This window comes from Protopterus annectens, chromosome 5.part0, assembly GCF_019279795.1.
Source record: "Protopterus annectens isolate FY-2018-M chromosome 5.part0, PAN1.0, whole genome shotgun sequence".
NCBI classification, from domain to species: Eukaryota; Metazoa; Chordata; order Ceratodontiformes; family Protopteridae; genus Protopterus; species Protopterus annectens.
This window is the reverse complement of record NC_056735.1, coordinates 1,488,913,679-1,488,985,767: the sequence shown is the minus strand read 5'-3', so window position 1 is coordinate 1,488,985,767 and position 72,089 is coordinate 1,488,913,679.

Genomic DNA, 72,089 nt, shown 5'->3' with positions numbered 1-72,089 from the left:
TAAAACTAACCGTGGGTAAATCTTAATATACCACCCCACGGAGTTGGTTATTGCTATTAAACAATGACATTATTTAAGAAAAAAAAATACTTACTTTTCTTAAATAATGTCTTTGTATAACAGCGCTGTACTGTCCTTCCGTGGCTGGTAATATTCTGGTGGCTTTTTTTTTATGTATTGCGCATGCATATGGGACTTGCGTTCCCATGAATAACCAGTACATGAGTGCTTTGGAAAGGAAGCAACGGAGAAAAGAAAGTCTCAGTTGCTCCGTTTTTTTTTTTTTTTAATTAAAAAAAGTTTCAGCCAGTTTCAGGGTAGGAGAGAGATAGAATGAAGGAAATACAAAGAAAATCAGGTAAATGTCTTTAGTTTTAAATAATGTACCTGATTTTCCTAGTATTTTCTCCATCCTGTCTCTCTTGTATGTCCGGAGTCCGGATTACAGGATTTTTTTTTATTTTCTTAAAAAAAAAAAAATAAATAAAACTTACAGAAGGGTGACCAGACCTTTTTCCGTTGGTATAATCTCAGATTTACAACGGGCATGCTGGTTGGGCTGGGCAATCAGCGTGCTCGTTTTAGAATATTAATGGCCAGTCATTGTATAATTAACCATAATGTGCTGTGCTGTCTGTTTCCTTCCTTCCTTCCTCAATTGGTGGGTTTCGGGTCTGACCTGGGGTCCATCTTTGGCCACTTTTTATTCTGATTGAAAAGAAGTAACCTACTATCTCAGTTGGAGTGATGCTCTAGAAAAATATATTTTGATGGCTTTTTGTCAACTGTTCTGCTTTTCTTTTTTTTACAAGTGTGTATATTTGGATGACTGTCAGCATATACTGCTTGTGTGTTGCAGTGTAGTATGCATCGAGGTTACAAGCTGTGACTATTTTTACTTATTCTTTGGTCTGAGTGTTTATTTTGGGACAGTTTTGATTTTCTTGTTCTACTTGAAGGCATTGTATATTTATCTGAAAATCTCCAGAGCAATCTTTCACTGTGGTTTAAGCAGAAAAAGGGAAAAGAATAAGATAAAAACAGAGAAAAGAGACAGGAAAAAGAAAGCAAGGGAAGATAAATGAAAGTTTTGCTCTTAACCATAATGAAAGATCTGTGCTATCTGTTTTCATCCTTCCTCAACTGATGGGGTTCAAATCCAACATGGGATCCATCTTTGGCTTCTTTTTTCCAAAATTAGGATCTGTAGCTCGGGCTACTCCTCTAACCCATAATTCCCTCCTGTTTCTAATATGGCCTCAGATCAAGTTTGTCCTTGAATCCTGTAAAACCAATACATTAATTATAAATATGTATTAGTATATACAATGTATCAGAGGACTGCATGACAGACCAAAGAAAATCTACTCTACAGCTGCAAGAGCATGTAATGCTGTAGCAATGGCAGCTCCAACATACCAGAAGCCAATGAAAAAAAAACTTCCATGAGATGGAAAGAGGAAGGAGGGAGGGAGGTTGAGGAAAGATGGAAATAGACAACACAGATTTAGCATTATGGTAACTGCTTAACTTTTGTATCTAATGTCCTTTCCACCCATTCCTCAACTGATGGGACAGAGTCCCCAGCTGCTTAGTTCCAGAGGATGGTCTCATGCAAAGATGTTCCATAGAATGGCAGAACCAAAAGCCACCCTATCTCTGGAAAGTAAGTCCAATTTGTATAGGGAAATGAAGGTATGAACATTAGACCAGGTGGTAGCATCACAAATGTCATCAATCGACGCCCTGGAAAAGAAGACTGAAGAAGTGGAAACAGATCTTGTTGAGAGTGCTTTTTCTTGACTGGGTATGGTCAAACCTTTTTTGCTAATATACATGGTTGATACAGTCAGTTAATCATCTAGCTAAGGTAACCTTTAACATGTTTTGACCCATACTGGCTTGGAACATGAAATAAATAATTGATCTGACTTCCTAAAAGGTTTTGTTAGATGAAGGTAGATGCACAATTGTCTCTGTCCATCTAATAAATGTAGCATGTATTCACATTTATTTCCTAAAATATGAAAAGAGGACTGTTAGATTAATACTCTGATTTAGTGACGTCTGTTTAGCTGTTTTAGGCAAAAAGGAAGGATTGGTGTATAAAGAAACCCTATCCTTGTAGAAGATAGCATATGGAGATTGACAAGAGTCTTGGAGCTCAGGCACCATTCTAGCTGAAGTAATTTCTACCAGGAAAAGGGTTTTCCAAGTCAGAAACTTTAAGTCCACCTTGGCAGGAGGTTCAAAAAGGGCTTGGGTCAAGACTTCTAGCAACACAGTTATGTCCCAAGGGGGAGTAGGATTCTTAAGTGGGGGTCTAAGAAGAAAGGTACCTCTCTGGAAGGTTTTGCATAATTTGGAAGTTTGAGATGGCCACTAGCTGAGCCTTAACAGTTGAATAAGTAGCTCCATTATAGAAAATGGAGGCAATGAAATCTAATACTGCTGATATAGGGTCTGAAAAAAACATCTAAATTTCACTGTGAAGCCCAAATGGAAAATCTTTTCCATTTTCTTTTGTAAACTTTCCCAGTGAATGGTTTCTAAGAAGAAGTAAGAATATGAAACACTTGGGATGAAAGCTTGGAATAACTAGCCATCACTGCAAGTGGAGAAACTGTGAGGTTAGTTTTAGGGCTCAAATGTCCAGATGAGGCATTTCAGGTGGATGAGACAAGAGATCTGGTTTTGGACCCAGCACCCAAGAGGGGTATATCAGATGAGGCCAGAGGAAATGAAACCACACCTGTTGAGGCCAAAAAGGGGCACTGAGAATGACTTTGATCTTCCATTGTAATAAACACCACTGTTCCTGGAGCAGATGGTTCACCCAAAAATGCAAAAGATATCATCCACACAAATAAAATAATGGGTAGAACCAACGCGCAGTCCAGCCTTCAGTGACATTTTATAACTAATAATGCTCAATGACTAATATAGACGGACACTTTGTAAAGATAATAAATGATAAAATTTTAATAAAGGATAAAAGTTGGTAAGCGCTTCTCATCTGCATCCGATTGGTTGTGTGTAATCACATTGTTTCAATTAGATTGAACTGATAGTATTTATACAGCATGTTACCTTGTTACTCTTTTTTTTTCCAAAAACATTTTTATTAAATTTTGTTAATAAACATGGACATAAAGTATTAAAAATAAACAATATAAAACATAATAATTATTTACACTATATACAAACATCCATGAAAAACATTTGTTTTATCCAAGAAAGATAATCAATATTTATCTAACAATCTCTCCAATTTTTGGCAAGCTAGTCTTTTGTGTGTTACATTTGATGATCGCTGATAGTTTGCATTTATTTGCTACATACAGATTTTGCTTTTGAAATAAACTCAGTAAACATAAGACCTTGCTTAGTTTTCCAGTTCAATGTAATTATTTTTTGAGCAATAGCTAGAATTAACCAAAGAACAGGTAACTGATCTCTAGGAATTGCACTTGGGGTAGGGACATTGAATAATATCAAAGAGCTAGTAATTTGACAGTTATCAGACCACAGGGCTTTTGTGAAATGTCTAAAATCACTCCAGTATTGTGTTAGAGTTCTGCGTTCGATGAACATATGAATCCAGTTGGCTTCAAAAATATCACCACACCTCCAGCATTTCCTTTCATTACTCTTAGTTATAAGGTCAGTTCTGTGTGGAGTGTAATAGCTTCTATGAATAAATCTTCAGGTATATAGTCTCCAATATAAAGATGATAAAGTGTTTTTTATTGAATTTAATAACTGTTTCTTATTATCATTAATAGATAAAGGTTCACCATTAATCTTTATGGAGTAATTCCAAAAAGCTTGGTCAAAAGGAATTAAGTCTTCTCGTAGGATTTTATATACAGGTGATATGCTTAATTCTCGTAGGATTTTATATACAGGTGATATGCTTAATTTATGTTCAATGTTCATCAAACTACACCATATGAATAGTTGTATCAATCTTGGTATAATATCATTTTCCAGATTTATTGACACTCTCACTTTATTTTCAACAAACTGTCTTAAAGATTGAATACAGAGCCAATTATCTTGACAGACATTATATCTGGCTAAAAGAAAGTTCATTGACTGGATGTTCTTATTGTCTATAAACTGGTGCCAAAACTTAACTTTAGATTATTCTCTTTCAGATTCTGCATCTTATTGATATTGAAGGTATTTAGGCAATCTGGTGTATAAGCTATGGGAAATGTAATGAAAAAAAGGTGTTCTTTAAACTATAATTGTTGTCGATTATATTTTTGAAAACATAAAATATTTGGTTTATACCATGTGAGAAGTGGCTAAATTTCTTGTATAAGCAATATTCGCGGAGTATCTAAAATATTTTGTTAATTCCAAAGGTTTGGGTTTCTGAGTTCTCAGAGGAAGTTATATGTATTTCATGTAGTTGTTTCCAGCTAGAGGTGTATATGGATGAAATCCAGTGTAGTATTATGTTAATAATAGCAGATTTGGAATATAATTCTATGTTGGAAATCCCATGACTGTCCCAGGCTCTAACATGCCATTTATAGACTATTCTTGGTTTCTTTGGGAACCATAGAAAAGGTTAGTAATAGGGAATCTATTTTGTTTAAAGATTTCTTAGGAGAAGGTAAAATCAATGATTGTATGTAAAATAAAATCTTAGGCAAAATATTCATTTTTATTAATGTAAGTCTGTCTTCCATGGTGAAAAACATTTTGTTCCACTTTTTAGTCAAGTCAATGATTATAGCTACCAGTTTAGTGAAGTTAAATTTAATAGTCTCACTCCACTTATTCTTAATATTTATTCCTAGATAATCTATCTTATAATTTTCCCAGCTGAATGTATTGTATTTTTGCAAATTGCTATTTATTTTCTTATTGATTAAAAGTGTTTTGGTTTTATTTTGATTAAAATTGAACCCTTAGATTTTTCCAAAAAGAGTTATGGCATTCATGATATGTTGTAAAGAGCCTTCTATGTCACTGGATGTTAGTAGAATATTGTCAGCAAAAAGCTGAACTTTTGGACAGTATCCCTCATTAACTTGAAATCCTTTGATATTTGGGTTATTTCTAATAAATGAAGCAAAAGGTTCCACTGATAAAGCTAAAAATAATGAGGATAGAGGGCAACCTTGTCTAGTTCCCTTATGAATTTTTACTGGGGATGATAGACATTGAACCAATCTTAACAAATGCTTTAGAATCACTATAAATATTTAATATCAGTTTAGATAAATCTGAAGTAAAGTTAAATTCTTTAAAGATTTTTTGTAAGTATAACCAACTAAGGGAATTGAACGCCTTATCAATATCCAGACTAATAACAGTTAATTGTTTCTTGGTTTTGTTTGTAATGTCTATTAGAGATAGTAGCTTAATAATATTGTCGTGCACTTTTCTATGTAAGATAAAGCCAGTTTGATGAAAGTGTATTAGATTGGGTAATATATTCTTTAGTCTTTTGGCCAGGATAGACATGAAGATTTTATAATCGATATTTAACAATGATATGGGTATATAGGATGCACATAGTTCGGGGTCCTTACCTTGTTTCAGAATGGGGGAAATTATTGAGTACTTCCATGAGGGAGGGAAAATTAAGTTTTGTTTAACCATGGAGAATGTGTTTAATAATAACTTTATTGTGTGCTCCGGAAGTATTTTATATATTTCTGGGATTATCCCATCTAACCCTGGGGCTTTATTATCCTTCAGATTTTTAACTTGTTCTTTCACTTCTGCTAAGGTTATTTGTTTATTTAGGGTACTATTGTGTTGTTTTGATATTTTAGTCTTGATATTTTCTTGTAGAAATGTATCTATTACATTGTCTGAATCTAGTGGTGATTGCATGTCATTGATTGACCGATAATGATTTCTAAAGGCTTCTAATATACCTCCTAACTCAGTTGTTCTTTTTACTGTGTTATTATTCTTGTATTTAATTTCATTAATGTGATTTTGTTTACTAATTTGTTTGGATCTGATAGCTAGTTTATGTAAATGTTTGGGGTTTACTGAATAGGACTGTAGTTTAATCTTTTCTAAGCTTATAGCAACCTTATGATTCAATATTTCTAAATATTTGTGGTTTAGTTAGAAATTTCAGTAAGTACTGCTTTATCATTTGATTTTAAATTTAGTTTCAACTTATCCATTTTGGCTTGTAAATCAGAAAGTTCCTTGTCCCATTCCTTTCTCCTTTGAAAATACCAAGCTTTAACTCCACTACAGATGTGAACTTTTAATGCAACCCATAGTATGATATCTGTTACTTCACCATTATTGTTGTTTTCCATAAATGCACTTATTTCTTTTAATAACCACTCCTTAGAACCTTTTAACTTAGTAACATAGGCTGGGATTCTTTGAAAAATTATCATATCATCTTTTTTCACAGTCAAGCTGAACAAAAAGGCATTGTGGTCAGACAGTGGACATGACTGCATTGCAATATCACTTATTTTAGAGTAAAGAATGTTAGACACAAAAATCTTATCAATATTAGTTTGTGTTCCGAATTGGAAAGAATAATGAGTGCACTGAAGTGAGTTTTGAACTCTTAAATTATGTATGTCTCTAAAATTCATTGAGGCTATAAAACTGTTTACCATTTTAGCTTGTGTCGTTAGTTTAACCTTACTATTTTTAGAGGTGTCTTCATCTGATAACAAGTAATTGAAATCTCCTGCCAGAATAATTTCTCCCTTTGCATGTAAGTAACGAGATCCAAGTATTTCTTCACATATTTAGTTCCTAAACCAGGAATCCAATATGAGTTTACCAGTGTGAAGCATTTCTTATTAACTTCTAGCACTACTAAGCTTAACATTCTGTCTTTAACTGAAAAGGTGTTTAAAATTTTAGGTAGTGTATAAGTATTATTCCATAGTATAAGAGCACCTCTCCTTTTGGCTCTAAAGCAGGAATCCGTACAGAACTGTAAAACCATTAAATGATCATTTTTGCAAATCCTTCTCCAGCAACTGGGTTTCCTGCAAGATTATCTGAGCTCTGTGCATTTTAATGAATTTAATTAAACCAGCTCTTTTGACATTGTTATTTAAGCCATTAATATTTAATGATAAGCATTTATATATCATCATTTGTTAAAGTTATATTTAGAGCATCAATAATACCTTCCAAGTATAATGACTTGAAGTAATTCATGATGTTATGTATCATGGATGAGTCAAAATTCTTTAGAATCAAATTCTGAAACCAATAACTAAGAAAACATACATACATGGAACCTAAAGTTCCAGGTTTAGTTAATAAATTAACTAAACCACCCTTTGACACCATCTCACACACCAAAAACATACATAAATAGCTTCTGCTTTAAATGTAGTATATACAAACAGTAAAGCATTTCTAAGGTAACTCAAACAAATATGAACATAAAAAGTCCATCATGTAATCACAGTGGATTCGTATGTAATATTGTGTAAACCACTACTAGGTATTGGAAAATAAGGAGTCAGTTTCACCAATTAACCTAGTTGCTTTATTGACATAAGCGTCTAATACCTATATATTCTATACCTGCATTTAGTATATTGGGTTTATAATTATACGCCATACAGTAGTTATACCAGTTTACTTATTTCCCCTTCCCCCTTCCCTTTTTATACCTCTATATGTTCAAGTAGACTGGTAGTCATGAATGGAAAGAAGAAAGGGAGGAAGAAAAAAAAGTGGGGGGGAACCATATGTTGGTCTATTAATACTAACTGAACAAAATAGATTGACCTAGAACATTTTAACAATCCATTCCTACAGTATATGTGGTCATACAAAGATTTGAATCATAGCATAATAACTATCATTGCAACTGAGTCTGATTATATTGCTTTAAATCTCCATCAATGAGAATACCTAATATAGATTAAAGTTGCTTAATTATGAAAGCAGCAGAAGGAAAAGGAGACTCAATCCTATATATATATATATATATCTTTGCATTCACGATATTAAAAAAAATGGTTGTTTAAGTAGTCATATATTAATATATTATCATTTAGGGCATGCTATCAAAGCAAAGAATGGTATCCTGTCAGACTTCAGTGTTTCAAAGCAACAGACATACAGTAGCATTAAAATGCAATTTTCCTCACTAGACTAGTAAAATAATTGCTCCATTAAAGTTTTCAGCTTTACTTCCTGGTTTCTGAGTCATGCATGAGTTCAAAGGTCATGTGATGTCATTGCTCACTGTATTCTTGCTTCCAGCTTCTCTAGCTTACTGCTAGTGCCCTGTAGATGCTCATGAACATGAAGAAACAGTCACAGAGGCTTAGAAAAGGCATTTTTGGCAGGAATTTTAAACAACTAAGTTTTCTCCATTCTAAAGAAGCATAAAATGTGCACGAGCAGCCTCCACAGTGAAAAAAAAAACATGAACAGCCCTTCTCTAAAGATGATGGGAAAGTAAGATTTTCCCCATAAATCAATAGTTTACATGCCTTAAACTAAATTAGGTTAAGAATTAAAATTAGAGCATTTAGTTAATGTAAAGCACTGAATGTTGACATATTACACTAAGAAATGCAGATTTTAAGCAAAGACATATATATTAATCATGATATGAACATCTTTCAAAAATGTCAAGAGGAAACAAAACTATCTTAACTAAAGCATCTCCTAAGGGCACTTTTGTTGTGGGGATATCTCCTAAGGGCACTTTTGTTGTGGGGATTCCATACAGTGCAATCATACTAGACTAAACAGTAAACTCTAAAGTGTTACCCCACCACTAACAAACATGAAGGCTTTACTTTGGAAATCATGAATTAATAGTAAGATAGCATGACTTTTGTACCCCAAATGAATATATAATGACAAAGGAACACAAAGAACAGGGAACAATAAAGCTGACGCCCAGGAGTGGAAAGTCCAAACCACAATGCTCAAAAACCAAAAAAAAAAAAAAGTAAAAATTAAACTTGTAATAAATAGAATAAAACAGATCCAGTAGCAGACGTAAGAGAAGGAAAGAAAATGTAAAAAAAAAAACCTTTAGGTTTAGGTTTTAACAATTAAAAAACAAAAGTTTTTTTGCCGGAGCCACAGCTACAGCTTCTTCAGAAATACAACTTATTTAAAAGTGCAATGAACTCCTTTAAAAGCACGTTGAAGTTAACTGTGCCCTGGTTATAGTAAACATATGGTATAAAAGAAAAAAAAAAATATATATATATATATATATATATATATATATATATATATCCACACACACACACACACACACACACACACACACACACATACATACATACATGCACACGTGCATAGATGTATGCCTATGCAAAATAAAGACCTTTGCTTTGTATATGTATTCCAATAAAATATTGTGTAAAATAAGGGCACTTTACCTTTGCTTTGTGTATATATTCCAATAAAACATTAAGTAAAGAGTTCTGCAAGAAAGTATTTAGTATTATTTGATAACAATCCTATTTGTCTTTTCTTTTACAGTCCAAGTGTTCTTAGTTGCATGTCTTTTCAGACTCTGTGTAGACCATTCCATGTCCTCTACATCAGTTAGTATTTTTTTCTTGTGAATAAAGTCCAAAGCCTCTGACAAAGAGCTAAAGATCTTCTCCCCTTCTGGTAAAAATATTTTTATCCTGGAGGGAAAGAGAATTTGTGCTCTGATGTTAACTTTTTTAAGAGATTTTATCAAGGGAACACATCCTTTGCTTCTAGATACGACAGAAGAAGTATAGTCATTGTCAAAACGAATGAGTTTGTCCTTTATCTTGATGGGAGAATTATTCCACACAGACTTCAGAACCAAATCCTTATCTCAGGAGGACAAAAATCTAACAATGATGGATCTGGGGTTAGGAGAAACTGTTGTTGAAGCAGGTTTTGCTAGAGACTGGTGAGCCCTCTCTATACCGAAGGAAAGGGCTTCAGGAAGATTTAGTGCTGTTGGAAGCCAGTTATTAAGAAAGTGTATTATATCAGTTCCCTCTTCCTTTTCTGGTACTCCATAGATTCTAATGTTGTTTCTCCATGACCTACTTTCTAGGTCTTCCAGCTTTTCTGTTAGTTTTGTATTCTGTTTCAAAAGAAACTCATTTTGACTTTCACATTCCATCAGTCTGCCATTCATATCTGTTACAGATTCCTCAGTAGAAGCAATTTGTTCAGAATGCTTTTTAGCCATTTCACTAAGAATGTCCAGCTGCTTACTACAATCTTGTTTAATAGTATCTATTTTATTCTCTAGTTTGTCCATTTTTATAGATAGTTCTTGAATAGTAGTTATTAATGTTTGCAGCTCCTTCTTTACCACACTGTCCTGATTAGAGTTGTTCGAGTTACTCATACTTGGATTTCTTGAGGAAATACTTCTTGACAGGAAAAATAATAAAAAGTTATGTTTTAGTACTAATTTTTGAAAAATAATATAAGGACCTATATTCACAAATCCTCTGATATACCTTTGGATTAGTATTTCCAAAAATTAGATTAAATTTCCTGTCAGAATAAAAATGTTATAAGCAGAGCTAATGTTCAGTGCTGCTAGCCATCTGGCATCTTGGCAATGCCCCCACCTTGTTACTCTTAATGGTCTGAAGAAGCAATTTGATACATTGTAAAAGCGCTTACTGACTTTTATGTTTTATTAAACTTTTATTGTTTATTATATTTACAAAGTGTCCATCTATATTAGTCATCAAGCATTATTAGTTATACAGTGTCATTGAAGGCTGGACCATGCATTGGTTCTACCCATTATTTTATTTGCGTGGATGATATATATCTTCCATTGTAATGCGTTCTGTAGAAATGTCATACTTACAGGAGCTGGACGGAAGGTATATTGGAGACCAGAGGACCAACTATGGATCAGAGCACCTCTTGAGGATTCCCCCTTTAGGTGGATCAGAGTAAATAACCTGCTGCATTTGGAACTGATGGGAGAAGCAAAATGATCACAGCATAGTTGGCCCCATTGATGAAAGATTTGTGTCACCACTGTTGGAATGAGAGACCTCTCATGATGTAGCAGAATAGATCTACTCAACCTTTCCACTAAAATTATGGTCTTCCAGGGAATGTGCATTGCTGTTAGAAAGCAGTTGGGATATATCACTCACTGCCACACTCTCATCACTTTTCAACATAGTGGGTAGCAGCATGTTCTTCCTTGTTTGCTGATGTACCAGACTACTAACATGTCAGACCAGAGAGAAATCACCTCTAGAGGAATGACATCCTGAAAAACCTGCAACATTAGGAGGACTGCCCTCGTCTCTAAGACACTGATGTGAAGACTGGCTTCTGATGGGGACCATGTGCCTTGAAATATCTTTCCCAGGTAATGCCCCTCCACCCTAGTTGGCAAGCATCTGAGGTCACTGTGGCTTTGGAAGAGGGAGGAATAAAGGGTTGGCCCCAAAACCTCTAGAGACTAAATCCAGATGTGTGGGGCTGAGAGGGGTAGAGATGTCCATTTTTTAGCCCTGGAGAGAGCTCTCTCCACTGCCTTGAAGGCAGAAGAAGATGGGGAACCTGAGATCACCCTGGCAGCTGAAGCAGACACAGCACTATGACCGAAGCCAAAGCTGAGTTATCTAACGCAGAGGCTCCAAGAGAAAAGGATGTCTCTGTCAACTTCTGAGTCAAACCCTTACCCCTAGACTCAACCCCAAACCTTTGTCTCCGAGATCCTTCAGCTCCAAAGAAATCAGAGCTGGCTGGGTCAGAGATGATGCCAGTTGAAGATGACCACAACTTCAGATTTTGACATGGACATCCCAGAAGAACTTAGATCCAGCATCCCCAAATCTGGAGGTAGGATCAGGGTAGGAGTAGCCACAAGTAAAGGAGAGGGTTCAAAGCTCAAAGGTCCAATGGGATATGGAGCTGAATTTGGGCCCTGACAAATTTCCTCATCATTCTATACACATCAACTTCTGTCAAGCTACAGACAGACCTGATGGCCCTCAATGACAAAGATGTGGAAGATTGCCTCAAAGTTCTCTGTAAAGATCTCTCCTATAGAAAGGGTGACTGAGCCAAAAAGGGAAGAGATCCAGAGACAGCCTCAACTCCAGTAACAGAAAAGCCTTGGACTGCAATGGAATCAGATCCAAGGCATTAGTAGGATTCGAAGGCTTAGAAAGTTTTGTTGTCAGAGCCAAAGACAATACAAACAATGGAGAGTGATCAAGGTGTTGCTTCATCACCTCTCTGCCCTTTTCTTTGGACCTGTCACTCTTGCCCCCCCCTTGTGTTTATCCAAGGACTTTTTCCTGGATGTAGAAGGTCCAGATGCTTATTTTGAAGAATCAGAAGGAATGAGACTCTTGAGCATGAGCTTATATGAATGTTCAATCACAGCTCGATAACCAAATGCTATGCAAATCAAGCAATCCTCTTCCAGATGAGTTGCCCCCAAATAATATACACAATTTAGGTGTGACACAGAATTTGGAATATTGTGGCTGCAAGCCATGCATTCTTAAAACCAGTTGGCTTGTCCAACATAATCCCTGAAAGAAAAGGAGAAACACAGGAAACAGTACCAGCAATGGTAATAAGAATAGACTGAGGAAAATAAATTGGTGTAAATGTCTATATAACTGCAAGAATATCAGCAATGGTAAAAAAAAAACTACCAGATATAACTAGTAAGAAAAAGGAAAAGAAGCACAGAAAGTGTGCAAAGGAAGCCTAATGAAAAGTTTGTTTTTTGGGGGAGGGGTGGAAGGAACTCCAGTAGAACACGAGACTGATATTATTTGAAAATAATAATAGTGAAGCACCTACAATTTTCAAATAGAAACATTTTTAAAGCACTTAACTGAATATAAGCTGAGACAATGAATCATGGGCATAGTCTATGATTGGCAAACAAGATCTTGGGTAATGTTGGAGACAGGACAGGGTTATGGGTAAAGAAGGAACCTGAGCTATGGAACCTAAGTCTGGAAAAAGTGGCCAATGTCCAGTTTGAGGTCAGATCTGAAACCCGTTGGCTGAGGAATGGAGAGAAAAGACAACATCAGATTATGTAAATAAAGGGAGAGAAGAAAAGGGAATGAAGCAAGGAAAAAAAAGAGATACAGACATAGGAGAGGAAAAAAGTGGGAAGGGATGGAAGGGGATGATGAAAACAGACAGTGAAAAGGAAAGGAGAAGAAAGGAGAAAATTGAAGAACAGTGAAGGAAGAGGGAAAGCATAAGAGGACAGAGAAAATAAAAAAGAAAAGGAAGTTTATAAAAAAGGAAAATAAAAAGAGAAAGAAGAAGGGTAATATAAAAAGGGAAAGGTTACATGTAGGAAAAAAGTAGGGAAAATGAGAAAAGAGAAAAGAAGGAAAATAAATACAGAAAAGGAGAAAAAATAAAACAGTACATATTTATTATCTTTAAATTAGATAGTATCACTGTATTTTTCTGTTTTTAAATTATTAAGGACTGAAAGTTTTTTTTTTATTTTAAATAGACTTCATTGGAAAGCTAGTGAACTAATGATTTCATCATATTTATAAACTGAGAAAGTTCTCAAAGGTTTGTTACTTTAAAATTCTGCTTGATAAATGTATATTACTTAATTATTATAATTCCATTCCTGTGTCGAAGACTGAAGTTATATTTACTGTGCAGTTCTGTTTTTCTTTTTTGTTAATTTATTCCTTACTGAAGCTGCTGTGCTAATGAGATACTCTAATCTTTATTAACTTCTGGACTATACATTTTGATAATTCTAATTATATAGTAATAGTTATTTTATAGTTTTGTGCGTGCTTTTTCTATATAAATTCTTTGGCATGCCTGAATTATTTTCTTTTGCCCATCAGTATATCATAATACTACTTATTTTTTCTTATACTTAGATGTGGTTCATCTTTATGGGTTTTTCTAATTTTCTGTTATGGAATTAAAACTAATATCTTTAAACATTAATGGATTGCATAATTACAAAAAAGAGGAAATCTGCTAAAATATCTCAATACAAACAAAGCATAAATAATATTGCTTCAATAAACACACATCATGCATACAGATAAAAATATTTGTCATTCAAATCAATATACAATAATAGCTCAATCATCCTTTAAAAGTAAAGGGAGGGGGTTTATTATCTTATGAAAAAAATATACTAATGCATCAGATTGTTTACAAATTTGAAGATCAATAAAAATTAATATTTACTATGGTAAAAAATTTAACAGTAGAATATGGACTTTATCTAACATATACTTTTTCTCTGGGATGAGAGTAAGGTTATCCAAAACATTTAGATATTATCCTTAATTATGGAAAAGGCAACTTAATAATAGGAGGTGATTTTAAATGTTTACTGATTTTAGCATTCCCTGAAAGTTAAGAATTCCTTCAGCTAAGGCCTCCAAAACTTGGATAGAACTTCTAAACTTAAACAATCCATTTAATATGAGAGACGACAAATCCCTAGACTTTAGTCATTACTCGTTCACATTCATATGATTTTAATTTCACAGGATAGTGTATCTAAAATACTTAACTTTAAAATAATGTATTGCACTATTTCAGATGACAATGTGCTTATATTAAAATTTATTACAGATAAAACAAATAGCATTAATGAACAGAATACTCGCTTACATTGTTAGACTAAATTAATTTAAACCCTGGTTACTTTCAGAAATTGAATTTGTTATGCAAATCAACAAAGAAGAAGTTGGTAAGATCTTGATCTGGGATTCTTTTAAGGCTTAAATTTGTGGTATTTAGTATGGTATAAAACGAAACTAAGACAATGGGATAGTCAGTTGTTAGATACTCAAACCAAACCACAAGAAGGTAAATCTAATCTCAAAAGAGGTGATAATACTATAAGAGATGAAACAGAAGCTTTAAATAGCAAATATTCTGATCTCTTATTACATAAAACAGCATTAGCATTAAAAAAATAAAAAATACAGCATATGTTATGTCACCAAGTACATATATAATTTATATGAATGAATAAAAACACAAACTACAACCAATCATATTCTGTAAACAAAAAAATCCTAAAAATCATAAAATATGTACAAATATTAGAGAAATGCTTGAAATGCACATTATTATTTACCTTTGAATGAAGAAGTCATGTAAAATGACTCTCATAATTTAAATATAACTTAATTTTTGATATTTTTTCAAAAAAAAAAAAAAAAGATTTCTCCAGAACTTATAACAATGCAACTTTAACAAATTTCTTTAAAATAAATCTCCGATAAAATAAAATAACTTAATTCTAATAAATCACCAGGGATAGATGGAAATTTTTAAGACTTTTACATAATATCTTTTCAAAAAATAGACATTTGTTTTATAATGTCTTATAGATATTCAATTGAGATAATCCCTCCTTTCTGGAAATATTTATTAATCACTCTAGTCTACAAAGAGGACACACACCCAAAATTATACTCCTCTTATAGACCTTTTTCAGTTTTAAAGACTGATTATAAAATTTTATGTCCTTTTTAGTTGATAAAACAATCTATACCTAATATAAATAATACAGACCATTTTGGCTTCATTTATAAGAGACAAATTCATGACATTATCAAATGAATAATAGCACGTATAGTTATTCTAATAAAAAAGCAAGAGGCTCTTTTTATTAATCTGGATATCAAAAAAGCCAGTGATTCACTACATTAGTACTACTTATTAAAAAACATTAGAAATATATGACTTAATTCCTCTATTTTTTATTTTCCTTTGAGAATATATATATATATATATATATATATATATATATATATATATATATGTGTGTGTGTGTGTGTGTGTGTGTGTGTGTGTGTGTGTGTGTGTGTGTATATATATATATTTAGTATATAGATATATATATATATATATATATATATATATATATATATATATATATATATATATATATATATATATATATATATATATATATATAAAATATATGTATATATGTATATATGGGTCCTTATCAAAAGCATGAAAGAACACAACACTGAACTTCAAGACAATAAGAACAGAATGTCAACGGTGCAAAATAACAAAACCTGACAACAATGAAACCCAGAACAATGAACCTGCACACGTCAAATGTAAAAGAGCAGAACAACACAGACAAAAGCTTTTGTAGGGGGGCAAGCCTCACTATACCACCCATGTCAGGGGCTGTGTCCCCATACCCCCCTGCTAATTATATATACCAGCAACACGATTGCACTGCAGTTGGGAATGGGCAAGATTCAAACACAGATTGTCACAATTTCACACAATTACTCACCTGTATGGTGACCAGACTATACTAAAAAAATCCTTTAAATGATGCTGCCATAGATTTCAACACTATATTTGCTTCTGTCTGCAATAGAAGAATAAAAGGTAACCACTCCCCTTGGCTTTTGGGACAAACTAAAAACATTATGCACAATAGATTCAAAGCATGGAAAGATTGACAAAACAACTAATAACCATCAAAATCTTTAGGCATCTCTGTAACCAGGTAAAATCAACCTTGACAAGAAAGTATTCTATACATGACTCCTATCCAACCATAAATTTAATGTAAAAGTTCTGATCTTCAATTAATTCCCTTTTTAACCCAGGTACAAAAAAAAAAAAAAAAAAAAAGAACCCAGCCCATCCCCAAATAATACCTCACTGCAAAATGCAACAGATTCCAATACTTACTTCATTGAAAGCATTGCCTCCATAAGCAAAAACAAATCTACATCTACCAATACCTTTCTTCAAACATCTGTAAATTCCAAAGCAATTCATAATGCTCCTATGCATTCAAATACAAACCAAGATAATAGCACTACTCAAACAACCTTTTCTTTAGTTCCAGTACCTAGCAACATAATAAAAAATGCTGCTTCTTAAACCGAAATCAGGTTCTACCTCTGCCAGTAACCTGCCACCAAAATACCTGAAGCTAGGCACTGTTGTCATAGCATACCCAATAAGCAAACATATCAATAGATCTTTACAGGAATAACATGTTTCTTTCATCTGGAAATTATCCCATTCCATTCCCCTACATAAAGGGGTAAATCAAATGAAACATCAAATTTCTGCCCCATTGCAATATGATCCCCTTTTTTCTAATCTCTTAGAAAAAATGAATCCATAAAAAAACTTCTCCAGTATCTCTGTCAATACTAATCCTTCCTTCACTCAGCATTGCTTTTGACCCACACATAGCACAACATCTGCTCTTCTATTCCTCACAAACACTATATAAAGCAAGGGACTCAGGAAATCTTGTTTCCTCTATATTCCTTAACCTTTTTAGGACCTTTGATACAGTCTCTTGCTCTAAATTTCTACTATGTCTATCCACCTTTGGACTATCTCCACCTACAATTAATTGGTTCATTGGCTACCTAGCTAATAGAAAGCAGGCATCTCAGCCCTCTCCTTTACAATATTTTCATCAATAACCTGCCCACTGCCTCTTCTCAAGCCTCACTAATCCAGTACACTGACAACTCTATTCTTATATGCACATCTAATAACCTGTCACATCTCCAACAAATAACGCAAGAAGCATTCTTCTTCATTGAGACTTAACTCACCAATACCAACCTTCTATTACATCCAAATATTTTCTTATAATAGCATAGAAATTGAAGTTGTCTTCCATACAAAATAACTAGGTGTGCTAACAGATGGCAAACTCATATTTGATCTTTACATATACAATAATATCAAAAAACACACCAACAACTAGGAATGCTTTACAGACAAAACACTTCCTAAATACAGCCACTGAAGCCCTCCTTGCTGGCACTCTACTCCTAACCTTGCTGCTATTTATAGAATCTCAATTTTCATTAACTTACAAACTTCCCTAATGGCACAAATTGAAATGTGTGATAACATAATTGCAAAATTCACAACTAAGGCCTCCCAACTCATAAACCACTGCTTACCATTTAAAACTCTAAAGTGGCTTGAACTTCCTAATAACCTATGTACAACTACTTACAATACATAAAAGTGTATATAAGCCATCAGCCTGTCCAGGCCTAAAGCCCCTTCCCCATAGCTACCATCCAAACAGATCTCTCCAGTCTGAAGACAAACAACTCTGCTCTAGATATAAATCTAATGCGAGTACAGAATAAATTCTCTATATCTGCCACATAACCAAAATTTGGAACGCCCTACCTTTAACCATCAGTACAAACCCTAACTTTCATGCTTGTAAACGTACTCTAAAAAACTTCCTTTTCAACTCCTACCTCTGTTCCTGCTCCACTCCAGGCTAAACCTTCTACTGCACTTTCCTCTTTCCCTTCCTTGTATACTGTTCTCCTCTTCATCTCTATTCTGTAGATCTTATCTGTCTTTCTTATAACAACTTTTTTCCATATTATCTGACTCTACTCAAAACTGAACTACTTTCTGATCTTGCCTACATATGTGTAATAACAAGTTTTACTATATATCTCTGAAATCTACTTTTACTCTACTGCACATCCATATTTTGTTTATATATGGATAAGACAAGCATCCTTCTTAACATCTTTTATCCATCTCCATTATTTCAGACTCACTATTCATTTAGAAAATGATTTTGCTGCTGTATAACATTTATAAACACAATGCTTTATTACTGTATAATGTTGAATATATCATATCAATAAGAGTTTGTACTGTAGTATGTCTCCTGTAATACTTTTGTAATGTATAATATTTGTAGAATGCTTTTGTAATGTAACCTGGAGCTTTTGTTCCCAGGCGTCCACTGAAAAATGGGTATCCTGTGGACCCAATCAGACTTTACATGTAAACAAACAAAAACACATAAATAAATAAATAAATAATAAAATAACTTCCCAAATATAGAAATCTATGCTAAAGCAGTAATTTTTAAGTTATATTCAATTTGTAAGGTACTGATTATAAAATAATCTGGAAAGCTTTTCATTTTTCATTTTTTAACCCAAACACAATGAAAACTCATGTTTCTTATATTGAAGAAAAGATAACTCAGTATGGATCTATTTGTGTAACTATGTTCAATTAATATTTATTCTCCTATAAGATACAGCTATATCAATTTTTTTTAAAGATAAATCTAGTATTTTTAGCAATATAGATTTGAAACAGTGGTTTGACATATTAATTCCCTTTAATATAACAAAAAGATTTTTTTGGAAGGATTCGACTACTGAAACTTGATAGGTGTGGAAATAATAATTTCATACGTTGGTATAACTGTTTGGAATGAAAAAAAGAAAAATCAATACAATCATTAATCTGAGAATACAACTTTCATTTTTCATTTCAGAATCATTTTAAAAAGTATTAGATCACATGCACAAGACAAAAGTATTCCTGTATCTCATTCTCAGTATAAAGAAATTTCAAAATTAATACTTCTTCTTTCTGAAGTTTTAAACAATTTTGAATTAAAGAATATAATTTCTAATCTTTATTAAATCTTTGTTTCATATAATAAAAATATGAACAATATGTTTTGGGACTATAATATTCTAGGATTAAATTCATCCGTATCTGAAGAAAATATGTTTCATTTACTGAAATCTGTAAGAAATACCATATGGATTCACTTCTGGTGTATCTTTACATGGAAATTCTTGCACAGTGCTTTTTAAACCCATTAGAGTAGCAAAATTTAGTACTACTGTAAATAGATTTTTAAAGCTGACTGGTCACATAAATTATATGACTGTCCTTTTTTATATACTTCCTAGAACAAAATTTTAGATTTCCTTAAGGCTTTATAGACTGATAATTGTCTTTAAACAAAAAAAAAATTGTTTTGTTCAGTATACTAAAACATCATAAAACAAAGAACGCTGTTATCGTCTATGGACAATCCTAGCTGTGGTGAGAAAAAAAAATGAGACAACCGTATGTAAGAAATCTTCACCACGATTTTAAGAATTTTTGTCATCCCTTCAAGAGACAGCACAGACAGGGTTCAACATAAAAAAGCTGAATATTTTCAAAATCCTTTACTAAGAATCCATGGAATAAGGTTTTCTCTCTTATTAATGTTTATTTTCAAAATAATACCTCTTTCAACTTAAATAGCTCAATATTTTTTCACAGATAGACTGTTTAATTCATTAAATCAGAAACAAGTTAATTCTGTTATACAATTATTTTTGGAAAATTATAACTTTTTCATTTTAGGCATGTACTGTGTATATTATTTAACAAACATTGTAATATTATACATGTTATTATTTTCACAAATTCTAATACAAACTTTTCAGGAAAAATAAGTGATAGAGCGGGGATAGAGAACACTGTTGAAATTTTTCTTGTGCATCCCAACCCACAGACTCTTTGTCCTGAGTCAGAAGGTGCACTCTCTGAGGTAATTGCCATGGATTTTCATTGGTTAAACTTAGTAGAAGAAGATATCAGTGCAGCCTGGGCCAGTCTGGGGCTATCAGAAAGACCCTTGGGCCTTCTACCTTGATTTTTAGGAGGCCCTGAGAAGGGAAAAGGATGGTGGAATTGCATTAAGGAAAAGGTGATTCAAAAGGAAGGATAAAGCATCTGTCTTCCAGGCTGTGGGAAGGTTGCTCCAGGAACATAATCTTTTTAGCTGAACATTTTCTTTGGTGGCAAAGAGATCAGTCTGTGGAATCCCCATTTCTGAACTATGCCGAGAAATGTTTCCCGATACAGATGCCACTCATGGAGATCCATCATGTTCCTGCTGAGATTATCTACTAGAGTATTTTGAGCACTTGGACAGTACTGTGCCATGAGGTGCAACCCCAGAGAGTGAGCTGTCTCCCAGACCTGCATAGCTAATCGACAAAAAGGGTAAGAGTGAGGGCCACCTTGTTTATGTACTACATGACTGTGGTGTTGTCTATTTTGACTAGCAGGACCCCTGGTTTCCACTTTTCATTAAAAGCTACTAGGCCCTTTTGAACTGCCATCAGTTCTTTCCAATCTTTGTGATTGTCTCTGAGCTGAATTTTCCATCTGCTTTGGGACTGAAAGTGTTGGAAATAAGCCCCCAGGCTGTCTCTGAAGATCTGCAGTTAAAGTTTGGCCCTGAGGGGTGAACCTAAAAGGGAAACCCAGATTCTGGGTACATGCTCGTGTCCACCATGCAAATTTCTCCTTGAGGCAAGGGAATCAGCTGAATGTCTATCTCCAGGGACTGTGAGTGCTGGTACCACAGATTCTTGAGGTACCACTGGAGCTTCCTCATGTGTAACCTGGTTGGAGGGACCATGAGGATACAAGATGACATGTAGCTTAATGTTCTGAAGAATTCCCTGGTTGAAAGGCATTGTATTGAGTCAGGAAGGAGACATTTACAGAGGGAGGAATCCAGAAGAGCCCCAAGGAAAACTATCCTGATTGATGGGTCTGTGTTGGACTTCTGAAGATTTATGGTGAACCCAAAGGAGGTGAGGAGGTACTGAGTGAAGGCCAGATCCTTGAAAAGCTTTGACCAACTTGTGTCTTGAATAAGGCAGTCATCTAGATACAGGTAAATTCGGATACTGCAGAAGGCGATCACAGGGGATAAACACTTTGTGATGACCCTGGAAGCAGTAGGCAAACCAAAGGGCAGTACAGAGAACTGAAAGTGATTGGTTCCTGCTCTGAAACACAGAAAACTGCTACAAGATTCCTCTATAGGAATGTGCAAGTAAGCATTTGTTTAGGTCCAAGGTGACTATTAAAGTCTAAGGGGCTATCAAGGGAAGAAGTTTTTGAAGAGTCAACATTTTGAATTTTGATACCACCAAGGACTGATTGAGGGTGGACAGGTCTAGGACAGGGCACCAAGAGCCTTCCATTCTGGGAACCAGGAATAGCCTGGAATAGAACCCCTTCCCTATTTGGTGTTCTGGTACTGGTTCTAGGTTGTGAATCTGAGAAAGAGCCTCTGCTCTTTGCTTTTATGGATTAGCCAGGTAATCAGAGTATCTTAATGGCTCTTTGCAAGTGAGCCTGTAACCATCTGATATAACTTTCAGAACCCACTTGTCTGAAGTAATGAGGGACCAATTCTCTTTGAACAGGGATAGCCTTCCTCCTATCTTCACTGGAGAGGGTGGGGGGAGGGGAGTGGAAAGGAAGAGTTATTGCTGCTATCTGCCAGGGTCCTGTGACCTAGAACTCCCTTGCCTGGGGGTTTCCAAGGACCACTGCCTGGACCTTTGTGATTGATGCTGCCTTTGAGGCCTATCCCACCAGATCTTCCTTTGCCTGCATTTTGACTGGGAAAGGACCAGTGTTTAGTGGGAAAATTCCTACTAAATCTAGGAGGCTGAACTTGGAGGAAGACCATGACAGTCTGCATACATTTTGCTTTATCTTCCATCTATTTGAGCACAGCCTTAGCTTTTGGCTCAATGAGGAAGTCCTTATCCAGGGGTGCATCGAGAAGGTTGGATTTGACATGGCCTGTTAGGGTCTGTTCCTAAACCAAGCATGCCTTCTAATGACAGAACCAGATACTGCAGATCGGCTAGAGGCCTCCATAGCATCATAGCTGCAGTGTAACGACTATCTAGCCACCTGGGAGCTTGAATGCCAAACGTCCAACAATCAATTGGAAATGTTCTTGTCCTCCAGGAGAATATCTTTTGCTTTATTTGATAAATAGTTTGTTGGAATTGTATCATATGAAACTGGCAGTTATCGGCCTTCATGGCTAGTTTAGCAGAAATGTAGACTTTTTTTACTTAAACCTATCAAGGGCCCTGCTTTCTTTGTCAGCAGATAAAGGTTTTTTTGAAGCGCTGGCTCTTGCTCCCTTGGGTTCTGGAGTGACAACCTCTGGATTAGCACAGGGATTTTTGAAGAGGTATCTATGTGAGCCCAGTACCCTGTAAAATCTGTCTGTTTTTTGAGAAGCTGGAGGTAGAGAATCTGGATTCAGGGAAGAATCCATAAAAACATCCTCTACTATGCCCAGTACAGCAGGAATAGCTAAAGGTTTATGTTTCAGGAGGTCGAGCTCCATAAACTTCTTTTTAGATTGTGGGTATTCCTGTGCCTCTCACAAGAAATGTTCCCTCATGGCATGGAGTGTTTCCCCAAAAGTAATGTCTTCAGGAGGTGGAGCTGAAGCCAGATTCATTTCAGAATCTTAATCTTCAAAAGAAGTAAGGAACGGTTCCTCCTCAAAGACAGAGTCCTCCTGGTCAGAACTTCTCTCTGGCATGGACCAACTGATGCACTGAAACACTGATTCAGGGTCTGACAGCAAGAAAAGATTGACATTGTGGCATTGGCTAGCTCCCTTAATACCCAGGCGTACTGACGTTGGAGAGGACATCCACCAGCTTTAGGAGAAGGGAGATTTTTACTCTAGTAGTCAGGCCAGCCAAGGGCTTCCACAGCAGGAAATCCCACAAGTCAGGACTGCAACAGTGAAACATGAAGAGAATCAGCTACCCTCTTCTGAAATGTGAGCCAACTCTGGCAGCTGTAATAGTGATAAGGCAATAAAACAAGGAGCAGTAACCATGTTTCATTTAGTTATATTTAGTTATATTCATACTGTTACTTTAATGGGTATTGAATATTCCTGTTTTTGACACCATTATGTTATCTTAATACCACATTGGATTACTATAACTACTCTGCTTATAAGAATTACTTGAAATCAAATGAATTGTATGTGGATGAGGGCGTGATGTGGTAGGGGAGTGTGGGTCAGGGAGATGTAAAATTTCAGAATTTATTGCATGAAATAAATGATAAGAAGGACTAAGGTAGATGAATAGGAGTAACTGAAAATAGTATTGTCATTCATGAGTTTACTAGTTTGTGTGGTAGTAGTAGTAGTAGTAGTAGTAATAGTAATAGTTATAGTAATAGTAGTAGTAGTAGTAAATTCTATAGTCATACTTAGTAGCTATCTGCATTAGAGAAAATGGCACTCCATAAGATGATATTAGTAATAATGGCAAAAGAAGCTAAATGCATTTTGAGGGATAGGGATCTTCATTTTAAATATTTAGGAGAGATGAGAGGAAATGTTTCTTTGTTGAGAATTCCTAATATATTGATGGCCTGCTGTACTTATCATTATTCAAATCATATATGAGAATAAGACATTAGAAAAAGGGAAAGAAAAGACTAAAGACAAAATGAAGAAATAAAGGGAGGAAAAGAAGGAAGAATGAAAGTAAAGGAGGAAATAAATACAAAAGGATAAAGAAGAAAAACAACTTTTTGCCATATATTTTAAACTGAAGAAACTTATTGAACTTGCATTGCTGAATAAGACAGATACATCAGAGAAACTTCAAATTTGTCACTTTCCTGCAGAGTAAAAATGTTTCTTACATTGATTTAAACCACATCAAATAGAAATCTCAAACACAATGACATTATTCTTATAGCTTACCAGGTCATGTAGTTAGTGATTAGTTTAGTGGTTGCAATGCATAACAAAGATAATTGAAAATAACTCAACAACCCAGAATTAATTGAGATATTAGGAATTCATGTAAAAAACAAGGTATTCAATTGCTTGACCATAGACTGGCCTACTTTCCCTATTAGTATTTTTGAAGTATATGTTAATGTGAATATGGCTTTATGATTTGACCATTAAATTCATAATGTATCTGTAAACTTCAGTAAACAGAAAGAATTCACAATCTGTTAATGAAATCCTGATAAATAGTAAATATGAAAAAGAGAAAAATAACAGGATCTAGGAAGAAGGAGAATAGAAAGATGAAAAGATATGGATAAAAAAATAATAAATCTGACAACTGGTAAGCCTGTCTGAGTAGTGACAACTGGTAAGCCTGTTTGAGTAAAGGAAAGAAATTACCTAGCAATCATAATGCAAGTAAATTTTCAACATTTTCAAATTTCTTTTCTAAATATGGTAAGAAGATTAACATGTTTTCTTAAATATCACAAATTCAGTTTTTCTTTTGTTTACTAATATTATTGTTTATAATGTATATATTGATGTTGAGTTCATAAATATTTCTGAACTATTTTATCATTTAATTCCATTTTAATATATTCTGTTTTTTTTTCCAGTCTCCGTTTTTATTTGCATTAGTAAATGTAAATTTGGCCTGAACAATCTCCCCCTTATCATGTATGTTGATGACATGGTAATCTACGGGCCAAGCCCCTCTCTAATATACAGAACCAGCTGCAACAGGACATGCTAATACTCTCCTCCTTTCCATACTCTAAAAAGCTTCTCTTCAACTCCAGTGAAACAAAATCTATGATATTTGCTACACTCCAAAAACTAATAAAAGTCCCTTTATCCTAACACTTAATTGACCTTTGCAATAACCTAATTGAAACCAGGTTTATGTCAGAACAATGAAAAATCAACATGTCGAATGCACACATGAGCGAATAATCAGGAACTCAAAATCGCTATTGTGGGGAGTGCAGTCCCCCACACCCCCCACTAAATATATATTCCTACGCCAAGATCACACTATAGTGAGGAAAGGGCAAATATTCTGATCTTCACTGTACTGTGATTCCAAAAAATCAACATTGAATTCCTGATTTTTGCTTATGTGAGCGGTCAACATTTTGCATTTTTATCATTCTAAAGTAGACCCTTGAAATCACCCCCTCCTTCACATGCTTAAAGATCTGATTACACTAGACATTACCTTTCCAATTTCACATTTAGAAAACTAGGCCTTAAAATAAACCTCCTACCATTTTGGGCTCACATAATTACTCACTCCCTCTCTCACCTTTCACGTGCACCAGTTAGCCAAGGAATCCTATTGGCACAATTAGAATTTGGTCTTCCAACGTTTGCTATAGCTTCCATGAAATACACAACATTCCCCCAATACATCTATAAAAAAATCTGTGTCTTCATCACTAACTCACCAAGAAGCAAACACCATGACCTCACAATTAAAATAAGTGGTCTTCAGTAAAACAAAATGTCAGCCTTCTCCCAGATCACTACTCTTCAAGTTTCTACATCCTGACACTTTCATACTCCTTGCAGACAAGTTCAACACCACCACCGCCCACTTCTGTAACCTTAGAACATGATCACAATCTAGTTCTATTTTTCAGACATCAAAAACTAGACTACATTGCACTACAATGTACTAACCACAGCTTTTCCATATTAGCTTCCATATTAGCATCCAGGCTTTGGCAGTCATTTCATACCCACCTCAAAGGGCTCGTTAATTGCACTAACTTCAAAGCCCAACTTAAATCCTATCTTCTCAAACAAGGCCAAGCAAGGTCAATGCACATGCCATTCTTCTAACCATTTCATCTTATAACTTTAATACCAAAGTGGCAGACAAAATAATTTCATCCTTAAATTACTGGCAATTATTTATAATGCTGTTCAGTATTCAGGATTGGCAAACATTGTACGTACTGTACATGCACAATAGTTACAAATGTGCTCTGATTCTTTGTATATATTGCTTGTTTAGCAATGTATATAGCTTACCTACTTTGTATAAACTATTTTCATTATGTTTACTTTGCTTTGTACACCCGCAGTACTAAAAATAGGCTTGTTTCTGTCTATTGTACATTTGTACCTTTGCAATATGCATCTGTCTCTGTTTTACCCCAAGCCAGGGCCTAAAACTAATTATGTCTGATCAGTCCTCTATGCTAGTCTTCTTCTTCTTCTTCTTCTTTTGGCTTTTCCCGGTTAGTGGTTGACACAGTGGATCACCTGTCCACTCATGATTGGCAGTGGAGTTTTACGGTGTCGAGTTGGCAGCCGGGCACCCAACCTTCCACAGAAGGCACACACACACACACACACACACACACACACACACACACACACACACACACACACACACACACTCACACCTAGGGCCAATTTAGAGTATCCAATCCACCTACAGCATGTCTTTGGGATGTGGGAGGAAACTGGAGCACCCAGAGGAAATCCACACAACCACAGGGAGGACATGCAGACTCCGCACAGAAGGTACTCAAGCCAAGGATTGAAATGGAGACCCTCTTGCTGTGAGGCGGCAATGCTAGCCGCTGCACCACCACAGCCGCCCATCAGTTCCCTATGCTACTAAACAAAATAAATACATGACTATAGAGTCATAATTAAAATAAATGTTTTCCCTTATTGTAGTCTATTACTAAAGAGATGGCTGTACATTAGTAATGGAAGTCATGAGCAGTAAGTTAAAGGAACAAGACATACAAGTTTATATTCATCCTTATAGTAAATACTATGTGCTGGCATGAGTATGAAAACATATTATAATGGATGCATACTCTCAAAAATGACATTTATATATGCTTATCCTGTATACAGAATTTTAATAAATAATGAATTAATGGTTAAATCAGGAAGGGAAAGGTGAGGTGAGAGACTGGGGGAGAAGAAGAGAAGGGGAGAAAGAAAAAGAAGAAAATAGGAAGATTGAATGGAAAAGGAAGAGAGAAAAAAGGATTGCTTTTCTGTGAATGCTTTCTTTCTATTTTCTTCTTTTCTTTTATCCCAATTTCTCTTAAATAGATCCTGTCTTTGCTGAGAATGTGTGTTTAATAATCACTCTTTATTTTTTTTCAGTTAGAATTAATGAATTGTTATTAACATATATAACATCATTTATTTGATTTATTTAAATGGTTGATCCAAGCTCTTAAATTTTCTCTGCAGTAGTATGATCGGTTAGATGTATTATAGGATAAATAGTGAACAATTATTTAGCCTAGCTTAGTGGTAGTTTGTTTGGGATTTCTTAGTTATACCATATATATATATATATATATATATATATATATATATATATATATATATATATATATATACACACACACACACACACACACACACACACAGTTTTTTGCATTATTAAAGGATGTATAGGTTTGAACACTTCATTTCATCTATATAAAATATTTACTATTTATCACAAAAAGAAATAAAAAATCATTTTGAAAACTGAAATGGCAGCATTATCACTTTGTTGTTTAAATATTAATAGAGTAAATAGTGGTTATAAGTGAGGATGCTATGCAAATATCTTAGAACCAATAAATCAGATATTGTATTTGTACAGAAGATACAACTATAAAAGTATATATACAGAACTTTGGATTTAAGGGTTATACAATTCTAGTGAAATCCCCTTTTAAAGAAAAAAAGGGCTACTGTCTTGTGGAAACAATTGTGCAAAATGGTATCTACTCAGATAGTGACAAAGGGGGAATATTTACAACAGTATTATACTAAATAACATAGTAGATTTAGTACACTAACAAATAAGTATTGGATTCCACTACTTGAGCAAAATTTGCAAAATGATTTAGATATATTATTCGATCATTAGTAAGTAAGCAGATGACTCAATCTTGAGGTGATTTTAATTATATACTAAACAAAGAGGACACTAGTACAAACAGAAAACCTTGATTTTCTTTCTCCACCAAAGGATCACATAACTGGGTTGAGTTCTTGTATGTTTAATACTTGATGTTGATTACCCTGATTCTTTATTTTTATACACTTTTCTTATGTCTTTACAAGCCAAAAGTATAGCAACAGAATTATATTTCTAATTATTTGAGTTCTAAAACTGATTCAGTCAATGTAATCTCTTGTCCGCTATTTGTCCAGAATACTATTACTTTAAAATTGACTATTAATAATAAAACTATCAACAGTTAATATAATTCCCTCATGCATGCAGTTTATAAAATTTAAGGAGGGTGTAAATAAAAAAATGAAAATTGTTGCTCAATTAATATATCTACTTTATTAGCTCAAACGTGAACTGCTCAACTGCTACTAACTCACTGCTGAGTGTTCAAGTCGTGAAATAATTGTGATGAGAAATGAGTTTACAAAAAGTGTTTCTGTAGGGGGGCTTGCCCCTTGCAATTCACAGAAATGTATTTCCTACAAGGTCAAAAAAACTTAGAGAAAGTATATATACAGGTAGAGTCAGTGTATTTGAGTTTCTCACACTTGACTATACAGATGAGCATTTAGCTGTGAGGAAATAAACCATAAGCAGCAGACCATAAGGAAGAAAAGACAACCTATGGGATTCCCTTGAAGAATACTTACATTGCAAAAATATGTCTGGGTGTCATAATAAAGCAAAACTGGGATAAAAATTTGACTAAAATACAAATAGACTTAAATCTTGCTTAGCATAATGTTCAAAACAAGGAAACCGTTTTGTCTAGAGTTAGTAAGTTAAGGCATTAAATAAAAATACCAGTTAATTTTAAATCATAAAGTGGCAGTAGCACTAGAAAATTTTAAATTAAAATCCCCATTCATAACCCCTAAAAGTTTACATAAATTGTCAACTAGATCAAAAATTATAATAAAACCAAATGAAATAAAATAAAGTATATTCTGTCTCCAGGAAGCAACAGAAAATCAACAGACATTGACTATACTTTATTTTCATTTAAATAACAGTATAAAAAGATCAATAAAGAAGACAAAGGATATTTTACTGTAAGGTCTTTAGTCTGCTTTTTAGTAAGGAACATAAAAAGTAAATTATCCAGTGAAAATGTAAAATCTGTTTAAACATCTATACCTATTTCAGACATAAATGAACAAAAAGTGCATGAAAAAAATAAAGTTTCTTGAATGGATGGAGTAATTTCTGATACAGTCAAAATATTTCCATAGAATGTCATTCATTTTATTAATATGTGTAATGAAAATATAACTCCCCTTCTATGAACTTTACATTATCTACCCGAGTATTAAAGCAAGAAAAAGGCCCAATACATACTCATTTTATAGGCCATTTTAACACAGATTCTAAAATGTTCCTGTTAATTTTGTCCTGTAATCTTAAACTGATACTGCTGTCTATAATAAATGAAGATCAGACAGGATTTAAACTTGGAAAACAAATGTAACATGACATTTAAAATGTTAACTGATTACTCAAATGTTAATAACTGCGTGTATCAATTATTAATTGACATTACCCAATTGACATTACCCAAATTAATTACGATAATATATAATATAAACATTGTTAATGCGATGATTTCAAACTGGGACAAGATAATAGGTTCAACTTGATCAACATAATTACAGTACCTAAATATTATACATAATTAAAAACACATCTTTAATGTCAAGTAAAACACATAGCAATAAATTAGGTTCCTTTGGTACCCAAATGTCTAGATGCTCATTAATCATTCTCATTTTTATTACACTCATTATCAATTATCATATTGGAACATGGGATAATGAAGGTTGAGAGCTTCTGTATATTAACTTTTATGATTTGGAAAATATTTTTTAAAGTAACATAACATAGTCTGTAAAACTGAAATAAATGCATGAAGTTGTTTTTAATAAGAAATGTAAAATATTTGATCAAACCCTAAACCTCATAAATAATAAAATCTAATGGATATCAAATAATTATCTGCATTTCTATAATCCCATTCTAATCAACTTAAATTATATAGCTGCTATATTGAACTCCTTCAAAATATGCATTCACAAATTTCCAACTAAAAAAAGGATTTTACTATATTCCAGATTTCATTGCTACTGTGATTTATGAAAGGCCATAATATAACTAAAATGTTAACTTTGAAACTAAATCATTTTACTATATCCCCAATTTCTTTACTAACTGGGATTTATGAAAGGCCATAATGTAACGAAAATGATAAATTTAAAACTAAATGATTTAGCATATTGGTTTAATTGTTTAAACGGAAACACTATTTTAGCAATAGATAATGGTGTAGACAGCTATTGACTAGATTCTAATGACTGGCTAACTGTTCACTTTATTAAGCAGTTTATATCTTCAGTGATGGAAAATGTGATGGAAAAAGAAACAAAGGCCTATCCATTGTTATTAAATTATATAAAGTCCAGTTAATGAACAAAGTGACATCAAAATCAATTTTATACAAATGACTTAACATTGTGTTATCATTTGAAACAATTATACCAAATTATTAGTGAAACTATTAGAATCAAGCTAATTATTTTCATTTTACTGAAATGGATAAGATCAGTTTATTAAGTTCTGCTAGAAGAAAAATATCATCTTTGTTTTTTACCTGGAAATGTATACATAGAATATTTCTTACTTTCCCAGAATAAGAAAATATATAATTTATAAGAAAATATTAGTTATTGGAGTTATAACATAATGGTCAGGGCTGTTTGGTAACATGCTTCATGTAACTGTAAGGCATTACAGATTTCTTCAGTTTTTTTTTGTCAAAGCTCTATGTTTAGATTTTTGATTAAACTAACATCTAGTTCTATTTAATGTTCCAACTCCCTCTTGTATTTAAAAAGATCAATGACAACTCCTTCAGTATCTTTTACTTGTTGTTCAAAAATTAATAACCAAAAATCAAGATAGATACATCCTATGTGTGATTTAGATGATTGTCACTGTTGAAGTGACACCTTGACCCTATGTGCAAAATGGGAAAATGGGGTTGTGGATGGATGGATACATATGCAAAGGGACAGTAGAGGTGATAAATGGTGACATGGCAAATTACAGACCCTCTGATGGATCAATATCATTTTATTCAGTCTCAAAAGCCTATAAATCTACCATACCAAAGGCAGGCATCATATCAACATCAACACCTTTGAAAATATGATATCTGATAATGAAAAGGGCTACTAGACTTACAGCTGCCACCATGAATGTACATTCTATATGTGACACAAAGTAACATACAGAACCTACATATTTCAGTTAAATATGGTTTTCACATTAATTGTACTCCATGTATATATTATACTGATATCTGGCAGATTATTTTGGCAGTACACAGATACAGAGACCATCCAGCAGTGTCTGCTGAATGTGTTAAAGTATCAAAATACCAAGATAAGAAAATATTATTTGACCAAAATACCAGCTCCAGCAACCCAACAGAACACAACACAGAATAGCTACAAGTTGCCCAAATGGAACTGTTAGTTGTGGAACCTGTGCAGAAGAGTCTATCAGTTCCTGCATGGCCCAGTGCTGAGCAAACTCTAAAACAAACTCAAAGAATCCAAGAGTCCAAAGCTTTATTCAAATAGAAATATATTCCTGAAACAATAACAGTTTAGCAATTTTGTCAATTTAATTCACCATTGACTTCATCAGAACAAAAGTGTAATATTATTTGATTGACAAGTAGGCTATAGACAGTATATTAATCCATGATGCTAAGTCGCATCTTTGAAACTGAAACGTGTATGACAAAAGTTAGCATGGCATGTAAAAGGGAACATTAGCATCTTAACATGTTTCTCATTTAGATGATGAAAAACACTAGGCAACAAAAAGCCAATAAAAAAAAAAAAAAAACAAAGCAGTAGTTGTGGTAGAATCTTTTAATAGCACCAAAACTGTATCTGGTACCTCGGCCTTTCACCTTCAAGGATACATTACATAAAATTCATCCACTTTTTATACACCAGGTGAACCCCCATCAATTAACTAATTAAATTAAACTATGAACATTTAAAGTGCATTGCTACATTTTAAAACTACATTGCAAAATTTAAAGTGCATTACTACATTTAAAGTGCATCACTGCCATATTAAACAAATGTTAAACAAATATGCACTTGTTTAAAAATATATTTCATATGTAAGAAATTTCAAAATTAGCAAAATTTACAAAATTTGCAAAAGTCACAAAATTTCAATGGCACAAGACATATAATAACAAATAAAAAATAGACCAAACTCACTTCCAAGTTAGGCACCCTAGGGATTAAAGTACCAAAATCTAAAATAAACTTGCTTTCCAGTACATTTAACTTTTGTTTCAACTCACCCTCTCTCACAAAAAAGGGACTGGCAAGAATACTAAAGAAAAATGTGTTAACATCTCCCCCATGTGTCCTACTAAAATGTTCACCCACTGGGCTTCTATAATTCCTGTTGCAAATATCACCTAAATGTTCCAATATTCTGACTTTAACTGCTCTCTTAGTTTGACCTATATACCATTTTGTGACCTCACAACCACAACCTACTATATACACAACTCCACATGAATTGCAAGTGAACCTACTTTTGCTAACAAACCTACGTCCATTAATAAAATGGTTTCCTATTAGAAGACCGAAGACGCATTCTTTCAAATGCACCTTGGTCGAACTCAAAAGCCTGAAATGGCAAAATATCGAAGTGGCTTTTAAGCAAATTCTTTCCCTAGGAAAGAATTTGCTTGGCCGCTTCGTTACTTTGCTGTTTTCGGCACTGTAGTGCGGTCTCAGAGTTGGTATATTTAAGAAGGGCCCCCCACTTAATGTAATGTTTGAAGTGTTTTATTTATTTATTTATTTATATATTTTTTTTTTGGAACAGCGATTTTTTTTCCTTAGGAAAAAAATCGCTGTTCTGACAGTTCAAAATTGTAAGCTTTCGCTTACATAGGGTTGATTAATCACCATTCGCATTTTTAAGCATTCAGTGATCTAATGTAGACCCAATAAAACTACCTGAAATATTTTTAATGTTTTTACAAACCTTGCACTTGCCACAAGCATACGATCCTGTCACCCCCTTCGCAATATTATATAAAGGTTTACTCAACAATTCATTTAAATTTGAGTACCTACTATAAGAAAACTGAACCCTTCAAGAAAACAAATCACCCACAACTTCATCAAGACAAACTAAATGCCAAAATTCTTGAACTAACTTCCTCATAATTTCAAAAAAAGGTGAAAATTTTGAAATAAAATTCAAATCTTTACCTAAAAAAACAGGTTTCAAGTTACTACAATCTAACATTTTAATTCCTGTTTTATCAATTTCACCTGTATCAACCTGTCTCATAGCACTATCTAACTTCTCCTTATTGTAATCTCTTGCTAATAATCTATCTTTAGCTTCAGACAAATAAAAATCATTATATTTGTCCTCTGAAGTATTATGTGCAATTTGTTTGAATTCTCCTAAAGGAAGAGAGTCAAGTAGATGGGGGGATGCATGCTCTTAGCAAACAAAAAAAATATTTTCATATAACAAAAACCACACAATGAACTGCATCAACGGTTTTATTCCACAAACATAAAAAATAAAAAAGTACTTAGCGCTTTCACCCACACATATCAGGGCATCATCAGAGTACAAAGGATTAACATCAAGGCCATTCATATATATACAAAAATTGCCTAATAACATAATTGATCAATTAGATAATTAATTGATTGATCAATTCAATGTAGAGGTATATGTTAAAGTGACTTGGCTCAAATATAAAACAACCTGTTTGAAATACATATTATATATATGTCAACACTATACATATATGAATAAATAAAAAGGTAAAAAGCTTAATATATATTAATATAAAATGTTTAAATAAAAATTGTAAATATGTTGAATCTTAACTATATACACAAAATTAGGTCATATAAAATGTGATCTATATTTTAAAATACTGGAGATAGATATATTTTCATTAATACCGGGTAGCATACAAGCATTTAATCTGAATTGCCATAAGCATTCCATAGTCTCAAGCATAGTCTTCTCATCACCGCCTTTATGAATGTTGTGTGGAATTCTATCTATGACAAAAAATATAAATCTTTTAAAATTTGGACATCTGGTACTATGCATATATAAGGAACTCGTAGTCTTATGTTTCTTGACATCTCTAGCATGCTCAACTATGCGTTCTCTTAACTTTCTAATGGTTTTACCAACATAAAATGCCGAGCATGTTGAGCAAGTTGCCAGATATATCACCATCTACATTTTGCAATTACAATATCCTGGGCATCTAATGGTCTTACTGTAACCCTGTATTGCAACATAGGGACCATCATTAATGTATTTACAAGTATGACAAGTACCACATTTACTCATTTTAGATGTTTTATATAAATTCCTGTTAACATTAGACTCGTAGATGTCCTTTAAGTTTCTCCCTCTACTAAATGTAATCTTAGGCTGACTTCCTGCTATCTTAGATAGCTCAGCGTTGTTTATAAAAACACTTGTCCATGTCTCCTTAATGATGTTAGCTATGTAATGTGATGTATCATTATATGGCAAAATAAATGAATCATATCTAGGCAAACTGGAAATGGCCTTGGACAAATTGTCACACCCATATTTAATAATGGGTCTATAAACTATGGTCCTATTAATATAAATATCCCTTTTGATAGTACCAATTAAGTCATTGGGGTATCATCTATCTTTAGCTTCAGACAAATAAAAATCATTATATTTGTCCTCTGAAGTATTATGTGCAATTTGTTTGAATTCTCCTAAAGGAAGAGAGTCAAGTAGAGGGGGGGGGATGCATGCTCTCAGCAAACAAAAAAAAATATTTTCATATTTGAAATAATTATGTGTGAGAAGGGGAACAGCAAGAGGTTCTCCCATTCGATTCTCAGCTGGTGCGCCTTCTGTGTGGAGTCTGCATGTCCTCCTTGCGGTCGAGTGGCATTCGAAAGATGTGTAGAATGGGCATACCTTCGTTGAAGGTTGGGTGGCACCTCGGCACTGTAAAAATCTACTGCCAATCATTAGCGGACCGGAGTTCCGCTGTGGCGACCCCTAACCGGGAAAAGCTGAAAGAAAAACAACAACAATGTGTGAGAAGGGGTGAGCTGAAACAAAGGTTAAATGTACTTGAAAGCAAGGTTATTTTGAATTTTGGTACTTTAACCCCCAGGGGACTTAACTTAGAAGTGAATTTGGTCTAATTTTATTCATTATATATCTTCCGCCACTGAAATTTTGTGATTTTTGCAAATTTTGTAAATTTTGATAATTTTTAAATTTCTTACATATAAAAAATATTTTTAAACACGTGCATATCTGCATAACATTTGTTTAATATGGCAGTGATGCACTTTAAGTATAGTAATGCACTTTAAATTTTGCAATCTAGTTTTAAAATGTAGCAATGCACTTAAATGCAGCAATGCACTTTAAATGTTCGTAGTGTAATTTAGTTAGTTAATTGATGGGAGTTCACCCAGTGTATAAAAAGTGGATGAATTTTATGTAATGTATCCTTGAAGGAGAAAGACCGAGGTACCAGATGAATTTTTGGTTCTAGTAAAAGATTCTACCACAACTATTGCTGTTTGTCTTTTTATTTCTCTTTTGTTGCCTAGTGTTTTTTATCATGTCATTACCTAAAGCAAACATTGTACCAGAGGTAAGTCGAACCCCAGAGGCACAGGATAAACTATTGTTTACTGACTTGGTGAGAGAAAGGGAAGCCAAGTTAGCAGGGTGTGATCCATGGTCTATGGCTGATTTTGCTAATAATGGTATGCTGTATGAGCAGTTGCAAAGAATGATGACCAAAGAAGTTAATTTGTATTTTGATACCAAGTTGCAGGAAAAGTACATTGAGTTAAGTATTGTTCCATGAGGCTTAAGAATTGATAAGCTTCCTGCTTGGGAATTTTTGGAAGAGGAGCAGGATTTACAAGAGGAATGGAGGAAGGTATCATTGCATTGTTCCCTTGAATGGATTTGCATTCTTATTAAGAGGAATGTGCGTACCAGAAGCAAGTTGCAAGAACAAATTACTGCTTTACAACATAAACTTAAGAGTGACTCTTCTGAAGTAATGTTTATTGGTAAAATGAGTGGCATTAAAACCAAGTTGGTTAGGGCAGAAGCTGATGTTATCTCATGCAAAAAGAGACATTTTGATGGATGTGAAAACTTTTTGTAGAAAGTTAAATTTGATTGTGTATTACAATAAGTTTAAGAAAGGAAGTATTCATGTATCTGACAATAATGTTCAGTCTGAGTGTGACGTGCTAGAAGATGATGTGGAATCACTAATGAATCTTTCTATTTATAGTTTTGATGATGAGTTATGTGAAGATGAAGAAAGTGAATGTATTGAATTCTCTGCTCACAATTTTTTGAACACTGGTTATTCCAGGTTTAAAATTCCTTCTTTATCTTGCAAAAGTAACTTTTCACCGCCTAAGTTCTCATCAGCTATTAATATGTTGGAGCAAATTTTATTGAAAAGGATTGAATTTGAGTATACTCAATTTGTAAAAGCTAATAAGAAAGTCAACTTAACTAAAGATGAATGGATGGAATTGTTAAAGCTTACAAGGAGTCTCAAACAAGTTGTATCCAGGCAAGCTGATAAGGGAGGGAACTGGGTTGTTTTATCAAAGGATTTATATGACAGAGTGGTATATGATTTGTTACAAGTTAATGAAGATTACATCTTGTTAGATGATAACTCAGTTATACAGTTCAATAATGAACTTTTAGGTTTATTGGAGAGGGGTGAAAGGTTAGGCTTTTGCTCTAATGAAGATGTTAAGAAATTAAAGGTAAAAGATCCATTTGACCCTGTTTTTTATACCATTCCCAAGATACATAAGAATTTGGATAATTCTCCAGGCAGACCCATAGTTTCTGGAACACATTCTTTCACATATAATGTAGGAATTTTTTTTAGATTCTGTTTTGAAGGAATATTTGTTTAGAGTTCCTGCACATGTTACAAATACACAAGAGTTATGTGAAGAAGTGTGTGCAATACAGTGGAGGGAAGATTATTATTGGGTTTCAGTGGATATGAGTTCTCTTTATATTTCTATTCAGAATATGTTTGGTTTGGAGGCCGTTTATGATACGATGGGTGATGGTCCAAAATCAGCATTTTATTGTTAGGTTACTTGAATTCTGTTTGACCATAATTATTTCAAATATGAAGATTTTGTTTATTTACAAAAAAAGTGCACAGCAATGGGTGCGTCATATGCACCCAAATATGCTGTGATATGTATATATATATATATATATATATATATATATATATATATATATATATATATATATATATATGTCATTTTTGAAAAGTTATTTATATATAGCACTAAGGTTTGGAGAGAAAAGTTTCTGGAATATAGGAGATTTATTGATGATTTATTTTTTGTTTGTAAGGGACTAGCCTCTGAGTTTAATAAATTCATCTTAGAACTGAACAAAAATCCACATGTGGGCAAGTCTAGTATTCAATTTTTGGATGTACAATTTTATGTAGATAAATTCAGTAGCATTCATCACAAACCATTTAGAAAACCTACTGCAGTGAACAACTTTTTGTTGGCTGAGAGCATGCATCCCCACCATCTACTTGACTCTCTTCCTTTAGGAGAATTCAAACCAATTGCACATAATACTTCAGAGGACAAATATAAGGATTTTTATTTGTCTGAAGCTAAAGCTAGATTATTTGCAAGAGGTTACAATAAGGAGAAGTTAGACAGTGCTATGAGACAGGTTGTTACAGGTGAAACGGCTAAAACAGGAATTAAAAAGTTAGGTTGTAGTAACTTGAAACCTGTTTTTTTAGGTAAAGATTTATATTTTGTTTCAAAATTTTCGCTTTTCTCTGAAATTATGATGAAATTAGTTCAAGACTTTTGGCATTTAGTTTGTCTTGATGAAGTTGTGGGTGATTGGTTTCCTGGAAGAATTAAGTTTTCTTATAGTAGGTACACAAATCTAAAGGAATTGTTGAGTAAACCTCTATCTAATAATGAGAAGGGGGTGACAGGATCGTATGCTTGTGGCAAGTGCAAGGTTTGTAAAAGACATTAAAAAAATTTCAGGTAGTTTTATTAATGGACGTAGATTTGTTAGCAAAAGTAGGATTACTTGCAATTCATGTGGAGTTGTATATATAGTAGGATGTGGTTGTGAGTTCAAAAATGGTATACAGTTCAAACTAAGAGAGCAGTTAAAGTCAGAATTTTGGAACATTTAGGTGATATTAGCAACAGGAATTATAGAAGCCTAGTGGGTGAGCATTTTTGTAGGACACATGGGGGAGATGTTAACACATTTTTCTTTAGCATTCTTGCCAGTCTCTTTTGTGTGAGAGGGGGTGAGTTGAAACAAAGATTAAATGTACATGAAAGCAAGTTGATTTTGAATTTTGGTACTTTAACTCCTAGGGAGCTTAACTTGGAAGCGAATTGGTCTAAGTTTGTATTTGTTATTATATGTCTTGTGCTACTGAAATTTTGTGATTTTTGTACATTTTGTAAATTTTGCTAATTTTGAAATTTCTTACATATAAAAAATATTTTTAAACAAGTGCATATTTGTATAACATTTGTTTAATATGGCAGTGATGCACTTTAAGTGTAGTAATGCACTTTATATTTTGCAATGTAGTTTTAAAATGTAGCAATGCAGTTTAAATGCAGCAATGCACTTTAAATGTTCGTAGTGTAATTTAATTAGTTAATTGATGGGGGTTCACCCACTGTATAAAAAGTGGATGAATTTTATGTAATGTATCCTTCAAGGAGAAAGACTGAGGTACCAGATGAATATTTGGTTCTAGTAAAAGATTCTACCACAACTATTGCTGTTTGTTTTTTTATTTGTCTTTTGTTGCCTAGTGTTTTTTTATCATGTCATTGCCTAAAGCAGATGTTGTACCAGAGGTAAGTCGATCCCAGAGGCACAGGATAAACTGCTGTTTGCTGACTTGGTGAGAGAAAGGGAAGCCAAGTTAGCAGGGTGTGATCCGTGGTCTATGGCTGATTTCGTTAATAATGGTATGCTGTATGAGCAGTTGCAAAGAATGATGACCAAAGAAGGTAATTTGTATTTTGATACCAAGTTGCTGGAAAAGTACATTGAGCTAAGTATTGTTCCATGAGGCTTAAGAATTGATAAGCTTCCTGCTTGGGAATTTTTGGAAGAGGAGCAGGATTTACAAGAGGAATGGAGAAAGGTATCATTGCATTGGTCCCTTGAATGGATTTGCATTCTTATTAAGAGGAACATGCGTACCAGCAGCAAGTTGCAAGAACAAATGACTGCTTTACAACATAAACTTGAGTGACTCTTCTGAAGTAATGTTTATTGGTAAAATGAGTGGCATTAAAACCAAGTTGGTTAGGGCAGAAGCTGATGTTATCTCATGCAAAAAGAGAAAATTGGTTCATGACATAGATGATTTCAAAAGCGGAACCCTTTTCTCAAGGCAGAGTGGGCAACACTGTGGGAGGCCGAACACTACAAGCAGGAAATCTAGTTCTAGAGACTCATCTTTATGTTCAGTTGAAACACTGTCTAAAAAAGTGTTTCATTTGAAAATATAAGAAGTAGGTACTTCTAATTCCTCTAATTTTTTTACATGGACCAACAGCTCATCATCAAGTCAGGGGAATCAGCGAAAAGGTTGCAAGAATCAGGCAAGAGGCAAGAAGTACTGAATGAAGAGAAATCTTTGTGTATGGACATTTTTGTGAACTGTGTCAATGTAAGAATGCCAGGAAAAGCTGTGTGTTGTACATTTTGACCAAGCGTTTCCTTTGTCTATTGATTCCTGTTGCAATATTGTGTCCGCTAGTGCAAATGATGATTTGAAAGTAGTTAATTTATCTGAGTTACAGTTGACTAGTAATGTTATAGTTTATTAGGTAGAGGAACAAAATTTGTTCCAACAAAGATTCCTACACTAGCTGAGATTTTGATGGATGTGAAAACTTTTTGTAGAAAGTTAAATTTGATTGTGTATTACAATAAGTTTAAGAAAGGAAGTTTTCATTACCTGACAATAATGTTCAGTCTGAGTGTGACGTGCTAGAAGATGATGTGGAATCACTAATGAATCTATTTATAGTTTTGATGATGAGTTATGTGAAGATGAAGAAAGTGAATGTATTGAATTCTCTGCTTACAATTTTTTGAACACTGGTTATTCCAGGTTTAAAATTCCTTCTTTATCTTGCAAAAGTAACTTTTCACCGCCTAAGTTCTCATCAGCTATTAATATGTTGGAGCAAATTTTATTGAAAAGGATTTAATTTGAGTATACTCAATTTGTAAAAGCTAATAAGAAAGTCAACTTAACTAAAGATGAATGGATGGAATTGTTAAAGCTTACAAGGAGTCTCAAACAAGTTGTATTCAGACAAGCTGATAAGGGAGGGAACTGGGTTGTTTTGTCAAAGGATTTATATGACAGAATGGTATATGATTTGTTACAAGTTAATGAAGATTACATCTTGTTAGTTGATAACCCAGTTATACAGTTCAATAATGAACTTTTAGCTTTATTGTAGAGGGGTGAAAGGTCAGGCTTTTGCTCTAGTGAAGATGTTAAGAAATTAAAGGTAAAAGATCCATTTGACCCTGTTTTTTATACCATTCCCAAGATACATAAGAATTTGGATAATTTTCCAGGCAGACCCATAGTTTCTGGAACACATTCTTTCACATATAATGTAGGAATTTTTTTTAGATTCTGTTTTGAAGGAATATTTGTTTAGAATTCCTGCACATGTTACAAATATATATTACTTGAATTCTGTTTGACCATAATTATTTCAAATATGAAAATTTTGTTTATTTACAAAAAAAGTGCACAGCAATGGGTGCGTCATATGCACCCAATTATGCTGTGATGTGTATATATATATATATATATATATATATATATATATATATATATATATATATATATATATATATATATATATGGGTCATTTTTGAAAAGTTATTTATATATAGCACTATGTTTTGGAGAGAAATGGTTGTGGTATATAGGAGATTTATTGATGATTTATTTTTTGTTTGTAAGGGACTAGCCTCTGAGTTTAATAAATTAATCTTAGAACTGAACAAAAATCCACATGTAGGCAAGTCTAGTATTCAATTTTTGGATGTACAATTTTATGTAGATAAATTCAGTAGCATTCATCACAAACCATTTAGAAAACCTACTGCAGTGAACAACTTTTTGTTGGCTGAGAGCATGCACCCCCACTATCTACTTGACTCTCTTCCTTTAGCAGAATTCAAACCATTGCACATAATACTTCAGAGGACAAATATAAGGATTTTTATTTGTCTGATGCTAAAGATAGATAATTAGCAAGAGGTTACAATTAGGAGAAGTTAGATAGTGCTATGAGACAGGTTGTTACAGGTGAAACTGCTAAAACAGGAATTAAAAAGTTAGGTTGTAGTAACTTGAAACCTTTTTTTTAGGTAAAGATTTGTATTTTGTTTCAAAATTTTCACCTTTCTCTGAAATTTTGAGGAAATTAGTTCAAGAATTTTGGCATTTATTTTGTCTTGATGAAGTTGTGGGTGATTGGTTTCCTGGAAGGATTAAGTTTTCTTATAGTAGGTACTCAAATCTAAAGGAATTAGTGAGTAAACATCTATCTAATATTGAGAAGGGGTGACAGGATTGTATGCTTGTGGCAAGTGCAAGGTTTGTAAAAACATTAAAAATATTTCAGGTAGTTTTATTAATGGATGTAGATTTGTTAGCAAAAGTAGGATCACTTGCAATTCATGTGGAGTTGTATATATAGTAGTCTGTGGTTGTGAGTTCACAAAATGGTATATAGGTCAAATTAAAAGAGCAGTTAAAGTCAGAATTTTGGAACATTTAGGTGATATTAGCAGCAGGAATTATAGAAGACCAGTGGGTGAGCAATTTTTGTAGGACACATGGGGGAGATGTTAGCACATTTTTCTTTAGCATTCTTGCCAGTCCCTTTTGTGTGAGAGGGGGTGAGTTGAAACAAAGGTTAAATGTATACCAACCTCAAAATAAACCAAAACAAAACCATCAACATAATTGGATGCTACTTCCACCTGGCCAAAACATCCCTCCACTAGAAAACCTCCTCAGCTGGTCTACCCACCATCTCCCCCAAGAAACTATAATTTTAGGTGATTTCAATATTGACTGGCAATCCTGTTCTGGCAACCATCCAACCCATCCTGTAAACCTTCATGGCTTCACCCAACTAGTCCAGTCGCCAACCAGGATAAATAAAAACTCCAGCAAGCACACTACCCTGGATTGGATACTAGTCAGTAACAGCCCCCAATCATATATAACAGGATGCTTATCAGATAGCCTCAGTGATCACTCCCCAACATTCCTACTCAAAAAATACCTATACCAAGCTAAACCTGTCATCTACCGTCAAATACGTAAAAAACTAAACTTTAACCCACTCACATTCATCTCATCCCTCAAAGAATGTAACTGGCATCCTCTAAAGTACCTCAGTCTTGATGACGCAGTTGAATTTTTTAATACTACGTTCCTGATCATCCTTAATTACCATGCCCCCATAAGACTTTCCAGAATCAAAGCACAACCCTCCCCATGGCTACAGAAAACCACTAAGTCAGAAATGAAAAACAGGGATAAAGCCTGGGAGTACTGGCGCAAAACCAAACCCCCTCAACTAGTCAGAAATTCCTAGAACTACGCAATAGAGTCAAAAAGCTAATAAAACAGGACAGATTCCAATACGAACAGTCTGTCCTAGACTCCTCCCAACACAGCCCAAACAATTCTGGTCCTCCATAAACTCCATCCTCCACCCAGGTAAAGTCAGTACCCCTCCTCCTAACATCCCTCACTCCTCAGAAAATATTGCTACCTCATTCAACACACACTTCACACAAACCATACTATCACTAGCTAAACAACATAACCCCCCTCACCTCCAACCCACACCGTCAACTAGTAATCTCCCCACTGCCTTCTCTTTTTCTCCTGTACCTACCTCCAACATAAAAAAACTCGTAACTAAACTTAAGCCCACCAAATTAGCAGCAGACAACCTCCCAAGTGAATACCTACAAATCACAGCTGATGCTCTGGCCTACCCAGTATCCATCTTGATTAAACAATCTCTGTCAGAAAGTTATGTCCCCACACTGTAGAAAGTATCACATATAATTCCCCTCCACAAAGGCGGACCCTCCACAGAACTAACCAATTACCACCCCATAGCTAGTCTCTCTCCACTCTCCAAAATACTAGAGAGTTGCATACACTCTCAGGTCTCAGACTACCTCCTTACTAACAACCTTCTTTCCAATACTCAGTATGCCTACTCAGGGGTGATCTCTGCCTAACACACAAAGCTATGTCAAACCCAGAGCTGTTGGACATGCTCCACTTAAAGAAATCCCAATCCCTCTGAGCTACATGCTCTAGGGACCTAAACCTTGTCACCACAATAAACAGAACATGCTGGAGGGATAGATTCCTGTCCCAGAGACTTCCCATACTCTGGAACAGACTACCTATCTATGTCAAACAGAGCTCCTCATTAGCACTCTTCAAGAAAAATCTTGATGATTGGATGGGAAATGGGAAATTCACCCCAGGGATCACTTCTGTGGCTCTGCTCGACAGGGGCCAGGAAAACAATTTTCTTGGGTGGCGAAAGCCAGGGTACATTTTTTGGCTAGGCTTATATAGGCCCTAGGGCCAATAGCCTAATACCTACCTATGAACCTAATACTCAGCATGGTTTCCAACCAAACCATAGCACCACCACTGCCTTACTCTCCTTTACTAACACTATCCTTCAGCATAAAAACAATGGCTATCTCTCCTCTGCTACTTTCCTAGACCTATCTAAAGCATTTGACATGGCCCCACACAAACAACTTATCTCTGTCCTCAATAACCTATCCTTCTCACAATCAGTCACCAACTGGTTTCAGAGTTACCTATCTGACCGCCAACAATCCGTTGTATAGCAGAATGACATATCTCCCCAACTACCTGTCTCCATAGGCGTTCCCCAAGGATCCATCCTTGGACCCCTACTCTTCTCTGTTTTCACCAGTAATCTAGCCTCTGCCACCAAACATGGCACACTCATACAATACGCAGATGACTCAGCCATCATCTGCTCAGCCCAGTCCCTACCCAAACTGCAAAAAGTCACACAGGAAGCCTTTTCCTTTGTTGAAACTTGGTTATCTGATGCCCAATTAATTCTCAACCCTAACAAAACTAAACTACTCATCTTCCAACCCACCAAACATACTCAAAACAACTCTCACTTTAACATCACAGCAAAAGACAACACCACGATATACCCAACTGAACACACCAAATTGCTAGGAGTGGAAATAGACAATAAACTGAAATTTGACATTCACATATCCATGACCATAACAAAAGTCCACAAAAAACTAGGAGAGTTATACAGAAATAAGCAACTTCTCACCAAAGCAGCAAAGATTTCAATAGCAAATTCCCACCTTATCTCCACCCTACTTTATGCCTCTCCAATATATACCAACCTAAGGCAATACAATCTAAACAAGCTAGAGACCTGCTACAACAAAATCGCCAAATTTGCCACAGGGACATCCTACCAAAGTCACACCTGTCTCTCACTTGCTGAACTGGGCTAGCTTGAACTCCCTCACCTCCTTCACTGGTATCAACTCTCTCTCACCCACAAACTAGTAAACCATCCACTAAATGTCCCATCCCTCCAGAATCTACTCCAACCCTCTCGCACCACCAGACCACTAAGATCCAGCAACAAAAATCACTTGCAGATCACTAAAGCCAATAACTCTGCTGGTGAAGCACTATTCTCTTGCACCATAGCCACATTATGGAACTCCCTCCCACCCACAATTACCTCCATACCATCATGCACCCACTTCAAAACTTTACTAAAGCGCACCTAAAAACATGCTGGCTATGCCCTTGCAGCTCCCGCTCTAATATCACCCACCCAATCCAACCACTACCTTTCTTTCCACTCCACTAACTGCCTTGATTATAGCAAGCTCAGATGCTCATAAGCCTAGTACTTATTATACAGCAGGAACTTCTTATTGTAACATTTGTTATTGTCTGTTATGTACTTCACAGATAAATATTTTAGTTGTCTACTGATGTACTATGTTCTTCATCTGTAAATATGTTGTAAGTAATTGCTATGTAAATTGTTAATTGCTATGTAATCCAATGTAACTACTGTCTGTTTATTTTAACTGTGGAGCTTTCCTCCCCAGGCCTCCGCTGAAAATGGACCTACATCCAGTCGGACACTCCCGGTCAACAAATATAAATAAATAAATAAATAAAAAATAAATAAATGTACTTGAAAGCAAGTTGATTTTGAATTTTGGTACTTTAACCCATAGGGAGCTTAACTTGGAAGTGAATTGGTCTAATGTTGTATTTGTTATTATATGTCTTGTGCCATTGAAATTTTGTGATTGTTTGCAAATTTTGTAAATTTTGCTAATTTTGAAAATTTTTACATATAAAAAATAATTTTAAACAAGTGCATATTTGTTTAAAATGTGTTTAATATGGCAGTGATGCACATTAAATGTAGTAATGCACTTTAAATGTTGCAATGTAGTTTTAAAATGTAGCAATGCACTTTAAATGTACATAGTTTAATTTAATTAGTTAATTGATGGGGGTTCACCTGGTGTATAAAAAATGGATGAATTTTATGTAATGTATCCTTGAAGGTGAACCGAGGTACCAGATGAATTTTTGGTGCTAGTAAAAGATTCTACCGCAACTACTGCTGTTTTTTTTTTATTTGTTTTTTTTTTTAATTTTTTTATATGTTTCTCATTTAGTTAAGAGTATAATACAAGATGTGAAGAATACCAGTAATAACTGTATTATCTGCAGAAGATTCAGGCCCTTGCACATCCTCCCTGCTTAGACATTCCAAATCCAAGGCTGTAGAATGTCTATGTGCAGGAGTTATAGGCATCTATAAGGCAACTAAGTATTTACTTTAACTCTGATATTATGCAACTGCAAGAGAGGGAATGTATAAATAGTAAGGATGCAGGAGGTGCAAGAGGCCTTTTATGTTTTTTCAGATATTTGATATGTAATCTTTATATTAACTCTCCTTGCCCAGAGCCTTAAGCACATCTTTTATTTGCTATTGTACTTAGTTGATTTCATGTGTTAAGTTATGTTCCTTGTCATAATGATGTCACTGATTATTATTGTTTTGTTTGTGTGCATGTTATCTTTCAGGAGATATTCTCTATGGAAGTCTAAGATCATCATAATGATCATTAACCCCACCTCCTTTTCCTATTCCTTTCTACATTGAGTTGGAGTGTTGTGTCAACAGTTGTCACCTCTCTCAATTCAATGTCACTCTCCTACCATCTTCAGCAGTCATGCCTGACTGTCATAGGTCTTCTCTCACACATCTCTTTTTTCCTTGGCAACCCTTGCCATCTTCCTGTCTCAAATTTTCCTCATCAGTTCATCTTTTTTTTCTTGCACATGTGCCTTTAACACTGTTTTCTTCTCTCTTTCACCTTCTCTGCATTTGGAGCTACTTTGGATTCTGCTCTAAGGTCATAATTTCATCAATTGTCTCACAGAATGCATCATATCATCCATCTCAACCTCTTCATCTTCATCACCTCTTGCTTCTTCAACTCTTCTGTCTTCACTGCCCAGGTTTCTGTATGATACAGAACTACTGGTCACACCACTGTTTTGTACACTTTGCTTTTCAGCTTCTTTGGCATTCGTCTCTCACACACTACCTCTGACACTCTGTGCCAGTTGGCTGCAACCCCTCTAATTTTAGCTTTGTTTTCCTCATTCAGACATCCAAACTCCTCAACCACTTCTCACAGACACTTGAAGCTGTTAACCTGTTGCACTATCTTCTGTTCTATCTCACTTTTCATCTTCTTCTGACTTACCCCATTTTCTGCCATGACAACTGTCGTGTGCTTAATCAGCTTCATCTCACATGCCTTCAACTTTGCATTCAATTTCTTTTTCATTTGCTGAAGCTGCTATTCAGAGTAGACCTGTAATGCTACATTATCTGCATGTAGCAGCTTTGTTGATCTGTCCCTTGTGACCTATTTGCTAATGTAGTTCATCACCAATATGAACAGAGGTGGGGTTAGAGCTGAACCCTGATGCACACCTACTCCCTCTGGGTACCTCTCTGTGAGTCCAAGTACTATTTGAACTTGTGAATTCAAATTCTTGTACATAGCCTGTACCAATTCTAACAATGTTTCTGGGCTTCAAACCATCACAGTACTGCCCAGATCAGCTTCTCCAATTCTATGAACACTCAGCTGAACCCTTCCCTCATCACTAGCTTCGTATCTACTATCTGTCTAACTAAAAACACTGGGCTGGTTGTTCTGCATTCTGAATCTGATCTGCTCATCTCCTATCTTATTATCTTCCATTATCTGTATTTGTTTGTCAATCACCCTCTCCAGTACTTTCATGCAAGGTAACAGGAGTTTGATTTCTCTATACTGCTCATAGTTATGAATGTCCACTCTCTTTTTGCACACTGGCACTAGACTATTTATTTTACAGTAAAGTGGAATACACTTTTCTTCTCCATACTACCATGAGTGTCATCAGGAGCCATTTTTCCCTAATTCACACAACATCTTACTCATACCTATTGTGACCTCATCTGGGCCTGTTTTTTTCCCTGACTTCATTTTCCTTAGTTTTGTTCTTACTTTTTTCTAGAGTGAGATCTTCTTCATCTTTTATTGAAGGCTGTGTCTAGAGCAGTACAGCTTCTGTGAAGTTTTCTTCTTTCAGGCGCTGCTGGAATTTCTCTTTCCATCTGCCTTTGATGTCCTGTGGATTGATGAAAAGGTTGTTGCTGGCATCCATAAATAAGATCACCATACAAAGAAAAATGCATCCACAAGGCTGTAAAATTAATCTTCCTCTTTAATAAAACACACAACATTAAGCACTTTCATCTCTCACACAGGAGACTTCATCAGAATAAAGAACTGTTCATCTAATTCATTTAAATCCAAAAACAACATTATTGGATGCTCATGTAGCCAATAAAATCACTTAAAAAACATCACATGTTAAAATCACTTTTCTACAATTGCAAAATGTAAATATAGCTAACTCTATTATATGAACAGTTGTCCTATTTATACCCAAACTTAGTTTTTAAAATCATAATCCATTGTTTTTAAAACAATGAAATGATAGCTACTGTAGTACAATTTTCTTTCTTTCTTCTCCAAAACATTTCCAAGATTAAGCAAGTGATACTTTGAACTACTCTTGCAACTTTTCTGTATGCCCTAGTCCTTTCATGTCTGTACTTCTGTAATACTCTGTCCAAATTAAGTGTCAAGAGTGTTCCACATTCCAATTTACCCCCTGCTAGTGAGGTGGCTCAAGTGATTCCCTGGACATTTCTTAAAATATCTTTTAGGCATTTGTTTGCTTACCTTATGTCTGCCCCTGTGGAATTAACTACTATTCCACTTTTAAAGATGTCATTCCAAGATTTCAAAATCCATCTGCTTATGATAATTTATCTAAATCAATGTTGGGAATTTGAAAAATGTTATTTTTTTAGCTTTACTTTTTAAATTTTATTTATCCTCTTTACAGCACTTATTTTGTATTATAGAATATTTAGTGATGCAATTGACGTACCTTAATGAACAAAATACAAAATAAATAGTAACATATAAACAGTGTAATGTAAAGTAGCACAGCTGAAACTCATCTTGGAGTGGAATGTGTTCAGTTAGTCTGTCAGAAAATGAGAGGGTTCAATCACCTATTACATAAGCTAGACTTCTTTGCAAACATCTCTGGTCTAAATTTCAATCACAACAAACAAATCTCAGGCACTTCTAGTGAATAAAAATGTTACTATGAAACTTAGATCAAAAAGAAACAAACTGGGAGGGCACACATATTAAACTTCTAGATATCATTATTGAATCTAATTATAAAAAATCACTCATATCTAATTACCAACAACGTATAGACTCAATTACTAGTCTAATAAACAGTTGGAACAGACTCTTTTTCACATTTGAAGACAGACTAACTTTAATCAAAATTATACTGTTACCTAAAATCTTATTCATTGGCCAAGCTCTAATAATTACCTCACCTGTCAAAATTAAATAGAAAGTTAATAACTTATTACTCAACTGCCTTTGGTAGCCCAAACAACCAAGACTTTCTCTTCTTTGGCACACCACAAGTTGGGACGAAAGAGGTATAGGGTTTCCAAATATTGATTTTTATTTAAACTCAACATTTATTAACATAGTGTTGCTTTGGAATAATACTTCTTATACATCATATTGGAAATCAATACATGAAACCTTACTTCTTAATAACAATAGGAAATTGCTTGAATCATATACTCAAATACATACAAACATCTTTATATGGATTTTAAAAATATACATTCAAAGTGAAAGGTCAAAACTTGTTCTCACACCTCTTATAAACCAAATATTGCTGTTCTTTAAAAAGCTTATAGTTTTGAATTAATTAAGAATGTATTAATAATTATGTTTCCTATTGCTTGCACAAATGAATGTTTGATATCTTTTGATACACAGAAAATGTTAGAATTTAAGAAGGGTGACTTATTATATTGGAATCAATTTCTCTCAGCTAATAAACTACATTCTGCAGACTATTTGATGAGCAGATATAGTCTACAAAATTGCAGTTGGTTGGACATCCAAACTTGTAAGGATTTTATACATACTAAGCTTGTACTCTCATTAGAGGCATACAATAACAGTAACTTAAAAATCTTGGATTTTATCTCAACAATTATTAATAGCGCACCAAAGAACACTTCATACATATCTGTTATGTATAAAATTCTCAGAAATTATTTTAGCAAAACAGTTGTTTTTTTTTTTTGGAATTATTCAAATGAAGTTAATAGACAAGTATTCTCAGAAAAAGATAAAAAAAACTTTGTTTACAGTCAGTAAAGGAAATCCACATCTTCCTTGTTCTGGCATGTATACATATGGAAATTTTTACATTGATGTTTTTTCACCCCACATAGACTAGCAATAATGTACAAGAAAAATGGAATGAAATGCTGGAGATGTGGACACCCTGATGCTGACTGGATACATATGGTTGTTAATTGCAAAATAATTTTCCCATTTTGGTTAGACTTTAAATATCTTTGTAAAGCTCTATGGAATGACAACTGTATAATTTCTGACTCAATTATCCTTTTCAAAGTTCCTGTTCCTGAAGTCATTCCTAAAAACCAAACATTTTACTGTGGTCTATCCTCTATAGCAAGGAAAATTGTTACTAAAATTGGAAATCCCAATCTACTCCTGTCTTTAAAGTTGAGTTTATTCATCTTGTGAAATACACTTGTAAGAATGAGATTGCTGCTATAAAAGCAAGGATTAACAACACAACTCTTCATTTAATTGCTTGGACAAAATTGTCTAATCTGTTAGAGAAATATTAAGTGTTCTCCTATATATATTGCTTCACTTTTGTGTTTATATCATCTGTTTAACTGTTGTAGGCTACACACAAAAGTGCGATAGCCATTTCTGTGCATTTAAAGGGTTTTTTTAATTGTATCTGCTTTATTTTCTGAAAAAAACAACCCCCCAAAAAAATATATACTTGCTTCTCACGTTTCTGAACTAGTATAGTCCAGTTTTCAGGTTATTACTGAATTCAGGGCTGTGTTACAAGTTTCTGTGTTACCCATACCTTACTTGGATAGAAGGAAGTTTCTCTGTTCACCTGTGAGAGAGGAGAGCTTTGAGCAGCTTATCTGTCCCTGGAGGAGTGGTTTTAGACCAGACGTTAGTAGTTTATTGGCCATTTTGGGCTAATTTCTATCTCTTTCATTTCCCTGCTATAAAAACTGCATTTGCGTGGTTTTGCATGCTGGGCATTGCCGGTTAGCTAGGGTTAAACTATTCCCAGCTCTACGAAGTCTACTCTTCAATTTTTCCCTTGGAACTAGACAAACTTTCAACTTAAGCACTTAAAGCATTCCTTTCATACCCCAGTACTTGCTCAAAACTCATAGCAAGCACTAATTAACCCTAGCACTAGACCCCCTATACTGTCCAGAAGGACAAGGCTCTCTATTCGTCCCTACCAGCCAATCAGTAAAACAGCTCACTTTACCTATTCAGGCATGTCCAAAGGGCAGTTTCAGGTGTACTCTCCAGTCCAACTGATGAATCTGGGCATTTTGAGGCAATGTTACAACTGCCTCATGTACACAGACAACCCACTCCTCCTACAACCAAACACTAATATATGCGAGAGATGCAATTATACAGCCAAATTGGAGGCAAAGCTCTCTCAACCCAAGACTGGAACTGACAGTCAAGAGGAGAAGGGAAATACTTGCAACACGCCACCAGTCTCACATAGACCTACTAAACCAACACTGGCAAATACACATAAATACAAGAAAACATACTCGGAAGCTCTAAATAAAAATCTGCAAAAGCAACAGAGACCTCCAAAGCAGACATCCAAGCAACCTCCACACCCCATCACAAACCATGAAACACATACTTCACATAATCAGTGTGCCATGCAATCACAGCCCTTAAGGCAAAATAAAATACCCAACACACTAGTAATAGGTGACTCTATAGTCAGGCACACTGATGTCCCACTAACTAGGCTGGACAAGGAGAAGGTTACAGTTAGCTGCCTGTCAGGTGCCAGGATCAGCCACATAACACAAGCACTCAGGTAACTCCAGAACAAGTACAAATACAACTCTGTCATTGTCCATGTTGGTATGAATGACCTGAGATGTAACTCCCTGGACTACATGAAAAGAGACATGGAAGAGCTGTCTGATCACGTAGCCCAGGCCGGTATGACCCTGACCCTGAGTAGCACCCTGCCCTCACCAAGAATGATGCCACAGTATAAAGAAAAAATTATCAATTTCAACAATTGGCTAAGTTTCTGGTGTTATTCAAAGGGGATCCAGTATCTGTCTGCCTGGGATGACATGCTCGACAAGCCACATTGCTTTGCAAGAGATGGCTTGCACCTGTCACCCTTAGGCTTTCGAATACTGGCCAAGGATTTTGCCGCCCCCATAGTGCCTTTTTTAGGCAAGGCTGAAACGACAAACCCACCACCGTAAATAGCACAAGTAACCAAAAACTGAGGGCAATGCTACTCAACGCCAGAAGTCTATACCTCAAAATGCATGCACTTGAGGCACTCCTCAGTATGGAGAACATTGATATCTGTACAGTAACAGAAACCTGGTTTAAAGCTCCAGAGAGCACCCCAGCACTACCAGGCTATAACCCATACCATACTTTTTGGCCACAAAACCCGGACCGAAACACAAAAGGCGGGGGTGTATCCATATTCATCAAGGATACCCACACCTCCAGGTTAGTGGTGCAGCATGATGCCTCAGAAATCATCCATATGTAACTAACAACGGGCAAAACTGCAATTCAAACTGTAGCTTGCTACAGATGATCCACCATGACCCAGGACCCCCATTCTGCATTTCTGGAGACACTGGAAAATATGAAGGTCCTACCAAACATCCTAATATTGGGTGATTTCAATTACCCAATCATTAACTGGGAGAACTACTCAAGTACTAACTCCCTTGCCCAATGCTTCCTAGAATTTATAAACTCGAATGGCCTGAATCAACTGGTCAACACCCCCACCAGAGGTGACAAAATACTGGACCTGGTCATCACTAACATGGGTGACCAGTTTTCCACACCGGAGGTCAACCCTCGCTAGTTAGATCAGACCATAGACTAATCACTCTGGATATCCACATTCCGCCCCCACCCCCAATCAAGGAAACCACTGTGAAAAACTTTTCAAAAGCAAACTTCACATTACTTAAGACTGAGGTGGAAAGGTTCACAGCCTCCATCCTAAAGGACAATGCTATCCAAGCTGCTGAATCCCTTACAAAGGCACTCTATGAGCACCTGCAAGAATGCATGGATCATGCTATCCCAAGCAAAACCAAGACTCACTCCTCCAAGAAAAGGAAACCAGTCTGGTGGACCCCTGCCATAAACAAGCTATACAATAGAAGGAGGAAACTAGTACAGAAAAGAGTAAAATCCCAAGAAGGAAAGACATTCCTGATCAGTATTAGCAAGAAACTATGATCCCTCATAAAATCATCCAAGGCTAGCTTCGAAAGAAAAATTGTCAAGGACTCCAGAGATAACCACAAAGCGTTCTTTAGCTATGTCAAGAACCTAAGTGGAAACTCTCAAATCTGCTCTGAGTGCAGAATGGCACAAAATACACTGAACTGAAAGATATTGCCAACATTCTGGCAGACAGGTTTAGTGCAAACTTCACCCCCCTCTCACCCCCTAAAGGGCCCATAACCATACCAGAAGAATGTAGAGCCCCAGCAATCACTGACACACAGGTTAAAACTGCCCTATCCAAAGCCAAAAACACAGCTTCAATGGGACCGGACGGTGTCCCAAGCTTTATCTTACACAAGCTCCAAAATGAACTAACCCCTCACTTAAACACACTGTTCAAACTCAGCCTCTCTACAGGGTACATACCCATAGAGTGGCACACAGCAACAGTTATCCCGCTCCACAAAGGTGGAGCCACAATGGACCCCGGGAACTATTGCCCTATAAGCCTGACTAGCCTGGTCTGCAAGGCTATGGAGTGCATCATCATGGAACTCATTAACAAAGACATTGGGAACCTCCAAACATTGGACCCTACCCAGTTTGGCTTTGTTAAGGGCAGATCATGCCTCCTAAACCTGGTGGACTTCTTTGAGACAGTTACCAAGGCTTTAGACGAGGGAAAGGAGGTCCACACATCCTACCTAGACCTCACAAAGGCTTTCAACACCATTCCCCATTCTGGTATTATAGACAAGCTCACCAGCCTGAACATAAACCCCTACGTCATGAGATGGGTTGCCAGTTGAGTCACAGATAGAACCCACATGGTGAGAATTGCAGGTTCTAGGTCCGACTCTAAACTGGTTACAAGTGGCGTCCCCCAGGGCTCAGTCCTAGGAGCCCTCCTGTTTGGTATATACTTCTCAGAGGTACAGGCAAGCACAGGAGGACTATGGCTGACCAAGTTCACAGACAACTGCAAACTGGGGGCCATAACTGACTCTCTGGCTGATACAGACATCCTCCAGAAGGGTCTCACTAAGATGGAGTCCTGGTGTCAAAATCATGTCCTGAAGCTAAATGCCAAAAAGTGCATAGTCGTCCCCTTTGGAAAAAACAAAGTACCCATGAAATACCACATACGTCGTAGTCCCCTAAATGCAGAAAATGTAATAAGGGATCTGGGGACCCAAGAAGATAGTAATTTCTCCTTTGATAATCATATTGCCAAGGTGGTTAGAAAATCCTTCTACGTGGCCCACCTAATCACAAAAGGGTTTGCATTTAGAACAAAAGAGGTTATTGTGCCCCTCTACTCATCACTCATCATACCCATCATACAGTACAATGTCCCATTTGGGATGTACCTTACAAAACACCTGCAATAGCTGGAAAGACCACAGAAGTACCTCACCTCAACAATAATCTGTCTAAGCAACAGAGACCTTCAAAGCAGAAACGCAAGCAACCTCCATCCCCCAACACAACCCAAATGACACATAGCCCACAGACTCAGTGTGCCACTCAGCCACAGGCAATAAGGCAAAACAACGTACCCAACACACTAGTCATAGATGACTCTATAGTCAGGCACACTGATGTCCCACTCACCAGGCTAAACAAGGAGAAGGTTACTGTCAGCTGCCTGTCGGGTGCTAGGATCCGCCACATAGCCCACGCACTCAGGTCACTCCACAACTAGTACAAATATGACTGTCATTGTCCATGTTGGTGTGAATGACCTGTGACATACCTCCCTGGACTACATGAAAAGAGACATGGAAGAGCTCTCCGATCTTTTAGCCCAGGCAGGTATGACCCTAGCCCTGAGTAGCATCGCCCTGAATGATACTGCAGTACAAGGACAAAATGATTGACTTCAACAATTGGCTAAACTTCTGGTGTCATTCTAAGGGGATCCAGTATCTGCCTGCTTGGGATGACATGGTCGACAGACAATGATGCTTTGCCACAGATGGCCTGCACCTGTTTCCCCTGTGATTCCGGATACTGGCTAAGGCTCTTGCTGCCCCTATAGTCCCTTTTTTAGGCAAGGTTCAAATAACAAATTCACCACTGTAACAGGAACAGGAAAGCAAAAACTGAGGGTAATGCTACTCAATGCTAGAAGTCTAAATCTCAAAATGCACTCACCCGAGGCACCCCTTAAAATGGAGAACATCGATATCTGTGCAGTGACTGAGACCTGATTCAAGGCTCCAGAAAGCACCCCTGCACTACCAGACTATAATTCATGCCACACTTTTCAGCCATGAAACCTGGACCGAAACACCAAAGGCAGAGTTGTGTCCATATTCATTAAGGATATCCACACCTCCAGGCTAGTTGCTCAGCATAATGCATCCAAGGTTATCCAAGTGCAACTAACTTTGGGCAAAACTGCAATCCAAATTGTAGCTTGCTACAGATCCCCCACCATACCCCAGGATTCCTACTCCTCTTTTCTTGATGTACTGGAAAATATTAGGGTTCAACCAAACACCCTAATAATGGGCGACTTCAACTACCCCACCATTAACTGAGAAAACTACTCATGTACCAACTCCTTAGCTCAACGCTTTCTGGAATTCATAAACTCCAATGCCCTGGATCAACTTATCCACACCCCCACCAGGGGCAATAATATCCTAGACCTAGTCATTACCAACATGAGTGACAGGTGTTCCACACCTGAAGTCAACTCCTCGTTGGTCCGATCACCCTTGATATCCACATCCCGCCCCCCCATCAAGGAAACTACGGTAAAAAAAATTCTCCAAAGCCAACTTCATGCTTCTTAAGACAGAAGTGGTGAACTTCATGATACCCATGCAGATGGACAATACAGTTACAACTGCTGAATCCTACACAAATGCACTCTATAAGCACTTACACGAGTGCATGGATCGTGCTATCCCAAACAGAACCAAGACGCTATCCTCCAAAAAAGTAAGCCAATCTGGTGGTCCCCTGCCATAAACAAACTGTACAACAGAAGAAAGAAGCTGTTGCAAAAGAGAGTAAAATCCCATGAGTGGAGGAGCTCCCTGGTCAGCCTCAGTAAGAAGCTGAGATCCCTTATAAGATCCTCCAAAGTTAGCTACGAAAACAAAATTGCCACTAATTCTAAGGACAACCACAAAGCATTCTATAGCTATGTCAAGAATCTCGATGGCAACACCCAGATCTGCTCTGAGTTACAGCATAAAGGCACGAAAATTACAGAATCAACTGATATTGCCAACATCCTGGCAGATAGGTTCAGTGCTAACTTTACCCCCCCCCCCAACCCCTAAAGGGCCCATATCTATACAGGAAGGATGCAGAGTCCCTGCAATCACAACTATGGAGGTAAAAGCTGCACTCTCTAAAGCCAAAAACACAGCATCCATGGGACCGGACAACATCCCAGGCTGCGTTTTACACAAACTTCAGAATGAACTGGCTCCCCACTTAAGCACCATGTTCAATAATAGCCTCGCATCAGGCTTTGTGCCCACTGAATGGTGCACAGCAACAGTTATCCCACTCCACAAAGGGAGAGCCAGCACTGATCCCGGGAACTATCGACCTATTAGCCTGACGAGCCTGGTCTGCAAGGCCATGGAATGTATCATCATGGAACTCATAAACAAAGACATTGGTAACCTCCAAACTCTGGATCCCACCTAGTTCAGGTTTGTGAAAGGCAAATCATGCCTCCTGAACCTGATCGACATCTTTGAGGCAGTCACCAAAGCCATAGATAAGGGTAAGGTGGTTCACACAGCCTATCTTGACCTCGCCAAGGCTTTCAACACCATCCCCCATTCTGGAATTATAGCTAAACTCACTAAACTAGGTATAAATCCCTAAGTTACAAGATGGGTTGCCAACTGGCTCACTGACAGAACCCACTCTGTAAAAGTTGCAGACTCCAAATCTGACCTCAAAGCAGTGACAAGTGGAGTATCACAGGGTTCCGTCCTGGGACCTCTCCTGTTTGGTATCTACTTCTCTGAAGTACAGGCTAACACAGAAGGCCTCTGGCTAATGAAGTTTGCAGAAGACTGCAAACTAGGAGCCATAGTCAAGTTCCCAAATGATGTGGACATCCTACAGAAGGGCCTCCCTGAGAGAGATGCCTGGTGTCAGAGCCATGGCCTCAAGCTCAATGCCAAAAAGTACAGTGTCATCCCCTTTGGTAAAAACTCTGTACCCATGAACTACCATATAGGCAGCAATCTAATTAACATCGAATGTGTGATAAGAGACCTTGGGAACCAGGTGGACAGTAGTCTCTCCTTTGATAGTCGCATCGCCAAAGTAGTCAGGAAGTCCTTCTACGTGGCATACCTCATCATAAAACGGCTCTCATCCAGGAAAAAAGAGGTCATTGATCCCCTGTACACAACACTCATTAGACCCATTATAGAGTACAATGCCCCTTTTGAATGTATCTCACAAGACATCTGCAGTAGCTGGACAGGCCACAGAAGTACCTCACAAAGAGGATTACTGGCCTCAAACAAATGCCCTACACTGACTGCCTCAAAAAACTCCAGCTTTACTCTGTAGCATATCACCTACTCCGAGGTGATCTCTGCCTAACATATAAAGCTATGTCAAACCCAGAGCTGTTGGACATGCTACACCTAAAGAAATCCCAATCCCTCTGAGCTACACGCTCCTCGGACCTAAACCTTGTCACCACAATAAACAGGCCATGCTGGAGGGATAGATTTCTGTCCCAGAGACTTCCCATACTCTGGAACAGGCTACCCATCTATGTCAAGCAAAGTTCTTCATTAGCACTCTTCAAGAAAAATCTTGATGAGTGGATGGGAAATAGGAAATACACCCCTGGGATCACTTCTGTGTCTCTGCTTGACAGTGGCACAGGAAAATAACTTTCTTGGGTGGCGTAAGCCAGGGAACCTTGTTGGCTAGGCTTACGTAGGCCTATGGGCCAATAGCCTAGTACCTACCTATGAACCAAGAGGATTACTGGCCTCAAACAGATGCCCTATGCAGCCTGACTGAAGAAACTCCAGCTGTACTCGGTTGCATACCGCATACTCAGAGGTGATCTCTGCCTGACATACAAGGCCATGTCCAACCCAGAATTGATGGACATGCTCCACCTAAAAAAAAAAATCCCCGAGAGCCACGCTCTAGGGATCTAAACCTCACCACAACGATAAATAGGACATGCTGGTGGGATAGATTCCTGTCCCAGAGACACCCCATGCTTTGGAAAAGGATTCCAGTCTACATTAGGCAGAGCCCTGCACTAACACACTTCAAGGGAAACCTTGACGAGTGGATGGGAAACAGAAAATTTACCCCGGGGATCACTGCAGTGGCTCTGCTGGAGAGAGGCACAGGGAACTAATGGCTCTGCTGGACAGAGGCGCAGGGAACTAATCTAAGGGGGCGGCAAAAGCCAACACATTCTGGCTAGGCTTATAGATGCCCTCAGGCAGATAGCCTAGTACTTACCTATGAACCTATGAACCTATAAAAAACATTTTGGGAAAAAAATGAGAGGGTTCAGCTTATTTGCAGTCTAAACATTAAAATTACAGCCCCACTCCCATGCTGCATTTTATAAAATGACTATGAGTACTTGTTTCCGGTCATGACATTTAGAAGCTAATGTGAAGTCTACATGTTTAACACTGCAGTAAACCACACTAGCAGTGCAGACACTTGTATTGCCAAACAATATTTTGATATTTTTATATTTCTCCATATCATTTTAAATAGATGTGTATATGCATGCCTTTCATTACCAACATGGTGTTTTTATTCTCGTATGTGTACATCATATATCTGATGCATGTGCTTTTTGACATATTGCTTATGTAATGGTATTGCTGACAATGGCCTACTACAATCAGACTGCTTACCCTGTCAACAATAAAATAAAAAAATAAATAAATAAAAGCTTAAAAAGTTTTGAGTTCAGCCTATTTGCTGCTTTTAAGCAAACAAGCAACAGCAAAAACTGACCATATCTCAGAAAAACTGATTTAGTATTGCTGATCTACATAAACATAAAGCATCAGAAATTAAAAAAAAAATGAATTACAAACAACAAAAATAAACATCAAAATGTTTCTGTGAGGGGTCCCTGCATAAAGCTATGTCCCTACTTCATTTACTTGTTTAAATTTGTTTATCAGGGAGGTGCTTTGCTCCAAGACTTGGCACCAAGGCAACAAATGTACATATAAAACAGCATAAAGATTGATTGAGCATTGATAGTACTGAATGGGATATTATGGTGCTTATCCCATTATTTAGAAAACATTAACCTGCTTTAACTTCATTATTTGTGTATTCATTAAGCGTAACTTGTTCTAACTCCAAGTTCATTCCACCTTCAAAAAATGAAAAAATAAAAGAATTTGTCACTCCAAGATTGCATAACCTTAAATTTAAAATAAATACATAGTGTAAACAAAACTACTGTCAGCTTCAGTGAAGTCCGTATATAATGAAATCTATTTAGGTGAACTGCTTCTGTATGCTTAAGGAGACTTGAGAAAAAGCAACAGCAAACAGGATAGATGGAGTCATGAAAAAATAATAAAGTAAAAATCAAAATTATCACAATAAAGGCAGTATACCTTTTAAGGTCTGTAGTAAAAGAATACTGGCATACGGCTGATGTCAGTACTCAGTATATCCAATTATCATCTGTTAGTTTGCACTATTAAGTCTATGAGTTGCTATCAAGTTGCTTCGTGTACTCAAGGGTTTCATTTTGACAACCTCCATTTGCCTATTTCATAAATTTGAGGAAGTCAGTTAACCAGACAATGCTCTAGGTCAAATGGAAAATTGAGCTAGGCTCCTCAATGGTTTCCTGTACTGCATGTCTAGTACACTCCAATGAAACCATCAACAGGGCTCTCTTCAGTGAGAAGACACCCAAGATATCCTTCTGGAGTATTTTATATGGTTTGAGAAACTTCTAAATCCCCGTACCCACATTTAATTTTGGCCTACGTTAGTGTTTTTGTTCCTCAGACATATGCAAGTGTGTGTGTGTGTGTGTGTGTGTGTGTGTGTGTGTGTGTGTGTGTGTGTGTGTGTGTGTGTGTGTGTGTGTATGTGTATGTGAGCTTTTGATTCCATGAAACTGGTTACCATTTGCAAGCCCAACTATCAGCAAAAATATGCTATTATAAAATTAATGATTTCATTTGCATTGTGCTTACAGTAATGGACTCACCAAAGAGAGTGACAACAGTAAAATATTACTTTATACACCCCCGACATGGGGTTTGTGCTCCCCACACTTCCCCTACTTAAATATACCAACTCCGAGATCACACTACAGTGCCAAAAAAGGCAAAGTAGCGAAAGCGGCTAAACAAATTCTTTCCCAGGGAAAGAATTCTCTAAACAGCCGCTTCGCTATTTTGCCTTTTCGTGCTTTACTGTTTGACAAAGATGCATTCGACAACCTACATCTGCAACAGCGTAATAGGGAAACGAAAAATAGTCCTTCCAAGTGTTATCTGACTCATGGACTGAATATCTAGACTACAATACTTGCTGAAAGATGTCAGCACTGCAAATAACAGGTGTAGGCATATTCCATAAACATGCACTGGAAGTAGTCATTCCTTTAATGGAATGGTGATTGGTTGCACTCATCAGATATATTCTGGTTCAAAACCTTCAACAATGTACCAGTTATTTTTAAAACAGTCATTTAGCAACTGGACTCAACACCCATTAAATGAAATAAACAACTGGTATATTTTCTTGGGCTCATGGGTCCTGTTAAGGAAGAACCGTGACCAAGAGTAAACATCAGGAGTGTGGAGAGCATTCGTCCCTGTTTAGGGCCTCATGAAGGAAAATCAGAATGTGAACAGACTGGCTGAAGGTCAATTCTGAAACAACTTGTTTTGGAAAAGTATGGGCTACTTCTGACAGACACACCAAATCTAAAGAAAAATGGACAATGTTCACTGCATGTAAGGACTTGTAGCTCAGAATACTTCTAAAACAGTGATAGCCATCACAGAAAGTATCTTCAGACAGAAATTTCAGATCCAATAGGTTAGCTAGATGGAGTAAAGAACAATATTACATTCATAAATTTCAGGTTGCAGTTAAGGAATGACTATTGATAAGTGGCCTGAGATGAACAATTCACTTTACAAATTGCTAGTTCAGCCAGTGTTGAGCAAAGCCAATTTCTGACCATCTACCAGATCATTAAAAGTCGAAGAAGCCAATATGCAAATGATTAAAACATATATTACATTAGCGGAAGAGAACAATAATGCTACATAGTCTGACCTTTAAGTGAATTAAATATTCTACATCTCCTCCATATCTACCATCTCCTTGACCCATTTTGCAACTATACTACAACTTTCTGAATGCCACTGTAGATTTCCTCTATACTACTCATTTTGTAGTGCATTCTAAGGGCCCACAATCCTCTCTAGATAAAATACTTTCAAAGATCTAAAGAGTAGTTATTCCCCAAAATCTGCCTGTGCACCCTCTTCCTCACTCTGAGTATACACGGTAACTCCTTTACATCTCCCTGATATGATGTTGTGTACCAGTATGTTACCCTTGTCCTTTCATGTCTCTAGTAAGATGAAGTTTAGCGCTTTGATCATATCCTCTTCCCTCCATCCAACAATCCACAGTCCCTTTATCCCATTTTTGCACATGGAGTCAGGGTGTCACTTCAACAGTGACAATCATCTCGAGCCAAGATTTACACTGCCAGGTGGCTAGCCCTGCTGTGGTAGTTCTTCCACACCACACTCGCACCTATGGCCAATTTAGAGTGTCCAGATGACCTACTGCATGTCTTTGGAATGTGAGTGGAAACCTAAGCACCCAGTGGAAATCTAGACTAACACAGAGAACACATGCAGACTCCACGCAGAAGGTGCCCTAACCAAAAATCAAACCAGGAAACCTCTTGCTGTGAGGTGACAGTGCTATCTGCTGCACCACTGTGCCACCCTGGAAGAATCCTCTTCCATCCATCATATATTCCTTTATGATGGCTTTCTTGTAGACTCCTTTTATTAACCCAGTGTCCTCAGCTGCACCTAGTATTCAAGAAGTGATGAGACCAGGATCTGTAGAATGGAAGTATTACCTCTCTGCTTCTGGAGTCTATTACACTGGGGACACAAACCAGATTTCTGTTTGTTGCTGCCACTGCCCTCTCACTCTGCTCCTTATAGTCTGGTCCAGGTGAAATCAATACATTCTATCCTTTCTTGCTGCCCTGAGTTCCATTCCTCACCCTCATTAATATTTCACTATTTCGTCATCTTGTTCAAATCCTTTCAGACTCTTCTTCCCATCCTGTCCTAAAGCACTTATCTTTTTGTCATCATCAAAAAAGCTAATCCTGTCTTCTATTCCCTCAGGCATGTCTGAGATAAATACACAGAAAAGTACAGGACTTAGGACTAACTCCTGTCATACCCTCTTGTCATCTTCCTAACATCACTCTTCTCACCACAACCCTCTGTGTACTAGCATTCAACCATACGGTAATGCATTTCCTGTAACTTGGTCCTACCCTCAAGCCTTCACTTTTCCAATCTGCTACTTATATGGCAATGAGTCAAAGGCTTTCATTAAGTCTAGGTAAACCATGTTTACTGGTACCCACCTGTCATGTTCACCTGTAACCCAGTGACTAACTGGATCAGGTTTGACTGACAGTTTCTTCTGGTCATAAATCCATATTGGTTACTGTCCTGAAGAGTGCTATCCTCTATACACAACCAACTTTCCACTCAGGATTCTCTCCATGACTTTACCTTTCTCTGTTGTTAAGCTAACATACCTTTAGTTGCTCAGATTTGTTCTGTGACCCCACTAATTCAAGGTTACCACACTTGCTATCTTCCATTCTTCTAAACACTAGCAGCTGATCAGTTGAAATTGTCTAGAAGGTAATCTGCAGCACTCTGACAAGATTTCTGAGGATTCTGCGAGGTAGCCTATCTGATAGTTGTAAATTATCACCTGTAATGGGTGGCCATTTTCCCCACTTCCTCCCTCTCTGCCCTCGCTTCTGTCCATTATTTTCCTCATTATGTCCTGCCTGAGCATCCCAGCATGACACCTCTTAATCAATTTTCTTTGTGAAGACTGAACTGAACTGAAATATTCATTCAGTACCTTATCTTTTCCCAGTCATCTCTGATCTCCCTCCCATCTTTGGTCACCCTGGACAGGTCTGTCTTCCTTCATCCTTTTTGATGTTTACCTTAAAAAGCCCATGTTCTACTTCTTTATCTGCTCACTACCATGCTCCCACGTTTGTTAATTACTACCCTCTTTGGACAACACCTCCTTGACAAATGCCGTACCACCCATGACAGGCACTTCCATCCCTCCTTTCCTGCTGCTAAGTCTGTCACCCAAGCCTCTAATCAAATCCAGATTGACTGGGATGTAGTTAGGGCTTTATCCCTGTATGTCATAAAAGTGACAATCAGCTCCTCACTGTAATGATCCCTTTGGTCACCTCCTCCCACATCTAATTGGGTATAAGCCCTCAGACTGGATTCACTCAAGTCTGATCTGTCCTTTCTCACTTACAAAGACTCTCATTTCCCTTTCTCTCTGAATCTTCAGTAACCATAACCCTCTCTCCCATTCCCATACTAACTCTAAACTCATTTGCTTTCTTTATCTTGCCACTAACCTTCCTAGCTATAATTTTTCCCCTACATTTGCACCACCCACAGTCTTTCTCATTGCCCAGGTGTGATGTCTTTCTCTCTCTCCCTCTGTACTGCATCTAATCATATCACCATTTTCCTATGATATTCCTAAAAGGCTTCTCCACTGTTCTATTTCTTCTACCCCCTTCCATACCTTTTATCGATGTAACCCTTTCTGCCTAGTTTCCTCCTGCTCTCCTTGCGGTGCTGGCTTCTGTATGGTCACCTCTGACTCTATCACCCCTGCTTTACTTATCTCTGCTCTCTGCAGCTGTCCTATCACATTGCCTCTCTTTCCCTTGTCCTCCATCTCTATCTGAGAGTTTCTCCATTTATCTTACTCTAGTCCAACCTACTTGGTTATATCCCTCTCACAACCACAGCACATGCTTAGATAGCAGATCTCAGACTTTAAAATAACAAGAGTCTGAAAGGCTCACATGATATGCCTTACTTATCTAAACATTTTACACTAACTGTAACTCAGAAAATAAATCTGCAAAAATCTACAAATCTACAGTGAACTGTTCTGAAAAACACAAAATGAACTGCAAACCAGGAGCTGCAAAAGACTAAACACTAAATTAAACTCCAGTCAAGTGTTTGAGTCAGCAGTTGAGTATAGAAGCTAGAATAGTGCTAAAATAATATATGTTAAAATCTATATTCAAATGCTGTACATAAGATGCATGTTGGGGATGACGTCTGTACTGTAAGACATTTAATTCACTTTTGAAATCAAATTGCCTGCCAGATATAGAGTATGAAATGTACATTAAGGATTGTATGTATATTTATTTATTTCCATTGTTGAGTGGGATAGTCCAACTGGGCAAAACCCCTTTTCAATGGAAGCCTGGAGTGAAAAGTTCCATGTTTGCATATTAAAACGTAAAATATTATAAACATAGCATGGCATGCGATTACAAATTTTTACAGTACCCAAAGTGGGTTTGAGAAATAAAAAAAATTTCCAAAAACATACATAGGCATGATCAAAAGTAAAAAAGAGAGATGGCATACATGTGAATTATACAAAACCAGGGGACAGAAATTCATCTGTTGGCTGTATACAAGTAGACAATTCCCTTGTAAGTGAGTAGTGTTGAAGAAAGTTGGTTAAAGGACAATTTTGGGGTTTATAAACTAGGCTGTTCCCAGTAATGAGTTGTGTGTAGGAGAGAGATTGTGGAAGCTTAATCTTGTGTAATCGTTTAAGGTAAACATAGTGATGTGATCTGGATGGAAGATTAGTTGCAAATTTAGCTATCTTTTTATAGTATGCATCTAGTTTCTTCATATATGTAGAGTGCACGTTAGTAAGAATGGGAGCTGTATAAACAAGTGATGGGAGAAGATAGAATACAACTATGGTTTTCCTTGCACATTCTAGGATATATTGACTAGCTAGATAATGTATGCCAAGTTTTTGGTATGTTTTTTAATGGCTTTAATAATATGATGCTGAAATTTTGTTTTCATCTACAGTAACACCTAGCAACTTAGTTTGTGATACTATTTCTATTCTAGCATATTCTTTTGAAGTAATACTAAAAGTTTGTTTTGGTATTGGTACTGTTTTGGTAAGACTAGCATTAACTTGGTTTTCTTTGCATTTAGAATTAGGTTTGAGGTGTGTAACCATGAGTCAATAGATAAGAAGGATTCTTGAGTGACCTGCTGAAGGTACAGAATACTGGGAACTGAGCAGAGGTTAAAGTCATCTGCATATGGTACTATGCTGGCATGTTTAGTTCCAGTGTGGAGATAATCTATAAAGTTATTAAACAGTACTAATTCTGGGACTTATCCTTGAGGAACTCCAACACAGACAGGGAGAAAGGATGAGTATTTGTTTTGCCAAACTGAGGAGGGCAGTGTTTGGGCTACGGTTTGGACAGAAAACAGGCTGACTTCTTTGTGCTGTGATGGGAACAGAAACTATGCTGGGTATGCGAAAGAAGACTATTGTTGCTAAGGTAGTTGAGAAGCATTTTTCAAGAACCTTAAATAGTGGAGATAAAATAGCTATAGGTCTATAGCTATAGGTCTCGTCTGAGAATTCAGTGGGATTGCCATCTTTGTGCATGGGAATGATAAATGATTTCTTTTCCAGAGTGAGGGGACATAGTTCTCTGTCACTGACCAGTTTATCAGGATGGAAATAGGGTAAGTAAGGAAATCTACTCTTTACTGTTTGGCCTTAAGGACAATGGCTCTCATCTCAAATGAGCCTCCAGGCCTTTGTATGTAAGCAACAGAGCTAAGTGTTCTAAAATGTTAATATAGATGTAATTTTCCACAGGATTTCAAAGTCAGATTTCAGTGGAATTCATCTAGCCAGTAAAAGGTAAGAATTGTGACAGCAACCAATACAATAATCACATGTCCTACTAAGGATGTGGATGACAACATCAGGTGGCTAAGAAAAGACAACTTTGTCAGTTACCAAAATGGTTTCTCAACTGTTGAGGTCCTCTCATTTATGCTTGGCAATTGCATGGATAAAAATTGTCCTAGACCAGGAATTACCTACTTAGTATACTTCTACCAGTAAAGCAGGACATTATACGATGCATGCAATTGCAAACATAGAAGTATATGCAAAGGAGCAACAAGGATATAGGCAGAATGCCATCATCTGCAGAAAACAAAAAGTTATCAGTCTATATAAATTGTGATCAAGACCCTACCTAGGGAAATGTTTGGAATTCTTGAGGCCAAACATTTGTAAGACATAAAAAAGACTTGATTTAGATGAGCACAGTAAAACTAGTGCACAAGTAACCAAATAATGAGAGACTAGAAGAACTCAGCATGCACAGCCTCAAAGAAATGAGTCAGCATTTATGTAACATATACAGATCCATGCAGTTTATATGGGTGCAATTTTTCAAAAGAAAGAAATGTGCAAAAGCAAAATGTCATGGTTTGGAGATGCAGTATGAGGCAGGGCAATCAAAAATAGTGACAAATGTCATTCAGGCCCTAAAGACAAATAAAAAAACATGCAGAATATTATATTTACAAAAGTAGCAGAAAGTATTTTGAAAACTAAGATAACACGGGCATGGGTAAAGGAGATTTTACCAATAGGGATGACTGCAACTAGGGGCATAAAAAGTAGGCAAGTGGGTTCTGGAATTTATTAGAGAACATTAGCAAAGGAATTTTGGATACTTGTCGTCTATTGACTGTGTTTGGAAATCTAAGGAGCCAATGTGTTGTCAGCAAATGAATAGGGAGAGAAAAGTCATAGAGTATGATGAGGCCAAGCAGAAGTCTGGACTGTGGGCTGGAGACTGCATTCCCTAAAAGGGATTGATAACAGAATACAAGCAAAGAGAAGGATATGGGAGTGCTAAACGGAAGACTAGCCCTCACTGAGTTTATAGCTGAGTCTAGAACAGAAGCTGTGGTTAAAAAAAGAATACTTAGTAGGGTATAGAATACAATAAGAATCAATGAAAAGATATTAGAAAAACTGGGACATGGGAATGGAAAGGCTATGTACAAAGAACAATAGGAAGATATTTCTATGGCTCCCAAGTATGCCACAAAGTACAGAAGGTTAAAGATTTTTACATGGAAGTGTTTGCATAGATATTTTATACCCCTAACAGTCTTCACAGATTTTTCCATGGGTAGACAGCTATTCTTGGAGATATGATGAGACAGACAGGGATAATTGATAACATGTTTTTTGGGGAATGCAATAAGTTGGTAGATTTAAAAAATTCCCCTTAGAGTACTTTGTCAGAAATTTCAGGGGAGCAAATTATTGGAACTAAGGCAACTGTTCTTTAGAGCTGGGGTATAGAAACTGAATTGTCCCAATGTAAGTAAGGCCCTACTAAGTTTAGTGCTGTGGGCTGCCATAAAAACAGAATTGTTGAAGGCTGTCAAGGAGATAAAATAAGTGGGATCTTTAGATAAGGGAAGAAGAAATCTGCATAGAAATACATGGACTCAGGAAACAATAAATGCAGAAGAATGTTCATACGGTGGAGTGAAATTTCAAGAAAGGCAGGATGGCATGAAGTAGAGCATATGCTTTGGAGTCCCCTACAAGTTTAACAAAGTAAAGAATGTGGAATATTTCCAGGATTTCTTGTTTTGCCATATTTCATAAATGTAACTGATGCCTTTTAATCCCACATTTATTCATTAATTTCCAAGTTGCTAGTTTTCTTCCTGTTGATCTCCATCTCCTAAATCCAGTCTTTGGTTTGTATCCAACGTACCCCTGGTTCTTCTAGTCAACTTCTGTGCTTTTTTTCTGTCTCTCAAGCATTTTCCTTTGGAACACTAGAAAAGGTTTCACTAGCATAGCCTCTCTATGAGCTTTATTATCAGAAGAATGAGAAACAGAATGCCCTTCTGTTTGATAACTCACTTTCCGTTGAACAAACTTTTATATTTCTTCTTTAGCAGGTTTTGCATCAAAAAATGACTTTGACCTTCCAGGAAAAATATTCAGAAGCTAGCTGGATACAGCTACTTGAATCTCACACCTGCTTCTTGGCACTCCCTGATTGCTAATTTACTTCCCTTCTGCATGATGTACAGTGAGTAATCATGTTCCACAGTTTACTGTCTCCAACTTTTAGTACTTTGCCTTTCTGCCACAGTTTTGTCAGAATTAACTATTTCTGCTGGTAGGATTGCATCTTTCCTATTAGAGATCTTGGTTGCTTTTTCATGGCCAGATTTGGAGCATATACACAATGTGCCCATTCAATTAACAGCTCCTGCTATGGAATACCAGTCCAGTTATTTGTGCTTTTATAAAATTAATACAGTTTGTTCCTTCCAGTTTCTTTGGTACAGCAAAAAAATTCAGGTTTTCCCCTACTTGTCCTCTAATTCTACCATTTGGAAGCATCTCTTCTTGAGCAATCTTATACTTAGCTGGCCTTTTCTTCATTTTGACCACAGGTTTTGCAGTTTTATCATCTCATCAGAATATCTGTTTAAAGCATCTTTCATTTTTCCAGCCTTTTTTTGAGTTGATATACTCCTTCAGTGTTTCATTTATTTTAATCAGCTCTGGGCATATTTGACTTATTTTTTACTCTACATTACAGTCTTGCATGAAATGTAGAGTAAGAAATAAGTCAAATATGCCCAGAGCTGATTAAAATAAATTACAATCTTGCATGAAAGTGTGTTCCGAGGTGGTGCAGCAGTAGCATTGTTACCTCACAGCAAGAGGTTCTCCCGTTCGATTCTCGGTTTGGGTTGGGAGTACCTTCTGTGTGGAGTCTGCATGTCCTCCCCGAAGTCGAGTGGGCGTTCGAAAGACATGTGTTGAATGGGTGTGCCTTCATTGAAGGTTGGGCGTCGGGCTGGCAACTCAACACCATAAACAAAAAAAAAACACCTGCCAATCATTAGCAGACCAGAGTTCTGCTGTGGCGACCCCTAACCAGGAAAAGCCGAAAGACCAACAACAACAACAACAGTCTTGCATGAAAGCTGGAACTTGATCTGCCTTTTGCTGAACAGCAGCAGGATTCTTCCCAGCCAGTGTTTTCTCCTCACCTTTTGTGATTGATTTTCTTTCATGCTCCCTAAATTTCTTTTTTGCTGTCATCCAGGTAGTACATTTAGTAGTCAGTGGCTGAAGTTTACCCCAAAAGACAGATTCACTATTTCCCTTTTCTGAATTCTGTTTTCACCCTAGGAGAGCTGAAATTAAGCTGTTACTCAGCATGTAGCCATCTATGAAGTCCAAGAAGAGGAGCAATTGTTGAGTGTTAAATGGAATCTAAGGGAGGATTTGGATAATATATTTCAGTTTAGAAAGGTTGCTTTTAATCAAGAATTTTTTATAACATCTGCAGAACACAAAAAGTCAGAGCACAATGACTTAAGGGAACAGAAAGTAGAAAGGATTGTTGCCAAACTTAGTGAGCCTATGATAGGAAAAATAATCACTGATGCAATAGTGGTATTAGATATATTTTGAAAATTATATGAAAGTTTGTATAAACAGGAAATGGGACAACCAAGAAAAGGTACAAATGTGAATATTTATGGAAGACTTAACTATGCCATGCTTATAGGAAGATGTGGCACAAGAACTAATAGCTAAGATATGGAGGGGTGATATAAAAATGGTGATGCACAATCAGTCAACTGGGAGGACTCCAGGAACAGACGGTATATTCATGGGAGAGTTAGGACGGAAAAATGATAGTGATCTGGAAGACGTTAACATTATTTTAAAAAGAAGGGAAGTGTCAGCATCTGGAAGAAAGCTGTGGGTGGCTCTATTACCCAAAGAGAGTAAAGACCATTCAGATCCAGCTTCATACAGACCAATTTCAATTTTAAATCAAAACTATATAAAGTGTTTATTTCTGTATTAGCTAAGAGAATAGCAAAGATGTTGTCAAAATTGATAGATATGGGTCAGTGTGGTTTTCTGAAGGGGAGGCAAACATTTGACAACATTAATAGAACAATGATGACTGGCTAACTCCCCAAGTGATGCAGACATCCTAGACATCCTACAGAAAGGCCTCACTGAGACCAATGACTGGTGTCAAAACCATGGCCTTAAGCTTAATGCCAGAAAATGCGTTGTCATCCCCTTTGGGAAAAACTCAGTTCCCACTAATTACCACATTGATGGGAGCCCACTGAACACTGAAGGCATTATAAGAGATCTGGGGACACAGGTTGACAGCATCCTCTCCTTCGACCACCACATTGTCACTGTGGTCAGAAAGTGGCACATCTCATTACCAAGGGTTTTGCATCCAGGAAGAAAGAGGTCATTATTTCTCTCTACTCTTCCTTCATTAGACCAGTCATAGAGTATAATGCCCCATTTGGCATGTACCTCACTAGACACCTGGAACAGCTGGAGAGGCCACAAAAGTACCTCACAAAGAGGATCCTAGGCCTTAAACACATGTCCTACATGGAGAGACTCGAAAAACTAAAGCTATTCTCTGTCTCATATCATCTACTAAGAGGTGATCTCTGCTTGACTTGCAAAGCCATGTCTGACCCAGCTCTGTTAGAAATGCTGCATCTAACAAAAATCCCAATCCCTCCACACCACATGCTCCAGAGACCTCAACCTCATTACCACAATCAACAGAATATGCTAGAGGGACAGGTTCATAACCCAGAGACTACCCATGCTCTGGAATAGACTTCCCATACATGTCAAGCAGACCACCTCACTAGCCCTCTTCAAGCGAAATCTTGAGTGGATGGGAAATAGAAAGTTCACCCCGAGGATCACTCCAGTGGCTCTACCTGATAGCGGCACTGGGAACTAATGACGGGTGGCACAATGCCAGGGCACTTCTATGGGCTAGGCATGTAAAGCCCCCAGGGCCATTAGCCTAGTGCACACCTATGAACCAGAGGGAAGCCGAGGGTAGGAAAATGCTGCTATTGTTTGCGGATCTTGATCAAAAAATATATTTGATAGAGTCAGTAATGTTCATTAAACAATTTTCACACTGCCTGATAGTGCCTTGTTTTATATATACATTAAAGCAATAGGTATAAAATATTTATCCCTCTGTGAAAAACAGCTATGCATTTATATATTTTCATTATTACTGTATTCCTTTTCAATTACAAAGTATACAATAAACACAACATGAAAGAGGCATCTTATTTATAA